This window comes from Phyllostomus discolor, chromosome 4, assembly GCF_004126475.2.
Source record: "Phyllostomus discolor isolate MPI-MPIP mPhyDis1 chromosome 4, mPhyDis1.pri.v3, whole genome shotgun sequence".
NCBI classification, from domain to species: domain Eukaryota; kingdom Metazoa; phylum Chordata; class Mammalia; order Chiroptera; family Phyllostomidae; genus Phyllostomus; species Phyllostomus discolor.
This window is the reverse complement of record NC_040906.2, coordinates 209,327,617-209,396,805: the sequence shown is the minus strand read 5'-3', so window position 1 is coordinate 209,396,805 and position 69,189 is coordinate 209,327,617. Positions and strand designations below refer to the sequence as shown.

Here is a 69,189-nt window from a genome sequence, read left to right as displayed (position 1 = left end):
GTCCCCAGCGGTTGGAGGGCGGGTCACCGGCCGGCCAGAGCACGGAGAAGTCCCTCTGTCTCCCGGAAGAGCTTGGGCCGAGGAGTTGCTGCAATAGTTTCCATGAATCACGGTCCCACCGAATCCCTGCCTTCCTTGCTGGAAACGTCACCCGTGCACACAGAGAGGAGACTATTCGGGGCCACGCTGGTACGGTCTCCCCGTGAAATGGGGGCCCGCCTGCCACGTCTGGGGGTTTCCGCGGCTCGGTCTTCCCCGTCACACACTTCGAAGGTGGTGTCTGTGTGTCTGCGGACCAGGCCGACTCCCCCCTGCGCTCTGGGTGAGCGGCCGTCCCAGGACTTGCCCCAGGGCGGGGGCAGGGGCAGAGGGGTGGGAACAGTCACCCCGAGCGGCTGTCGTCACCCCTCGACCAGCTCACCATGTGAGGTGTGGACAGGGGAGCGACAAGCAGCTTGAAGTGGCCATTTTTCCCGTGAAGGGTTCTGGGGGTCGGACCCAGTGACCAGTGGCTCTGGCGTTGAAAAGAAGCATGCTTATGAGGCTGGCCCCATTTTTGTGTGGCTTTCAGCTGAGCCCCTCCGGTCTCCGAAAAGTCCGCCGTATGTCTTCTGTCCCCCTTCCCTGCCTGACTCAGAGACGCCCTGGGTTCGTCTGCCCGCACCACGTGGCGAGGCCGCGCAGAATGGAATTTGCCGCTCGGAGCGGCAGGAAACACCAAGAATGCAGGCAGGCCATTAACCAAAGCCGGCCAACCCCAACGCACTTCCACAAGCGTTCGATTTCGGGCTGGACCGAGAGGCGGAAAGCTTCCTCCTGAGCCCCCCGGGTCAGCCCGAAACGGACTGAAGTGCAATGTGCTCCTCCAGGGAGAGTCGCCGTCCCCTGGGCCACTTTTCTGCCGTCCCGGGCGGTAGCCACGGCCAAGCGTGGCCGCAGACGCCAAAACTAATCCAAAGTAAACCAAGTCAGGTGACGCCAGTTTGCACAGGCTGGTCCCTGGGGCCCAGGGGGCGCGGGCGGCTGAGGGCTGTGTCCGTCCCTGCGGAGCGTCCCACCGACCCAAGGGGCCTGGTCTCGGGGTCTGTGGGAGTGCGAGCCTCAGGCCGGCAGGCAGCCTGTAGCAACACGTTCCTCAGTGGACGGCGCGTTTTCCACGTGGGAGTGGACGGTTCCGTCTTCCGAGGCAGCACTTACGTTTGTACGAGGGGCTGTGCCCCCCCCCCCCCCCCAGCCACTGTCCTTGGCTGCAGAGGTGTCGGCCTCCAGCCGCGGGGTCGGCGGGTTTCCGGTGACGGAAATGTCGTCCCTGGTGCAGCTGAGGGTTTGGTCCACAGACCCTGGGGGTTTCCTGTGTAAATATCTCTGAGCTTAACTGAGCATTTAAAAAATTTTGGTTCTACTTCATCCAGTTTTTTGAAGTATTTTGCAGGACAATTTTTTTTTTTTTTAAAGAAGAACAAGTTCCCTGCTACCTCCAGCTGAGCACAGGTTCAGCTTGAAATGCTTCACTGTCAGAGCAATCCCTGACCTCGGGGGAGGGGAGCACACCCCCCCCCCGCCCCGGCACCCGTGCACGCTGCTGTCCCCCCCGACTCCGCTCCTGTGCCCCCTCTGGTCCCTGAGTGTCCCCCCAGCAGCAGCTGTGCCCTCCTCACCACCTGGCACCTGGCACCTGGCTCTTCCCAGTCCAGCCCAGAGTGGCTCCGATTCACAGCCTTCTGGCATCTCTGGGCTGCGCAGGGAGAAGAGGAGTTGTCTTGGGCCTCACATTAAACACACAAACACTGACGAAAACTGATGAGCAAGAAAACGTTTTAAATAAAGTTACAATTCTGCGTTGGGCTGCGTTCATAGCCGCCCTGGGCAGCTGCGGGCTGCAGGTGGGCAGGACTCCCCTGTTAAAGCACCGTCCGCACGCCGTCTCCCGCTGGGAGCGCGGTCGCTTGAATGAGAGGTGTCGGCACGAGGCCGAGAACATGCTGTGGGCATAGGGCCCCCCCACCCCGTCCCCGCTGTGTGCTTCCTGGGGTGGTGGTCCCCTTGCCCCGATGTCTCCGGCGGGGAATTTGCCCCGAGGGTTCCAAGAGCAGAGGTCACTGGGGGGTCAGACGTTCGCGTGAAGAGTTTGGTTTGGAGACAGCGTGGCGTTGCCCTGGGCCCGTCTGGGGCTCCGGTCTCAGCCAAGGCTCATGCTGACCCCGAGGGCCGCTCCTGGGGGACCACCACTCCCCAGGACAGGGATCCCACCCACGGGAGCCACAGAGAGCATGCTCAGCTGGCCTCTGAGTATCTTCGTTATTAATAGAGAATCTGTGGATCGTCGGGAGATGTTTACGGCAACCCTGGCAAACACACGCGGGGCCCCGGGGGCTGCGCTGCGATGACCCCGTTGCTGGGTGGGCTTGTCACCGTTGCTATTCCAGGACTTTGGGGTGTGGCCTTGTGGGATAGTTGAGCTTAGGGATGATATTTTATTCTGTCATTTTCAATATTATTTAGAGCCGAGTTTCTTGGCATGGGGTGAAGAGAGCACAGATGTAAGATATAAGAGGTTTAGTCCAAACCCAGAATTATAAGTGTAACTGGCTGCATCAGGATGAACTCATGATGTATTTTATATTAAAAAAAAGAGCCCTCTCACTTTTTCCACTAAGATGGCCTAAAAATAGCGGTCAGTGGCCGTGAGTGCCCAGACCGAGGTCCTGGCTTGTTACTCGTCGCTGGAGCCATCAGGCCCCTGGAAGGAGCGGCCCATCTGGACTCAGGTTCAGAACGCTGGGCCTGGGCCCCGCGGCCCGCACAGCCAAGGCGCCCACGCGGCCGGCGAGGCCGGGGCCCAAAGGCCGCAGGGTCCCCAGGGACCCGGGGCGGGAAACGGGTCCCCCGAGGGCAGTGAACTCCACGAACCTTGCCACGGGGAGCGCTGAGTTACATTTGTCCATGATAAGTGTTTCAAAAACCCAGCTAATTGTTCCCAGTGGTCAGAAGAAAACCAAGGCCGTAAATAACGTGGCAGTTGCCACTCCCCCTCGTCCTGCTTGAGGTCGAGCAACACATGTCGACGGTGCGTGTGGGTCGACATAAAATTACAGGGGGCAGCGGTGCTATTTTTAACTGAGGAGGAGCCGCCTGCAAAGTGGGTCAGCAGAGACACCGGCCGGCTCCTCGGGACAACCGACCGTGTTGACGGTCGCGGGGCTGGACTGACAATTAAACAATGTAAACGTCAGGGGTGTCGGGAATGAAAACGAGGTCATCAGTAAGGACCTCACAGGCTTTGAAAATGATATGACTGTACTTTAAGCAACTTCATTCTAAAACATTTGAAAACAGACGGTCTGGGTAAATTTCGTGAAAAATATGTGCCACAATTACAGAAAATAAACAAAAAGTCTAAATAGTTCTAGATCCTTTAAATGAAGCGAACGTACTATTTACAACCGTCCTGGCAAGAAAACTCCAGGTCGAGATTGTTTTCCTGAAAATTCTACTGAACATTTGAGAAAGAAACAGTATCGACTGTACTCAGACTTTTTAGAGGAGACAGTGAGGAAACACTGTCCCTGTCACTTCCCAGTGTCACCAGGACCCCCAAACCAAAGATGGACAGAGACAGCCCCTAAATGTGCGTGACTCCAATGTTTTCTTCCTTTAAATCCACATGTGGAAGCCAAATCCGCAACACGGAGGCACTTGGAGGCGGGGCCTCGGGGGGGGGGGCGGATGTATCGTCATGGAGACGGCACCCCTGATGGGAGGCGTGTCCTTGTAGAAGAGACGCCTCCGCCAGGTGCAGCTCCGTGAGAACACCTGCGAAGCCCACGGCGGGCCCTCAGCGGACGCTGGGTCTCCCCACGCCCGACCGGGGACGCCCCACACTCCGGACTTGTGAGAAAAAAACACGTGTGGCTTAGCCACTCCGACCACGGGGCATTTGCCGTCACAGCCTGAGCTGGGGGAGGCACGCACGGTTCGTTTGGGCGAAGGTGCCGCACAGTTTAATGAATCAGGATAAAACGTCTCTTCGACAAGTAAGGTTGGAGTGACTGGGCGTCTATTTAAAAAGGTGAAGCTGGACCTTTTCTGGTATCACGCCGCAAAGTAAACTCAAGGTGGAACATCGAACTAAATAGAAAACCTACAGCGATAAAATTTTGAGAAAAAATGTGTCCGTGACTTTACGGAAGGCGAAGATTTCACAGAAGGTCATAGAAAACACCAGCCAGAAAAGTGACTAACGGGGTTCGATCAGAACCAGAAGCTAACGGTCCCTGGCCGTCAATGACCCTCGGAGGGAGCGCGCCGCGGACCGGGGCAGGACGAGGGCTCACACTGCGTCGAGCGGGGACGGCCGCTGCGTGCCGAGACTGCACGAGGAGCGCCCGGAATCTAACGATGAAAACACGAGACGCTCGACACCAGACACACTGCCCAGGGGCGGCTCGGCAGCCCCGGCCCGCAGCCTGGCCTGCGTCCACAGCCGTCCCCACGCGCCTGGGCTCGCCCACGGCAGGACGGACGTGGCGACGGAGGCTCACGGTTGTCCGTGTCGCTCACGCAGGTGAAACGGGTGGCGTCCCTTTGAAAAGTTTCCTCCGGCTCGCACGACGTCAGGCCGATGGATGCGGCGACACGCACATTCAGCAGAAATGGCAACATGTGCTCACAGGAGGAGCAGCGTGAGAACATTCCCCGTGGCTCCCGTTGTAACTAGAAGGACCGAACGCTGGCAGCCCTCCCGAGAAAACCCACCAAATACGGCAGATCGCCGTGATGAGCTCCACTTGGTAACAAAGAGCAGAGGCCACTGAATGTCAAACCTTCGTGCGGAGAGCAGGCAGCCGGCCCAGAAGAGCGTGCGCCCTGTTGTGCCAGCGGTGCCAGCGGCTGGAAAGGGAATCGTGGCCGTGGGGACGCACCTGAGTGGTGACTTCCTCCGAGGGGTGGCCTCGGCCGCACGCCCCCGAATGGCAGGGTGGTGTTTGCAGGCTCGAGTGTCTTTCACGACTGGACACCTGGACTTGGGGTCCGTGCATTGTGTCGCTTGAGAATTTTGTCCCGAAAGCGTCTGGCAGATTTCCGTTGTGCCTGCACTGTGGTCCCCGCTGGCGCCATCGAGCAAAGCAGGGACACTCTGGGCGTGGGCTGGAGAGGACCGTTTCCTGGGTCTTCGCCACGAGAAAGGGGCGGTTTTTGCAGGTGAGACCCGCGGACACGGGGCCCCCAGCGCCTGTGCCCGGCCCTCGCTGGTCCTCATGCGCACGCTCTGGCCACACTCAGTGGCTGCGCCAGGGCTCTGGGGACAGCGCCTGCATCACAAGCCACGGCGGGGCCCTTCCCCGTGACCCGGGGCCCCGCTGGGCCAGGACACGTGGTGGAAGTTCACTTTGCTGTGGTGTCATCGATGTGGTGGTGGGAGCGACTTTGCAGTGTGCGTCAGCGGGAAGCTGGAACTGTAGTGACCACGTGTGTTATTCTGGGAGCTTCGTAGAGGTTCCCGGGTTTTCCTACGTCTCTGAGTCCTGCTCTCGTGTCACTGATGTGGCATCTGGCAACGTGGTGGTTTCCAGCGAGTGTTAAGCCACCTGCTTTTCCAAGGGTGCTGTTCACAGACTAACATGGAAAGGTGTGCCCTGGGGGACTACAGGTAACCCCTGAGCGACAGAGGATCGACTGCGGGACCACTTACATGTGGGCTGTTCTACACAAAGGCTGTAAGTGTATCTTCTCCCCCTTATGATTTTCGTCACAACGTTTTCTTTTCTCTAGCATTATGTAAGAATGCAGCGTAAAACTCACATCACACACAAAACACATGTTGACTGTGTATGTTATCGGTACAGCTTCCAGACAACAGCGGGCTGTTGGTGGTTAAGTTTTGGGGGACTCAGAAGTTATGCTCCGGTTTTCAATGGTGCGGTGGGCTGGCCGTGCTAACCCCTGCATCGTCCAGGGCTTCACTGTGCTTGAAAACCAGGCGTCTGATCCAAGATTCACGTCTGCATATATAAAGCACTGTCGAAACTCGCAGTGAGGCCTGGCTGGCGTAGCTCAGTGGATTGAGCTTGGGCTGCAAACCCCAGCCAGGGTACATGCCTGGGTTGCAGGCCATGACCCCCAGCAACTGCACATTGATGTTTCTTTCTCTCTCTAAAAATAAATAAATAAAATCTTTTAAAAAATAGTTTAAAATCCCCCCAAAAAACTCGCAGTGAGAAGACAACAGCTCATTTAAAAACGGGCAAACATCAGCCTGACCTTCCCCACTCAAGCTGCACGGCCGGCGGGTAAGCACCTGGGAAAGCGCCCGCTGCACTCGGCACCAGGAGCGTGCCCGGCACAGCCGCACTGACTCAGCACTGCGCCGGGTGGCACGGTCACACTCAAGGCTGTCCGCAGCGGGTGCTGGGGACCGTGTGCAGACCAGGACACTCGGACACTGTGCTGGGAATGGGACACGGCACAGCCCGTCCGGAAATCGGTGTGCGGTTTCCTGAAAAGTCCAACCCAGAGTCAGCTGTCCCACGCCCGAGACTCGGCCCCGGGATGGGCGAGCCCGAACCTGCATGGCCGCTCAGCTCGAGAGTCACGTGCGGGAAACAGCTCAGACTTTTACCAGCAGGTGGAGGGCAAGCCTGCCTGGGTGTGTCCCTGCAGAGTGGACCGCTCGGGGGCCAGCAGGGCGGCCCCTCTGTCGCCTCGCCCGCAGCGCCTGGTGCCTTCCAGACTGTCACGGCGGGCGAGGGCAGCACAGCATCGCACACAGTAGGACGTCACGCGTTCACAGCTGCAGGGATGCAGGCCGCCTGTGGTGACAGAGAGCATGAGCGCTGCCCCGATGACGGAGCCGGCAGGCAGGGGCCCACAGGGAGGCAGCTGCGGGGGTGGTGTGCGGGAGGCGAGGCACAGGCTGGTCACCCTGACGGTGCAGGAGAGAGGCCAACACTCATGGGATCGTGCACTTCACCTGGTCATGCACTTCACCTGGGGCCCGGGGTCTCTGCTCTCTGTTACAGCGACACATCGGCAATGGGTTTAAAATGATAAACGAACGAAGCTGTGTAACTCCCTGTGTGGAGAGTCTTTGGGGCCAAGGGTCTGATGACTTTGAATTTAGTTTTAAGTCTGGCTCTAGAGATCACATCTCTCTCCCTGTGTCTGCCCCTCGAGGCCCAGGCTCCCGGGTCATCAGCAACGCTGGGGACACAGGAGACAGCAGCCGGGACCTGCCCGATGGCCCCAGGGCCCGGCCCTCCACAGGTGGACCAGGGCGTCCCGACCTAAGTTCCGTGCCAGCTCCTGAGCCCTGAGGGGGAGTGGCCCCGGCTACACTCCCAGGAGACGGGACAGAGGGACCCAGGGGCAGACCTCGGAGCGGCCCTCAGGGCCTGGAGAAACGGTTCGTCCCTCCTCCCTGGCCTCTGACCGGACAGCTCCCAGCACCACCCGGGAGCCCCTGCCTCGGGGCCTTGGGATGGTGCCCAGTGGAACCCGTCACTGTCCCGCAGGGGGAGTCGCTGTGTTTAGAGCAGGGGGTCAAACTCATTGTCACTGGGGGCCACAGCAGCCTCTCAGTGGCCTTCAAAGGGCCGACTGTAATGTTAGCACTGTGTACGTGTAACTACTCCTTGACCAGGAGCAAGGAGCATGGTGCTGCTGCCGGGCAGAAACCAGGTGCCGGGCCGGATAAAACCAGGTGGAGGCTGGATTCAGCCGTGGGCCTTGTGTTTGCACCTGGGGTTCCTCGTCTCTGTATTGGCCAATTCGATATTGAATTCCTTTTTCTTCCTATGCTTCCAAGTCCTGTTTGTACCCCTCTCTGGTCCCCGTGCCCGCTGGGCTTCCGGTAACATCTGGAGAAGAAGCGTCGCCCGTAGTGACAGCGGCAGTCGGAGATGGCCTGCGGCCAAGGCCACCGGCGTGAGTGTGCTGCGAAGGCCCTGCCCTCAGCTGCTGTGACAGTTCCGGCCTGCCCGGTTGTCCAGGCTCGTCCAACCGGACCCTGAGTGCTAGCATTCTGGGGTCCGCAGGAGACACCCAACACCTTGTATCACCAACAGCTAGTCTCCTTCCTGTCGTGGGTGCCCCAGGGTTGAGGGTGGGAGAGCCGTGGACTTAAACAGCCTCGCGGAGCACCGTCTCGGGAATCTTAAAGAAAGGAGTAAATCATGAGTGGGCCGCGTCCCTGCTGCTTCCACGCCCGGGGGCGTGCTGGTCCGCTGGGGCGTTTCCGGGTGAGATCTCCATCAGATTGACATCCATAAAATTTCTGAGACTGCGGAAGTCCCTCTCTCTCTGTTCTCATGAAGGAAACCCTGCCACAGAAATGGTGTTGATAGGCGGGCAGAGATGATTTAAACTGTGAAGAAATTAATGGGAACAAAGAGTGAATTCTGTTCCGAGATTCTGATCCAACCCACCTAACTCTAATTATCATCCTGCAAAGAGAATGATTAAAACCATCTGACTTAGTCATGTTCGTAAAATGCCCTTGTTGGTAACCCCTTTGAATGTTTTAATTGTCTTTCAATAACCATTCGGTAATAAAATCCCCCTTTTAAAAAGCCTGAGTGTCACACTCAGATGTCGGGTGTGAAGGAGCTGCGTGGACGCGGCCGCCGTGTGGGACTTCCGGAAGGCCCTGCGGGACTTTCCTCCCGGGCGCCCGCCCCGAGAGGCCCAGGATGGTTTTAATTACCGAGAACACAGGCTATAAACTACCAAACTCTGACGAAACGGGAAGAACATTCTGCAGCAGCTGCAGACAAAAGCCTGCCTGTCGAGATGAAAGGCGGCGGTGAGTCACCGAGCGGAGGACCATCTGACCGCACTTCCTGCGTGCGAGTGTCAAGGCCAGGGCCACAGCGGGTCGGGTCCCGAGGAGCCCTGGGGTGAGCACGGGGTCAAGGCCGCGGCAGAGTGGCTCCCCGGGCCTCCTGCCGGGAATGGGCTCAGTCCCTGGAAGAGTCTGTAAATCCCACAGCCCGGGGCACCACAGAGGTACACCTCCCCATCCTGGCCGACGTGGCCCTTCTGGGGCCACGGGAACCTGAAGGCGGCCCTTCCTGAGAGTAGGCTGCCTGTGGTCAGGCTTTGGGGGCCACTGTTTTAAATGAGGAGGTGACAGTTTATGGAAGCGTCGAGGGGACTTTCGGTCAGGAGGAGTCCATGGGTTCCTGCTTTGAACACCTGCCCCCACCTCTCGCACCTCCAGGACGCGGAAGCCCTAACGGACCCAACGACACTGTCGTGGGTGGAGGACAAAAGGAGGCCCAACAGCCGGGCCTGGAACCCTCAGAAGGACTCCTGTCCCTGGGAGAGGCCCCGCTGCTGGGGGAGGGTGACGACGAGGGAGCCTGGGGCCGCCTCTCCACGTGCCCGGCCTTCAGCGGAGGTCCCCTGCAGAGCCAGTGGGCTGGTCACGAGGTCGGGAGACGGGCGTTAATCCTATTTCCATAAGACTGGAAGTCTTTACTGTGTTTACGTTCCTCTGGTGGACTCTAAGGAAGAAGACACTGACTAAGAAGGGATCCTGGCGGCCCCCTGGGCTCCAGCGTGAGAAAGCAGAGCCTCGCGGCCGTTTCCGCGCACGGAACCCGCACACAACCCGCATCAGGGCGCAGCCGGCTCTGAGCCGCCCGCCCGCACTGTTCCTGCCGGGGAGCCCTCGGAGAGGAGCCCTGGGATCCTGTGTCAGCCAATAGGGCTGGGGCTTTCCCCATCCAATCGGAGCTGCGCAGCTATATCCCCCTCCATTAGCATCGTCACTGACCAATCAGAGGAGCTCCATTCTGACCAATCAGGATAGTGCCTTTTGGAGCAATCGGATTGGGAGAATTGGAGCCCTCATTTGCATGAGGATGGACCAATCAGGCACCAGGGGCGGGGACTTCTGGCCACAAAGGCCTGCTCCCTCCTTCCTGCTCGAAGAGTCACACCTGAGGCGAGGAGCAGGTGTGTTTGTCCGATCCGAGACGGTGACGCTGAGTGGAGCTGTCTGATTGGGAAGGGCGAACTGGAGGCTGTGGCCGGAGAGTGATTGAGCTGCAATTTCTGTGCCCAGGGCTACCTCGTGCCTACTGTTGTCACAGCTGGGCTGCATCAAGAGTGCGCTGTTTGCACTGAATGAAGTTTCTTCCCCACCACACCCCACGCTGGGGGGTCCATTTGGTGGTGAGCGATGCCACCGGCCATCAGTTGACACTCCGCTGTCTCCTTGGAGCATTTGTTTTCCAGAGTGACTAAACCGCTCGGCACTGTTGCCTGCACTCAACCTTGAATTGTCGCCCAACAGTGAAGGGTTGGCCAGTCCTGGGACATTCTCGTGCCAGTGGCAGAAATAACCAGCTGTGACTGTTGTAATTGGTGGTGGCTACATTCTAGAAAGAAGGCCACGTTGCAGGTGAGCAATGGCCTGAGGCATGCCGGGAAAAGCCTGTGAGTTCTCGGAGTGGGGGAGGGGAGGTGCGGGAGAGCGTTTTATGGGCTCTGCGTGAGGATTTTGGGTGAATGGGGTGAGATGCTAGTGTGGCAGAAATGAGGGACATCACCACCTGCTGGCCCAGCCCTCGGTGCAGGTGAGCCGTTGGGACTGGTGGGGTCTTGGGAGCTGAGCTGGCGTGCCTTTCTCCTTGGGAGGAGAGAGTGGTTTCCCAGGGGAATGTGCTTTGAGCTGAGGCTTGAATGATGAGAAAGTGGGAGCCAGGAATACAGACGTGGGTGGAGCGGAGCAGAGGGCCCCGGGAGAGTGTGGCCCGCAGTGGCACTTGCGGCACGCTGAAGGGAAGGTCGGCGCTCCAGGGGCAGTGGGTTGTGAAGAGACCTGGTGTTTTCTAAGGAAGCTGACGCTCATCTAGTGGCCAGTGAGGAGCCATTCAGGGTGTGCAGCCGGGGCTAGTTTGAACTGGATGTTTTAGGACAATAAATAACCCTGGAACCAGAGTGGGCAGAGCTCACCCGGACACAGGGACGGTCACAGAGGCTTGGGCGACTATCCTGTCATTAGCTTCTGATCCTCTTGTTTTCACTGACCGCGTGCCATAGAAGGGTCAGTCACAGGAGTCTGGGCTTTGCAGCCAGACAGGCTACATTCCCACGTGGTGCTATGTCCTCCAGCTCTGGTTTGGTCAGTTGGGTTAATCTCTTGGAGTTTATTTTTAAATACTTGATTTATTTTTGGAGAAGAGGAGAAAAAGAGAAACACATCCGTTGATTTTTGTATGTGCTCCAACTGGGGACCAAACCTGTAACCCAGGCCTGTGTCCTGACTGGGAATCGAACAGGCAACCTTTCGATTTGCAGGACAGCCAACCCCCTGAGCTTCATGGTCTGCACAGAAGTTCAGTTTCCTTAGCTATTTGGTTGGAATAACAACCTTCATCGCTGCAGTTAAGGGTTAAGCCTGGGTACACGGAAAAGAAGTAGTGTTGGTGGGTTCTCGCCTCACGTGTGTGTGCCCTCGTCCTGTGTCTCTGTGAGGACTGAGGCCTCCCAGGGCAGCCTGGGGACAAGATCACAGGGTCGGGACTGGGATGCACTTCGGTGTGAGGTCCATTGAGGGAAGACGTGACATTCATGCTGCCACCACCTGTCCAGGACACCGAGGGAAGGTTTTGGAGAAGGTAGATGCCTTGGTTTTCTCCACGGTGTTGTCTGTGATCAGGAACATGGACGCAGAAGAGCTGGAGGCTGGATACGTGGATCTGGAAGTGCACAGAGCAGGGCCGAGGACGGATGCGTGGGGTCTGCACATGGGCTCGCTGGGAGGACAGGAGCCAGCACGTGAGCCACTGAGCTGCTGGAGGTGCCACTGGACCCAGAGGTCCCCTCTCCTCCAACTTCAATGTGATGTGGCCCACAGTGGTGAGTCCACCGTTCTTGTGATTGTTTTGGAATTCAGCAGTGTCCACCAGACTCCACCAGACTGCTTGCTAGAAGCATCCTCATTTGGCCCCAGAAGCCCAGACTAACTGTGCTGCTGGAGAAAACAAACTTCACGTAGAGACCCCGTCCTCGACTGAGGGCTCCAGATGCCTCTGCGGGGAAGGACATCTCTCCTCGGGGAGCAGGCGGAACTGCGTACGGATTGGTGCAGCCTCTGCCCTCTCCTTGGAACACGAGCAGCGAGGCGGGTCCCTGGGGCGCACCTCACCTCGGGCTCTGCACCTGCGGGTGGGCTGACTTGCCAGCTTTGCTTTTCTCAGGAACGGAAAGAAACCTGGGCCTTTGCAACACAGGAAGTCAGGTGTCATAGCTGAGTGTGACCTTTAGATCGGCCCTAGATACGCCGAATGGTTTTATGCCCCAAGACAGCGAAGCGCCCAGAAAATGTTTCTTGGGAGTGTCCCAACCGTTTGTTTCTTGAACTTGGCTCTGAGTTGCAGGCAAGTTCTTGAGGGGGCCCCTGCATCCAGGGTCGCCAGCCCCTGGAGCCGAAATGTCCCTTTGCATTGTGGGGTGCCAGGAGTGGGGATGCTGTTGTCACTGTCCTGGAGGGGGATGAAAGGGAAGGCCCACCCACTGGAGGCCCCTTTCCACTGGGAAGACCCCTGTCACCACACTGAAACCACAGGGAGGCCGACAGGCTCGCTTTGGATTCCAGCTGCTTCTCAGGCTTCTGAGAGAGAGCCTTCCCCCCACGGCTGTTTTGAATGGATGTGTAGAGGGTGGGTGGGAGGTGGCCCTGCCGTGGAGAAATGTGAACTGGGATGAGTTCCCTCCCCTCACTCATCCCCAGGGCCTCCACGCCTCTCCCTTTGCAGGGGTGGCATCTGCACCCCTCCTGCCCCACGCAGCTGGGCCTCTGTTCTCTGGGGAGACCCTGGTTGTCCAGGGTCATTCTCTCTTTGCTCCCCAGGAATCCAGTTCCCAGATAGTTTCAGCAGACATTGTGGGGTAAATGATAACCCCAAAGGCAGGTCCTAACATCTGGAGCTGTTACCTTGTACGGCAGGTGACGTGGAAGGACGAGTCCTGAGATGAGGTTATTCTGGAACATCCCTGCCAGCCCTGGGTGCCATCTCAGCTCCTTACCAGAGGGAGGCGGAGACACCTGACAGGGAGGAAGGGGCATGTTCCCTGAAGCAAGACCCGTGCGCTGGGTAAGGGTCCGGAGGACTGGCTGGAGCCCAGGGGCTGCGGGGCTGGAGAGGGAAGGGAACAGATTCTCCATCAGTCCCACAGGGAGGCTCCATTTTAGCCAAGGGATGCTTGTTTCAGACCGCCGGCCTCCAGGGCTACAAGAGAACACACGAGCACAGCTTTGTGCCCCCAAAGTCATTTTTACAGAAACCACAGAAAACGACTACGGTGGACGGATGTCTGCCGAGGAGAAAGGTCACGTTTCTCAGCTCCTAGGCTGCGTGTGGCTGCAGTGCAGGGATCTCATCGACGGGCTGCATGTGAAAGCATGGCTTCCTCTTCCAGAAAGGGGTTTGTCTGCTTCTCCATCCCCTTCCTTCCTGGGCGGAGCCGACGTTCTCCGGGCGCCAGCAGCCATCCTGGATCCCAGATGAATTGGGGAGTTGAGTCCACACATGGTGGGTCAACGGGAGCGTGTGAGCCTGGAGCGGAGCCTTGGGGCCCCCCCAGCCTGGCTCCCACCCAGGGCTGGGTGTGAAGGATGCAGAAGTGGGGTCCTGTCTCAGCCAGAGTGCTGCTGGCAGCCTCGCCTGCTTGCAGCCACAAGAACAAATCACGGGCCAGAGTGTTTCCCTGTCCGCCGCCTCCAGACGGTCCTGTCGATTAATTCGTGCTTCTGTTTCTTGCTCACTAGAACCCTTAGCACCCTATGGGTCATAATTGATAGGAAGGAAAGAGTCTGATGAGATGGATTTACATTAAGAACTTTCTGCCCTGGCTGGTGTGGCTCAGTGGATGGAGCACTGGCAGCAAACCAAAGGGTCACCAGTTTGATTCCCAGTCAGGGCACATGCCTGGGTTCCAGGCCAGGTCCCCAGTAGGGGGCGCTCGAGAGGCAACTACACATTGATGTTTCTCCCTTCCTTCCCCTTTCTCAAAATAAAGTCTAAAAAGAAATTTGTTTATGTTGGAAGAATAAACACATTTGTCATCTCGCGCCACTCCTAGGTGGTACGTTGCAGGCTCTAGGATGAGATTAATGGAGTGAGAGGTGAGGCTGCCCCCCTGACCCCACTGAACACGCTCCACCTTCAGTGTCTCCCAGGCTTTGGCCCCTGGGGACTCGCGCAGGACAGGTCCCTTTGCTGCTTTCGTGTTTTCGAGGTCGTGGTGGTTCCACTTCAGATTCAGTTGGGTTTGCTTCGCTCTAACGTGAAAGCCAGGGCTTTCTCTTTCTGTCTACATGCAAACGTCCTATGTCCTTCCCGCACAGTATCTTATGGGGGCGAATGCCGGGGACTGACTGTTCTCCTGTGGGCCGTGGTGAGACTCACCGAGCTCACGCACCGGCATCCCTCATTCCAACTGTTTGTGCGTCGGAGCACTCCAGGGCTTCTGTACGGTGGTTTCCCAACATGCTACCACTGCTCAGCGGGTAGAGCTGGGCCATAAAGGGTGGTGTGTCTGGCCAGGGACCTGGTGGCACTCGTCCTGACCGCCTGGGGTGGAAAGAGGGAGTTGGACCTGGAAGGTGGCTCCAGGAAAAGCTTTTGAGAGGAGTATTGACGACAAGAGGAATGTTTGATCATGCACGGCTTATCAACACATGTTGGCGAACACACTGGGAAGCTGGTGCGAACAGGCTCTGTGGCCTGGTCTGCACCTTCCTGTCCTTAATGAGCCAAAGTCAGGTCCTGTTCCTTCTCCCAGCTTCTCGCCAACATCGCTCCAGCTGCAGCCAAAATCCGGACGTGCAGAGAGGATCGAGAAGGGCCACGAGGACAGGAGGTTAATCCTGCACGTGGGCTGGCTTGAACGTGGAAGTAAATACTCTGCTCAGATGTTTTTATCAGAAGGGTTTCAGCAGGCTTGTTGGCTGCCTCGTGGAGACGACTGGATCTTGTCCCTGCCGTGTTCCCTGACGCAGTCACATGAGCCGGTTAACTGGAGGTGACCCTGCAGAAATATGGTGAAGGGGGCCAGTGTTTTCGAGCACATTTGCTATTTGCATTTTCAGTGGAGTAAAGGGTTTTTTTTTTTTAAACATATACTGTTCTTGTGAGACTTTGTTCCTTTAAAAGAAGGTTTAAATATATCTTTAAATGTCCTTCGAGGTTTATTGTTGGAAGGGAGCTTCATGAACTGGAATCCAGAAGTGCTTCATTAGCTGGATATTTTTACTAGGAGGAGTCGGAGTTTCAGAAGTCACTTCGAGTTGCGCATTTCAAAAGTCCGAGACACGTACACGTTTGTCACCCTCAGGACACTTGGTTCGTGTGTGAGCGTGCAACAGAGGAAAACTTGACGTCTCTGCAGGCCTCGGGGCGACGAGGAAGAAGGCCTGACCCATGGCGGGCGTCCCTCCCTGCGGCCACACCTGCCTCTGGCCGCTTTATTGGGGTGCCCCACGTTGTGAAAGCCCTTTGGAAGTTTCTGGGCTTGTTGATGCTGAACAGGTGACGAGCAGGCGTGTGGCGTTGGGGTGTGGGCCGTGCAGGCGGAGCCCCTGTCCACACCTGCCGTAGCCCCACCTTTGCAGAGGCAGCGGCGGCACCATTGCTCAGGGGCCCGGGGGAATGAGGACTCACGCTGAGGCTGGACAGCTCACTGCTGTCCTTGGAGTCAGGGACAGAAACGAATCCCACGCTGTTTGAATGTCCTCCTCACTTTGGCCTTGGGCTGGCGGGCACGCCGGCAGATTCCGTGGCATGGCTGGGCTGCCGTGAGGCCTGAGCCCTGTGGCTCTCTGCCGTTTCCGAGGACACACAGTTTCCAAAGGACACTGGATGTCTGGCTGGAGGCACACTGAACACGTGTGTTGTCTGCAGCCTCTCTCCGGATCCTGCCCCCCGCGCCCAGGGCTTCAGGGCTTCACCGCGGCCAGCCAGCTCCGTTCTACAGGACACTCAGGTGTGACGGGCACGCGACATCTCATGAAAGGGGAGAGGGAACAAGGCTAGAGGCCATTGAGAGTGAAGTGAGTGTCACAGAAATATCCCCCGGGGTGAAAGGCAGCCCCACGCCGGGTGGGGGCTTCTGCGCATGGAGGTAGCCCCCGCTCAGCCGGCCGGTGGGCTGTGAGCACTGGCATTGGCTGCCTGGTGGTCTGAGATTGCCGCTCAGAGTGCGGGAGGCGAGGGTCCAGGACAAGGACCCCTCCTTCCCACTGGCCGAGGCAGGGCGGGGGCATTCTGTCATTTGGCTCAGACCTGCTTTGCCCTAGACCTTTTTGAGGCTTACAAGATCAAAAGTGATGTTGATCGTCTGCCTCTCATGTGACTTGTCCATCCAAGGTCAGTGACAAAATCAAGTGCTGATTCCAGAGTCCAGTGTTCCCTCCAAACTTCAGGGGAACGGTTATTTCCTCTTACTGAAAACACCATTCTCCATGGTGGCTCAAACAGGACATCCACCTGGTACCACGCTGTCCCCCTCAGTGACACTGGTGGGACAGGAGTGCCAAGACTTCCTGGGCTGGCTGCACAAACTGAGGCCCACAGCCCCACGTTCAGGGAACTGGTGGAGGTTTCACACTAAACTAGACGTCTTACATGTTAATTCAAAGAAACAAAAAAACCAATTCCCAACTCGCAGAGATTCTGAACCCCCTGCTGCCTTTCTCTGCTTCCTTTGTGGGGGTCCCCCAAGCCGGGTGTGCACTGGACTGGCTCTGACAACCATTTCTCACGGGGTGGTATCACGCAGGCATCTCAGAAACACCCACTAGGCTGTCACCCTCCTTGTTGGAGGGAACTGGGCATAACCGTTTGCAGGAGACATTCAGGTGGGAGATGGGGTCCCGGCAGGTACACATCGGGGGAGGCTCTGTGTGCTGGGCCCGCCTCACTCCACGGGCCCGCACCCGCTTATCGGACATGGCAGAGCTCATGCTCGGATCCCAGGGTCCTCGGTCACTGTCCCACAGGTCATTAATGCCATTAGATGTGGCAATTTGAGCAGCACCGTTCCCTGAAATCTTACTATGCCTGGTGGCTTGCTTCATGTAAGTTACTTTATACAACCTCAAATGATGTCTGTTAGGTGGGGTGGTTCACATGTATTGATTTACTCAGCCACACCTGGTGGTCAGTGTGGCTCTGCCCGGACCGCACAGCTGGTCCTGGGTTGGGCCGAGTCCGTCTCCAGCCCACAGGTCTGAAGCTCTGCAGTGCCGCTCACTGCTTGTCAGTTGGGAAATAAAGAACTGGAGAGGGAAGTTGTTCAGACTTTCCCTGCTTATCTGGCATGAAAAATGTATCCTGAGCATAAACAGCATAAACCTTGCTGAGCAAAACAAGTGACGGCATTGTGGGAATTTAAACCTTTGATGTAAACTCGTGTCTAGATACTGGGTTCGTGACAATGGGTAAAGCTGATGAGTCATTCCATGATGTTTGGATTAGGCATCAAATTTGGGGTCGCGTAGGAAGTTGCAAAATTAATAAACTTAGATGAAAAAATCAAATCATAATTTTTTATAGCTTCTCGATTGAGGGGGAGCCAGGAAGGTTTTACAGGCCCAAGAACCGGGGTCAGGGTCAGGCGTGGAAGGGGGGCTGCGGCGGGCTCTGGGGCGCCCCAGGAGGCAGCGCACTGGTTCTCAGAGAGACTCCGACTCGAAGCCGCTAAGATGGAAGTCTCTGGTGCTTGTTTACAGATACAGTTTCCTGAGTAGGTTTTCCAAAAGCTTGGCGTTGATGCTGGTACACATCACCACATCCACTTGAGTGACACACTGGAGCAAAAGTCCCCTCTTCTCTCTTTGGGGACTCCAGGGACCCAAGCCCAGCCGCCCTCCCAGAATTGGTCCCAGGCCTGCCCCTGTTGGCCCCGGTCCATGGCAGGCAGTGTCATCCCCCGAAATGTAGGATCATTGTCCTCCCCACCTTTGCCACCCTCTTTCCCATGGGGTGGGGGATGCAGAGAAGAGGGCTGTTCCGGCATTTTGGCAGATGAGAGAGAGAAGAATCAAAATCAGAAATGGAAGAGGAGATACTACAACTCATGCCACAGCAAGTAAAAACAGAGGACCATAGGGACCACTATGAACAGTTACACACCAGTGAAGTGGATAATTTAGGAGTGGAATAGTTCATTGCAACATACAACCCTCTCAGCAGGAATATAGAAGGCATAGGATTCCTGAACTGATGGATAATAAGATTGAATTAATCTAAACCTTCCAACGACAAAAGCCCTGGACTGTGCAACATCACAGGTGAATTTGAGCAAACATTTGGTGAATTGACACCCCTGCTCCGTAAACTGTCCCAGAACGGAAGAGGAAATACTCTCAATGCCGATGGCAGCATCACCCCAACACCCAACCAGGCGGAGGTGCCACAAATGAGAACAACTTGAAACTGAGGTCCCTCAACAAAATATTAGACTGAATTCTTGAGCATGGTGAAAGGATCATACACCCTGACCAAGTGGCATTTAACCTGGGACCCGAGCGTGGCTCAGCACGTGCAAATCCAGGTGATAAACCCATACACAGGATGAAGGATAAAGATCACATGAGTGTCCCATAAAGCAGGAAAAGCAGGTGATAAAATTCAATGGGTTTCCATGTCAAGGTTAGGTATAGAAGAACTTGACCTGAGCACAATGGGGGTACGTGGGAGAAGCCTACAGCGAACATTTTCACACTCCTCACACCTGTTTAACAATACTTTGAAGTCATAGCCAGAGCAAGTTGTCAAGAAAAAATATCACCTGAATCAGAAAGGAAGAAGTAAAATTACGTCTGCAGATGGCATGATCTTACATGTAGAAAGCCCTAAGAACTCTGCACACATAGAAAAAAAAACCTATTAGAACTAATCAGGTAAGTGTAATTTCAGGATACAAAATCAGCATATAAGAATCAGTTGTGTTTTGATACACTAAAGACATTATTTGAAAAAGGAAATTATGAATAAAGCCCCATTTATAATACAGAGGTGGGTGAAAGTGGATTTATAGTTGGGAGTATGTGAAAGAGTTTTTTTTGTAGTATTTATTAATTGCATTTTCTGTATGAACAACTGTAAATCTACTTTTGCTTAGCCCTATTGAATACAAAGATTAAAAATAAAATAAAAAATAGCCCTCACTGGTGTGGCTCAGTAGATTGAGTTCCCGCCTGCGAACCAAACGGTTGCCAGTTTGAGTCCCAGTCAGGGCACATGCCTGGACTGTGGGCCAGGTCCCCAGTAGAGGGTGCAAGAGAGGCAACCACGCATTGATGTTTCTCTCCCTCGCTTTCTCCTTCCCTTCTCAAAATAAAATCTTTAATAAAGTAATAAAAAATAAAATTGTTAAATAAAAATTCACCAGATTTTAAGATTTCTAGAGCTAGCCATAGATACCTGCTAGATATTAGAAGAAGTAAGAAATGTAAACACTGAAATTCCAGTTAAACTATTCCATTTTCGTAGGCTTGGTTTTAGTCTTGGACGCCCCAAAATCTTTTTTTAACCAAGTTTTCCTTAATCTTTAGATCGCCATCCTTACTTTGGAATGGACAGTTTCCGTGAAGAACATGAACATTACTACTAGGTTGTTAATACTGTGCTAGGTGCTTCATTATATAAATTAGTAAACCTTTAAAAGATAAATTAAGAATGTCTCATACAGGTTTTCTCACTGCTTTTCTGATTAAAAAATATTTGCATAAAAATTTTTGATCAGAGAAATTTTGTATTTTATTTTTCAGTAGCTTCAAAATCTAAAGATAAAAGGCATATGATGAGAAGCACATTTAGGAGCAAATGTGTAAATGACCAAAGCTTCCTTTTATGCCCCCTTCATCGATCAGCTCACGGCTGCTGCCTCCCGCACTTCCAGCCGAGAGTAGTGTTTACACAGGTGACACTGACCTGTGCCCATCAGAAGCTCCGCTCACCAGAGGGATCCTTTCCTTTCTCTTTTGTTTGTAAAATTGGCTCATGGAAGTTGCGATGGTTGGTTTTATGTCTCCACTGGACTGGGCTGCGGGGAGCTCAGGAACTGGGTGAAACGTCGCCCTGGGGGTGTCCGTGCAAGCTTTTTTGGGTTGGATGAACATTCATGTCTGTAGACCACCAAGTAGAATTGATGCCCATCCTAGTGAGGGTGGGCCTTGTCTAATCAGTTGAAGGTCTGAGCAGACTGCAAACACTGACCCTCCCCTGAATATCAGACAGCCTCCTTGCCTGACTGTTTGAACTTGGACATGGGCTTTCCTGCACCTTCCAGGCTCCCTATAGAACACGGACTGTTCTGGGATGTGGAGCTCCCGGCCTTTAGCCTGGACCTCAAACGTCAGGCCCCCTGGGTCTCCGGCTTGCTGACTGGGCCCTGTCGCCTCCGTCACAGTGGGAGCCAGTTCCTCACGACAGCTCTGTTAGGTATGTGAATGGGGCAGGGGTGTCTCCCTTGGGAGAGCTCTAATGCGTAAGGCTTGCCCAGTACTTTCGAGAGCAATCCACAGTTAGGGAAGACGAAGGCCCTGCCCCCGTCTTGTGAGGTCGTACAGCCTAGGGCGTCTTGCAAAACGTGACGTCACCCGTGACCTGCAATGGCACTGGAAGGAAAAGGTATTTCCACGCTCCCCGGTTGGTGGCTGCCCTTTGAGAAAGGCTAGGCCTGCTCCACGTACGGACACTATTCCCACCTTCGTGCCGGCAGGCCCGGGCACAGTCCGCCCCACAAGGACCTCCGCCTTCTGCCCTGAGCACTGAATTCTGCAAGAACCTTCTAGAGTTGGGGCTGCCCAAGCCGAGTCCTCGCTCCCTTGGTGGCCCACCACATCTGGGCCTGAGGTCTGCCCCACTGCACCCCCCAGAACCCCACTCACCCCTCTTGTGAGTGCAGCACCCCCAGAGTTTCTCTTGAACTTTATTTTCTCGTTAAGTCCAGGCCCTTCTGTGAACTGCGTCGCCTCCCAGGACCCCTGCACCCTGTCCAGCCCCCGCCCCCCCAGTGCAGGATGGGACAGCCCGCCTCTCCCCCAGCATGCGGTCCCTGTGGTCTGGCTGATTTGTCCACCTGTGACTCCTGCCCTAACTTCCCCAGCCTTGCGTCACGCTTGCTGAGATGACCCCCATGCCGTGTGCTTGCAGGAGGGCCGTGGGGGAGGGGCTCGGGCATCTGCGGCACCCCGGGCCACTGTCCACGTCAGCCTGTGCAGGCCCAGCCGCCTCTTCCTCGTGAAGGCTGATGGGGACCCGCAGCCTGGCCCCAACTGGAACTCCCCGTCCCCTGGAGACATCAGACGGGTGGAAAGCACACCCGTGGTCTCCGCACTCTCAGTGCTGCTGCCTCCCACAGCACCCGGCAGTGTGCAGACAGAGTGGGGGGCAGGCAGGGACCAACCATGGGGGCGCAGGGAGTGGGTGTACTCAGGACGGGAGGGGGGTCCCTGGGGGTCCCCAGCAGGACCGTCCCACACTGCCATCCCTGTAGTGACCTCTGGGCACCGTGGGGAGGGACAGGTAGCTTGTGGTGACTGGGTGCCCCACAGCGTGGGCCACACGCTTCCAGAGCGCTTGCCCCACACGGGTCCTGTGGCTCCCCCGCGTGCCAGTGAGAAGACACTCGAGTCCCCTGCCTTCCTGAGCAGGAGGACTTGGCTAGCTCCTGGGGTCTGAGCGGGACAGGAGCCCTGGGCCTGGAGGCTGCTGTCCCAGGGACTGCCCCACCGCAGCCCAGAGAGGGATGGAGTTGGTGGTCACCCTATGTAGGGTGGTGGACAGATGGTAAGCCTGTGATGGGGGTTGGAGGGGCTACCCCACAGTCTTGCAGGCCGGGGACCAGGGTTCTGGGGAGACAAGTTTTGGCTCCTGGGAAGTGGGACTGTGTTGGGCTTGCTAAGGGATTGGAGGTGCAGAGGGACAGGCCCTGGGGCAGGGCTCCATGATGCTGCGTGCGCTGGCCTGGGCCAGGCTCCAGGGTGGGGTTTGTGCCAATAATTAACCCATTTCACAGGAGAGAACGGGCACCAGGCCCAGAGGGGATGGGCAGCACCACAGCTCATCCCACCACGAGCACCCATCCCTTGTCTGGGTGGGCTGGCCCCACATCGCCCTCCCCACTCGGGACCCTGCGGGCTGGCGCCTCACCCTCCCTGGTCCCAGCTGCTAGCCTCCATGTGCGAGCTGAGTTCCCACCAAGCGTGGATGTCCCGTGACCTCACCCGCTGGCCTCTGTCCCCATGGGCTCTGTTCAGGAATGTCCCCCTCCTGCTGCCACCGGCCCCGACGCGCTGGCCCGGGAGTCACACGCTGTTGTTCCTCTGTTTTCAGTTATGACCGCATGCGTTCCCGAACCCCCCTCCCAGAGGAGGGGCCAGAACGCCCTTCTGCTTACTCACAGTCTCCGGGGAGGCGAAGAGGGAGCAGATGCCCCGAACCGGGAAGCCTCACCCCCCTGCAGCTCCCAGCTCTCCGCTCCAGTCCTCAGGTCCTGAAGCCCGACCAGCGTCCCCACGGCTCCTCCTGGCCCCCCACGCAGCACAGCGACCCCACCTCCAGCCTCAGAGGCGTTCCCAGTCCCCCTACCCCGTCTGCAGCGGGGCTGATGTGAGCGCCCAGCCTGGGTGCTGACCGCAGAGCCCCTCCCTGGGGGACCTTGTGGGCCGAGTCCCGCACCCTCTGCCGTGGTGTGGGCATCCTCCGCCCCACACCCAGTGGTCCCCCACATCGCACAGTTTCGAGCCAGACCAGGAACACTCTCGCTGCCCTGTGGGCCCAGCAACTTCTGGCCCCAAGGAGCAGGCACGCCAGCCGAACGGCACCTGCGGGGCCTGCAGGGTCACATGTCGGGGGTGTCACGAGGGCTTTGCACGTCCTCCCAACGCCTCGGCCTTGATGGCACTGTCCACCTGGGGCACTTGGGAGCCACCCTCCACGTCCTGCCTGCATCTGGCCCTCCCGTCACTCCACTCCCCTGGCCCCACCAGCCACTGCAGGCTCCTCCCACTCCTCCACCCCGGGCCTGCTGCTCCCTGCGCAGGGGTGAGGCTCGGCCGGCTCCTGCTCTGTCCTGGTCGTGGCCTGTCCTCTGCCTGGGCACTCCGAGTCTCCTCCTCCTCCCGCTCCACTCCCCACCCAGTGTGGGTGTTTGACTGCCAGGTTCTACAAAGGCTGCCTGGGGCCGGGGCCAGCAAGCTGACCTCTGGCTCTGACAGTGACCTGTCTGGGTGGCTGGGTCAGGCTGTCTGACAGGCTGCCGTCCACTCCCGTGTTAGCTGCCCCAGCTCGGCCACAGCTGTGGGTCTGCTCTCGTCCCCTCTGGGTGCTGATGGAGATGCTCACGGTCAGGCTGGCGGTGTCCCCACGCCATCCTTGCCAAGACAGTCTCTGTGTCTGTCCTGGCTGTGTCCTCGACATCAGTCTGTTCGCCTGCACAAGCTCGTCTCCACGACAGGCCAGAGGACAACATCTCTCACTAGGCAGGGGTCACGGCACTGCATTGACTGCTTGACAATGCGGTGCCTGGGAGGCCAGAAGTTTCCAGACTGGCCAGTCCATCCACATGAGCTCCCTGGGCTTCTGTGGAGGAGGCCGGCACTCGGGGTGCGTTGAAACCAGAAAGGCGTCTCGTCACTCAGGTGACCAGAACTCTGGGCCGGGGCTCTGGGTCCCCCGCCTCTTCTGGCTCCCAGGCGGCTGCAGCTTTGGCTGGCTGCTAGCTCCCTCCCACCTCGCAGGTTCCGGGGGGACGTGGCTGCACCTGCAGCACCGGCCTCTCTCGGCCCCACGGGGGTTGTTCCTCCCCCTTCCTCAGACACAGCTAGCCCTCCAGGCAGGCTGCCGTGTTCCTCCAGCCTCTGGGCTTTCAGGACTCCCTGGTCTGGCCCATCGTGCCTCCCACTTTGCTTTGTCCTCCCTGTCCCTTGGAACTTGGCCAGAACTCTCCCTTGTCTCTGGCCAGCCCCTCTGCACAGTGGGGAGGGTGGGGGTACCAGCCTCATCCCACCCAAGCGTCCTTGAGGCCCTCACCTATGGGCCTGGAGCCCACCCACCTCTGCGAGCAGCCTCTGTCTTCGAGGGCCCACCCCCATTTCCCCGGTGTCATCCCTGGGATGTCCCCTCTGCCCAGGGTGCTCGCCCTCCCACGTGGCACGACCTGCTGGTGCTCTCAGGTTCTGCCTCCACAAGAGGCCCTTTCCGGCTGTCCCCTCTGGGAGAGGCCGGGGCAGATCCACCCCCTGTGGGGCCTGGCAAGGCGTCCTGAGGCCAGGTGCGCCTCCCAGCGCAGGCTCCCTTCCTTCTGGCTCATTCCTGCTCCTCAGTGGAGGCGGTGCCCCTGTCGTCCTTGCCCGGGCCCTCTGTCTGTGGCTCTGCTCGGCGCGTGCGGGAAGAGGACAAGCAGGTGGAGACACGCACTCAAGTCCCTTCGCGGGCCCCTGAGAGAGGGGCCGACCTCTGGTCACAGGGACAACCGACCCATGAGCGAGTGAAGGTGCAGCGGCGAACCGGCAGTTGTTGGCTGCAAAGCCTTCAAGGGGAACGGGTTACACGGTCTTCCCTGGAACGTGAGGGAACGCCGCTTCAGTTGGAGTTCAGGTTTTTTCATTCAGATGAGGGTGTTACCACCAACTTGCTGACCGGAGGGGAGACACACCCCCTCTGAGTCTGAGTCTAGTGTCTTCTCTCTGTCATCGGGAATTGATACAATCTATGGATCCCGAGACAAAAAGGCTTCCAACACCATGAACAGGAAACGAGGACTCTCCTCCTTGGCAGGTGCGGCTAGGCCGGGTGTGGGGAACGCCAGGTCCCTTAGCGAGGCCACAGGGCCAGGTCCCAGGCTGGCTGAGAGTGAACTACACACACATGCTCTGACACATCCTTGACACGCAACCTGACCTGTGTGGGGCCGTGTGTGTCTGACCACCCCCGTACCCTTGGCACAGGAGCAGCCCGAGCGGCCAGCCTGTGCCCGCCCTCTGCCCCCTCCACCCCAGCTCTGCCCTGCGTGAGCCTGGGCGAGGGCAGGAGTCAGCTGCTGCCACTATCCCCTTCCCCAGCATTTGCTCTGCACCACTGCACGCCAGGCTGCCTGCTGGGCCCGTGGTGGAAGCTGATTCCCTGCCGGTGGCTCCTGCCCCTGGAAAGTGGGGGCCACGTGGCTGTGTCGGGGTCAGGACCCCCAGAGGAAGGGGCCAGACTGAGCAAAAGAAGGGTGTGGATGCAAGTAGGTGCTCCCAAACCCACTTCCCAGTCCTTCAGCAGCAGTAATGGGAACGGGTCTGCTTGCTTTGGGGTTAAATGCTTTTTGCACGTGACAAGTTAACTCGTCTGTGCAAAGCATCGCTGGCTGCAGCCTGGTTGTGTGCGTCCCTTGTCCCTTCGCGTCCCCCGGGCGGGCAGCCTGGTTTGGAAAGGCCAGCCTCGTTTCGGGCAGCGGGAGGCACAGTTTCAGTGCAGAGCTCGCATTCTTTCTTCGGCCGGTTTTATTTATAGCGTTTATTTCCTGAGAGGAGAAAAGCGATTTTCCTCTGTCTGGCTCCTCCTCTGTGGTCCTCCCGCGAGGAGGAGGGATTGTGTCATTCCTTCGAGGGAATGAATTGAGCGCTGGAGACAGGAGCAGAATATAAAGCCGTGGCCGCGGCCAGAGGCCAGTGAGCCTGCCTGCTGCCCACCCGCCCGCTCGCCTGCAGAGGGCCGCCCTCGCCCCCAGCCCAGCCCACCCCACCGCCGCCCCCCACTCCGTCCCAGTCCTGAGCAGCCCTCTGCAGCTTTCTCGCTGACTGGTAAGACTTTTTTAAAACTTCACCACATCATTTCATTGTAGTTTAATTTTTGGAGAAGTGTGTTCTGATTTCTAAGAAGAGAGAGGAAATCGTGAATGCAGCTTTATCATGGAGGGCCGTCCCACGCCGGTGACAGCTGCACAGGGCACTGTCCCCGCCGGGTGCCCCATGACTGCCACAGGCGGTGGGAATGCCGAGCCCTTCCCTGGCTCCTGCGACCCACTCACGACGGGTTGCTTCACAAACGTCCCTGCCGGGGCTGGGCGAGTGCTTATGCGTTCCGCTGCAGAAGTTTGCAGGTTAGTGTTTGTGATGCGAGGGGAGGGAGCCACGATGAAGGAGTTAGGAGGAAGTTCCTGAGAACTTGAGAAACTAATTAGAGAGATTGTAGAGACTCCAAGGGTAAACGTTACTGATGGCTGAAAATGAATAATAAATGATAGTACGTGGGTAAGAAGGAGCAAGTTCTCGGGAAGTCCCCGGAATGCAGCCTCCTAGGTGGCGAAATTAGCATATGGAAAGGCTGGGCTGCAGGCGCGGGCTGGGGTGATTAGCATATGGAAGGTGGAGGCAGGTACCCCTCCCTCGCGGCTGCCTCAGCCTGAGGGGCCCAGCTCTGACCCTGTCACTCGGTGGGGGGAGCCGTTATCTGTCCGAAAGTTGTTTTTGCTGTGGTGCCTGATACAAAAAGAATTTTAAAAGATCTCCAGACGTTCTCAGGACACTCGGTGGCAGAAGATCTTCGGGAGAATCTCCTTTGGCAAAACCTGCACTGTGAACAGAGTGTGGGGCCGTGGCACCCACGACGCCGGAGCCTGTGTGCCAGTCACCGTGGCGTGTGGCATTCATTAGGTCATGCGTGTGACGAGCCCTGCAGCCAGGCGACACGGGATGCAGTGAGGCTGTGCGGCCGATCGACCCCCTGAGATCAGAGGGGACCCTCCTGTTCACTTGGCCCGTGGCAGAGATGAGCCCTGGGCACCTCTGCTCTGGGAAGCACAGGGAGGGACGGTCCGGGCAGCGTTCACTCGCTCTGCTGAGGCCACGCTCCGGGAGCCGGGCACGGGAAACCGGACATCCGTGTTTGGGCGGAGGCCGTCGTTGCCAGGGTCAGCCTTGTCTGCTGTCCGCAGGGCAGAAGCCCACGCCGGGTGGGCACGTGAGAGTGCAGGGCGGGCCCAGGGCGTGGGGGCCACGCTGTGGAGCTCGTGGACAGAAACGTCTCCTCACGGCCCCTGGTCCTCGTGAGAACCCCGCTGACATCATCTGTCACTGACGCCCACGAGGAGTCCCGCTGGGAGCCTTCTGGGTGGGAGCCCCGCCGAGGCGCGTGACCGAGCCTGTGGGCTCACTGCGCTGGACGAGCCCTCGCCAGTGCTGACAGCTTCCTCTGGTCCTTGCTGCCCCCGGAGGTGGGCGTTTTCAGGGCCGAGGTTCCTGCCCCAGCTGGGGAAGCCCAGAGTGCACTGCAGTCTGAGGTCCGGGCTCGCCTGGGGCCGCAGCCGCTGGGGGTGTCGGCTGCCACAGCTCGTTCTCAGCCCCCCTCTGCAGCGAAGCAGGCATCTGGGCTCCTGGCCCTCTGGGGAGTTTCCGTGCAGGAGCCGGCTCTGCCACGCCAGCACACCCTTCGGGAGAGGCCGCTCCCTGGGCTTCTGCAGCGCCGAGCCCCCGACACGCTTTCGTGTCCCGAATGGGGGAGGAACTGGGCCTCGGTGCCTGCACCCGAGGGGCCCGGGGAGCCCGGGCCCTGGCAGGGAGGCCCCGCAGGGGTTAACGTGCAGCCGGCCGCCCGCCAGGCCTCCTGACTTCTGGTCCAGCCTCTGCTGAGCCAACTGAAAATCCCGAGAACGGAAAAACAGGCCTGCAGGAAAAGAGCCAGGCAGACTGAAACTCCTCAGTGGAATGCTTTGCTTTTTGTAATTACGATTCTCCAAATTATGCTCATTTCTAGCTAAATATACAGTTAACGTTTATTCTATTTAAGTTACGCACAGCTATTTCTTTTCTCGGCCGTTCACACAAAACGCCCCCAGGAATCGCTCCCCCGTGCTGTTTCCCTAACTCGGACTCCCGGTTCCAGTCCCCACCATGCTTCTCTGTGCAGCCCTGCGGGGGTGCGGGCAAGGTGGGGGAGCCCCGATTTCCCTCTCCCCCATATGCTGGAGATAGTAACGAGAGCAGCGTCTCCCTCTGGGGTCCTCAGACAAAGTGGTGTAGGTCTTCGAAGGGGATTCACACAGCGCTGCTCGCTGCTCGCTAACACCAGTCAGCACTCGCAGCGACCCAAAGGATGCCGACCGAGAAGCACACGTCTCATCGTCAAGCTTTCGATCCCCGCAGATCCCTCTGTTCCGGCTTTTAAACACAAACTTCTTTTCAGTGGTGGTACACAGCGAGAGTTCCCTTCCGCCCCGGAGGCTGCGCGTGCTCGGCACCACCAGGCTCTGACCGCCCGGCTGCCTGCCTGCCCGCAACGCCGTGCTGGGAGACGGGATGCTCTGGACGCTGGTCCTGCCGGCCCTCTGGGCCTTGTGCGGTGCTCAGGGTGAGTGGGGCCCCAGCCGGGGGTGGGGAAGGTCGCGGAAGGATGAGGGGTACACAACACAAGGTTTGTGGTTGGAGTGTCTGACCTCTTGGTCTTTTTAACTTCATTGTGAATAAATTCTTGTTTACTTCTGAGTCCACACAAAAGGAATGACATATTTTCAGAACATTCAGGTATTAGAGGAAAATACCTTTACACCTAGAAATACATTTTTTCTGGGCACACTTCAGCCCTTTTTTTCTATAAGTCATATTTGCAACACTTGAAGTTTTGGTATTTTGTAACTTCTTTTCATTCTACCTTCCTACTTAAAACTGTATTATATTTTTCTATGTCTTTATTCTTTTATGGCATAATTTTCAGTGCCTGCGTAATATTGTCAGAAGCTAAACTCTAATTTCTTTACCACTTCCCGTCTACATGGTTCCTTTATTTTTACTAGTATGACCGATGCCACAAGGAATGCTTTCGTGCATAAAATCTTCACCAGCATTTCTGATTACACTGGAGGATGAGTTCCAAGATAAAATTGAGTCAGAGATTTTAATTATTTTAAGGACTTTGACTCCCCTGCCGAGCAGCCCCACTGAGGGCGTGCACCTCACCCTCTGTGCGCAGCCGGTGCAGCACGCTGTTCTCATTTACCGCGTCAGACGCAAGGTCGCGCTTCGTTTAAACTCTCCGCTCAGTCAACTATCTTGAATTATTTGAGCGGTTACAATTTTGGTAGGTCTGACAGCTTCCCTTTCCAGACGGCGACCTAACACCCGAGGCCCGTGGTGGTCTCAGACTCTCGCCTGGAGGGTGCGTGACAAACGCAACAGTGGTTCTCCACAGACCGAAGCGAGGCCAGTGCTGCTGAACTCTGTCTCCGAGAGAAAGAGACAGACAGCCCAGTCCTTCCTGCAAACTCAGGGAGACAGGCTGGGGTGCATTTCGCCTCTAGGATGCTTTCCCGGCATCACTCAGCAGGGAGACGGGTGTATGATGTCCGGATCTAGGGGACAGGAACGGGAGTGGGGGTGCTCAGGGTGCAGCTGGGGATGAGGTCCAGAGCGGGGGGTCCCACAGAGCACAGGACCTGCTCCCTTCCTCGGGGAGGCCTGCTGGAGAAAGTGTCAGCTGAGCAGAGCAAAGTGGTGGGGGTGGGGTGGGTGGTTGATACTCTGGCCGGTGGGTCCCAACCTGTCTGGGGGACCAGCCCATTTTGGGACGTTCTCTGAGCTGCAGCCAGGGGAGACGGGAGTGGCTGCACACCGAGGGCTGCAGCATGGCACCCGGTGGGAGGGAAGGGAAGGGGACTCGGGTACTGTGTGGCCTGGCTCCCTCCCTGGCGCAGGAGTCCACGTCTGCCGCTGCCAGAGGGCGAGGACGTCCCCGCGGGCCGCGGCCGCCTCCTGTAACCCCTGCTCTGTACCCCTGCGCAGCTGGCGACCAGGACGAGGACACGGCCTTTGACCTTTTCAGCATCAGCAACATCAACCGGAAGACCATCGGGGCCAAGCAGTTCCGGGGTCCCGACCCCCGCGGGCCGGCCTACCGCTTCGTGCGGTTTGACTACATCCCGCCGGTGGGCATGGCGTACCTGGGCCAGATCGCCCGCCTCATGCGGCAGAAGGAGGGCTTCTTCCTCACGGCCACGCTGAAGCAGGACCGCAAGTCCCGCGGCACGCTGCTGGCCCTGGAGGGCCCCGGCGCCGAGCACCGGCAGTTCGAGATCGTGTCCAACGGGCCGGCCGACACGCTGGACCTCACCTACTGGCTGGACGGCGCCCAGCACGTCCTGTCCCTGGAGGACGTGGGCCTGGCCGACGCGCAGTGGAAGAACATCACCGTGCAGGTGATGGGCGAGACCTTCAGCTTGTACGTGGGCTGCGACCTGATCGACAGCTTCGCGCTGGACGAGCCTTTCTACGAGCGGCTGAAGGCGGAGAAGAGCAGGATGTACGTGGCCAAGGGCTCCGCCCGCGAGAGCCACTTCCGGGTGCGTGCGGTGGGGGCGGGGCCCGGGGGTGGGCGGGGCCCGGGGTGGGCGGGGCCTAGGGGCGGGGCGGGATGGGGTGCGCGGGTCAGGCGCACGCATGCGCACATCTGCACACATGCACACAGGTCACACATTCCCGCACACACCACGCGTGTGCTCATGCCCACCCATTTGTACACGTGTGTACACCACACACAGACACCACACCACGCACACACATTCACACGATGCACAATGATGCCTACCTATGCCCACACCAGTGCCACACACACGCACACGTGTTCACACACGGACACCTCTTAGGCACACACACGTGCACACACAGCACCAGGACTAAGCAGAGCCAGTTGTTGCAGGGGCACAAATAGTCCCTGAATTTTCAGGAGGAAGACAGACTTGGTGACCAAGGAATCAGCCTCATTCACCTGCCCCTTTAACCCCAGGCTGTGAACCCACCCCCAAACCCTGCTTTTTTACTGAAATGATGCAGAAACACAGGAACAACTGTTTTTCTCAGGAAAGGTTACTAATAGCTTCGGGTGCATCTTTGTTGAAATGGCTTCTGGCGGAGAATCTTTTTAAGACCACAGGTGTTTGGAGTCCGCAGTGGAAGGTCAGCGCCTTGCTCCCGTCCAGATACCTGTGACTTCTTTGGAAACAAGTGTGTGTTTAGACTCGGTTATTGGAGTGAAAGGTGTGCAGATGCACCACCTGTTACCGAGTCCATTTCTGGAGGCCAGGGTTAGGGTCAAGGGCCAGGGAAGCCCCTGTGGCGACGGGTGACCCATCCCATCCGGGCAGTGGGAGACACTCTTATCTCTCATTGCCACACCCATGGTTGGACCAGTGGAGGTTTCCAAGACCTTTGCCAAATGCAATAACCATGTGGGTCTCCTGCAAGAGAAGAACAGCCTGTAACATGGTCAGGAGTCACAGTTACCTGTCCACCTGGGCCCCCCTCCCTTCCCTGGGGAGCACCTGCTTCTTTCGTCACTGCATGGCCTGGGTCCTGCCTCAAACAGTCTCACAGGTGACAGGTGCAGGGCAGCAGCTGCTGCAGGTGAGAGCACAGAGAAAACACTCTCCCGTTTCAAGTTTCCCTCTTGTGCTTTCACTCCGTTCTCTCCGCCCGGCCTCAGACCCTTGCGGCTTGCTCACTGCTGCGTCTCTCTCCTTGTTACATCTCCAGGGCTTGCTGCAGAACATCTACCTGGTGTTTGAAAACTCTGTGGAAGACGTTCTTAGCAGGAAAGGTTGTCAGCAAAACCAGGGAGGTAGGTGTGTTTTGAACGACAAGTTTCCCGTCTTGGATGGATTTCTGCTGTGGGGTGTGTGTGTGTGTGTGTGTGTGAATGTGGGCTAGTGAGGATTTAAACAGAAACGCAGGGTCCGGCAGAAGCGATGCTGCTGAGTGTCGACGGGAGGGTGTGGGATGTCTTTCATGAGACGGACAGCAATGGAAGCATTTCACTGAAAGTGTCATACTGCGTGCTTGAGCGTGACGTTACTATGTTACAGAATTACATGCTTATGATTTTGTATAAAGATTTCTATGTAATTAAAAAGGGGCGATATTTGTGCCGGACCCTGCATTGGAATAAATTTAGCGGGTCATGCTAGACAGGCTGCCACCATCAAATCACGCGTCGCTCGAAGGACTGATGTTGAATACATTTTAATCCAAAATTGCCTCTTTAGAAGCCAAAAAAACAGATTGCTGGCATCTAACATGATTGTGAACATACGTGAAGCTGGCAGCCTAGGAATGGGTGGGGGTCACCCTGAGGAGTGACAGGCTCGGGTCACGGGCTCTGTGGCGCGTCCTTGCGTGGCCACGGCTGCTGACACGGCACTGTGCCAGCCCGCTCTCCCAGCCCGTCTGCTGGTCGAGTTTGCAGGTCACACCCGGCCTCCGGCCGGCCTCCCCCCAGCATTTACTCTGCAGGGGTGACCCTGCCAGCCCTTTCCACACAGCTCATGGTGTTGCGCGGTCTTGCAAACACCTGTGTGAGCCAGGCACATGCTCGCCGCTTGTCCCAGAGAGGAGACACTGCGGTGCCCAGAGGCCCCCACCTGTGAGCAGCCGGGCTGGCCAGCACCTGGTCTGAGAGCCCCAGAGAGGAGGCTCTTCCCTGCCACGAGCCGTCCCCACTGAGACCGTGTCCCCCGTCAACCCGAAACCATGACAGACACACTGTGGTGTCTGCGGGTCACTGTGGAAGACGGGGTGCTCCGGCCCCTGAGCATCAGCGTGCTGAGCAGGCGACTCGGCCCCCGGGCACCCGCTGCTCCAGGTCCCCGACCGAGGCCTGGACCTCCCCGTCAGCACGTCTGTCAGCGGCTGGCTGGGTGAAGCAGGAGGTGGGGCAGGGATTAAACACAGGTTCTCAGCCAGTGAGTGGCAAGGAGGACCCCCTGGGCCTCCTGAGACGCGGGTGCTCAGCTCCCGGATCCCCATTTCCCGGGGAAACTGGAGCTCAGACTGAATTGTGTCATATGTCTGGCCCCGGTTGAGATGCCAACACCCTGTCCCCGTGAATTAGGTCGTTGTCTATTTGGGCGTGTGGCCGTTACAGAGCAAAACACTGAAGAGCTAACAGTGAAGTGACACCCAGCACCGATCCCTCTGGGGCGGGCAGGGGGCCCTGCTGGGGACCTCCCGGTGTTGAGTGAAGCTGAGTGGCCTCAGAAACGGGGTGCCCGCCAGGTGGGCATGGTGCCCTGACACAAAGGGACAGAGAGACCGCCACCCGCAAGGGCAGGAGAGGGGACATGGCCCCAACTCTGGTCCTATCCCTGCGCCAGCACCAGCCCGAGGCTGCCTGCTGTGCCCTTCTGAGGCTGCTGGGGGCACTATGGCAGGGCCCCCCGGGGCCTGCTCCTGGTGGCAGCGCGTCACTGTCCGTCTGATCCCACAGTGACCGCCGAGGGCGGGTCCTGGGGCTCCGGGCGGTTCTAGGACAGGGAGGGGCGGCACACGCCCCCCACCAGTGCGAACGGCATCGGGCCTTCACAGCCGAGGGGGGAACCGGTATGATGGCCATCCCCACGGAGCTGTGGCATTTACCTGTCACGCTCTGTGGCGGGGTGGGGCCCGGGGAGGGCACTGCAAACAGGGACAGTGGCTGCAGAGTAGACGTGGCAGTGGCCGAGGGGCCGTCCCACCTGGACCCCTGGGCGTAGCCATGCTGGCTGCGCCTGGGGTCGGCTGCTGCCTCGGCTCCACCTAGGGCTGTGTTTCTGTCTGGGACCATGGACGAGGACTCCTGGGCAGAGAGGAGAGTCCCCTGGGCTGGGGCCACAGCAGAGAAACTGTGTGAGTGTCAGGGACAAGGGAGGACGCCCCGAGGAAGTCACTTAATTTAGCACAAGGACGACAGATCCACGGAACGCAGAAAAGTAGACAAAAGATACCATGTTTCGGGTGGGCAGACGGGTGGGTGAGGAGCCGAGGGTGGTCACAGCCTGTGGAGAAGGTGCGACTGGAACCAGGAAGCAAGGCCTCCTGTGTGCACGGGAGGCGAGGACGCGAGTGGGGGTCTCTGGGGTGGGCCGCACGAGTCTGCTCAGCTGGCGGGCGGGTGGCTTCAGAGCCGGGTTACGAGAGGGCGGGCCCCTGCGAAACACACCAGCTCTAACTGTGCCTGGTGCCCCGGTGCCCGTGGGGGCGTGGCGTCCCCACGGAGACGCACGCAGGTGGCCCGTGTGCAGCCCGAGGCCGGTTCCGACCAGGCTCCGCGTGTGTCCCCTCAGCGGAAGCCAACGCCATCAGCGAGGACACGGAGACGCTGCACCTGAGCCCCGAGGTCACCACGGAGTTCGTGGGCCTCGGCGCGGAGAGGCGGCCCGGCGTGTGCGAGCGGTCCTGCGAGGAGCTGGGCAGCATGGCCAGCGAGCTGTCGGGGCTGCGGGCCGTGGTCAACCAGCTGCACGAGAGCCTGCGGAAGGTGGTGGGTGTCCGGGGCGCGCGGGGCCCCGGGCGTCGTCGGAGCCCAGTGTGGCTCAAGGACCCTGGGCGGACGGCCCGCGGGTTCAGAGCGGGAGATGGAGTCGTGGGCAACACCTCCTCCCAGCTGGGCCCCCGCCCGGGGACCGTTCCTCCCCCCAGCGGAGAAAACTAGTTTTGTTTAGGAGATGATAGTTTTCTTAGGGGCTGAAGCGCGGGGGGGGAGGGCCACAGGCGTTCGACAAGCAGGCCTGCCCCGGCACGTAGGACGTGACCACGGCCCAGCGCGTCCCCCGGTGCGTCAGGGCGGAGAAAAGCGTCTCCAGGGCTTTAGGATCTGGGGCTTCAGGTTGAGACAGGTGGCCGGGGGTAACGAGGTCTCACACTGCCGTCCACCTCGCCCCCACACTTAGGCCCCAGGACTTGAGGGCAGCTGGTGGCCCAGGGGGCGGGGGGAGGGGTGCAGGGCCCCCTTCGGTCCCGTGCAGGGACACAGCCCGTGTCCAGCTCTGCCCCACAGCACGGGCCAGGGTGCTGGCTGAGGAAGCACCCAAGACGAAGGGCACTTTCTGGAGCCTTCCATCATGAGCATGGGGGCGTGGGGTGGGGGCGGGAGTACGCACGGGCAGCCATGGGGGAGCCCGTGTCACCTGGGAGCCCGTGAGCGGGCGGAGCGGCCGTGGGAAGGGACGTCCGTGAGGCTGTGCGTGCGGCATGGCCTCAGGCGAGAGTCGGCCTGCGGAGGCTCCGCGGGGACCTCACACCCGCTCCCTTCACGGGCTGCGCGCCCCCGCCCTGCTGTCCTCCCCGCCGAGGGGGGCCCTACCTGGGCGGGCAGCGCTGAGGGCGAGGCGATGTGATGGCCGCACGCCGGTGTGCCGTCCACCCTCAAGCCCCACTCCGGTTTTCCAGTCGAACGACAACCAGGTGCTCTGGGAGCTGGTCGGCGGGCCCCCCAAGACCCGGAACGTGTCTGCCTGCTGGCAGGACGGCCGCTTCTTCGCGGAGAACGAGACCTGGGTCGTGGACAGCTGCACCCAGTGCACCTGCAAGGTGAGGCCTTGGCGCCTACACTCAGGGGGGCGCGGGGACGGGCCACCCCCCTCAGCCCCAAGGCGCTGCCAGCCCTCGGAGGCCGGGGCGCCCTTGGCTGGCCGTGGGGCAGCCAAGTGCCAGAGCCGTGGGGAGCCCGCTGCAGATAGGGCTGCCCTCAGCCTCGTGCTCTGCACACAGGGAAACCAAGACCCAGGGAGGGCCAGTGACCGGGCCGGTGTCACGGGGCAGCCACAGGCAGTGGGGCTGGAGCTGCCAGGGCCCCTCTGGTTGGTGTGCAGGTCCACTCGGCTCTGTGAGGGCCGCGGGGCTCGGCAGGGGCGTCTGGGGACAGCCCGTCACTGTCTATACATCGGCTGCTGGCTCACTCAGCTCCTCCCCCGTGGTTCAGGTCGCAGGGTCCCCAGTGGTGGTGACCTCGGACCCTGCCAGCCCCTCGGCTGGCCCGCCTGCCCGCTGCAGGGAAGGCTCAATGTGGGGAGCAGGTGGGGACGCAGAGGGCTGGCTCTGGGCTCCAAGGGTTAAATGGGAGCGATCCCCGACCCGGTGGCTGTCTGGTCCGCGGGGTGCGGGTCCCTGCAGACGCTTGCAGTCCCGCTTGGCGCTGAGGCTCGTTTTCGAGCGAGTATCACAGGAGTGACTCTCTTTACTGCAGAAATTTAAAACCGTCTGCCACCAGATCTCCTGCCCGCCGGCGACCTGCGCCAACCCGTCGCTGCTGGAAGGGGCCTGCTGCCCGTCCTGCTTCCCCCGTAAGTGCGGCCACGGTGGCCTCAGCCTTGGGGTACCCCCGGCTGCCTCCTGCCCGCTTGGCCTTTTTGTCAGGGAGGGTGAGGCCAGGCCGTGCCCGCCCAGGGACGCTTCGCCCGGCTGTCCGCACTCGCTGCTCGGGGACGGGCACGCATCTGCAAGCCCTTGAATTGTGGACCCAGGGCCGGTCCCCTCTTGACGGAGCCCCGGGACCACTGGGCACAGAGCACCCCACCTTCGCTCTGAGAGAGAGTCGCTGCCCCTGAGGCAGGTGCACCTGCCGCTCTGGGCGTGTCGCCAGGAGGATGGGCAATCTTGGCAAACACACCCCTTGGAGAAAAGACGATTTGAAGTAAAACAAGCAAGAGCCGAAGACCGTTGCCCTAGTGACAGAAACGCACTCCGTGGGAGGGACACTTGGACGGGGCAAAACCCCAGGCCCCTCTATCCCTCCACACCTGTCCGTGTGAGCCAGGCTCCCCCGCAGGGCGGCTGCGGGCCTGGTGGGGGGCCGGTGGCCGGCCGGAGGGCCTCCCTCCCGCTGGAGGCCAGCACGTGTGTCCCCTCCTGGGCGGACAGGGGATGGGCTCAGAGAGGCCCAGCTCTGTCACACGACAGTTTGGGGCAGAACGTAGCTTTTATGGGCTCAGGAGTGTTCCTGTAAAGTCCAGAGGGGTGCTCCCCGCGCAGGGACTGGGGGTGACGGGCCCCGACGCAGGCTGTGTCGCAGCGACTGCCCAGCGGGACCTCTGACCTCAGCACGTTGCGGGCCCCGCCCGGGCGGTTCAGTGCGCTGCGCCTCCGCTGTTTCCCGGAAGCCCCCTCGCCCTGAGTCACTGCCCTTCCTCCCGTCCAGGGGCTGAAACCCCCTCGCCCTGAGTCACTGCCCTTTCTCCCGTCCAGGGGCTGGAACCCCCTCGCCCTGAGTCACTGCCCTTCCTCCCGTCCAGGGGCTGAAACCCCCTCGCCCTGAGTCACTGCCCTTCCTCCCGTCCAGGGGCTGAAACCCCCTCGCCCTGAGTCACTGCCCTTTCTCCCGTCCAGGGGCTGAAACCCCCTCGCCCTGAGTCACTGCCCTTCCTCCCGTCCAGGGGCTGAAACCTCGTCTGGAAAGCCTCCTTGCAGGGAGTTGCCTTTTTGTGCAGCTTGTCCCAGTCGAAACCCTTTGGAACTAAGTTTAGCGACCTGCAATTCCAGCTAAAAACTGAGTTTTCCCCGAGTGGCAGCCAACGAGCGGAGGTTGTTAGGACGGGATGCCCGAGACAAAGCTGGGCAGGGCCCGACGCCGCCCCCCGAACCCAGCACTCAGACGGAGGGTCCGTGGAGTCTGGCCCCACCCACGGCCCTTCCCGTCCTTGTCCCGGCACGCAGCCCCTGACTCCCATCTGGGACCGGACCCGGGAGCCCCATGTTGCCCACGGGGCCTGCGCCCATTGCCGGGGTCGTCTCCTTCCTTGGAGGGTAACGCCCGTCCCAGGTCACGTGCCTGTCGCTCCTGCGCCTGTCACTGGGCAGAGGCCTGATTGGCCTGTGTTTTGTGCCCAGCAGTGGACGGTGAGGAGGGCTGGTCCCCGTGGGCCGAGTGGACCCAGTGCTCAGCCACCTGCGGGCCTGGCACCCAGCAGAGAGGACGGTCCTGCGATGTCACCAGCAACACCTGCCTGGGCCCGTCCATCCAGACACGGGCATGCAGCCTGGGCAAGTGTGACCACCGCAGTGAGTGTCTGGCCGCTGGCCATCCCTATGTGGGTGGGTCGGTGGCCCCGGGACTTTGGGTGTGGAGGACAGCCGCTCACTGCCCTTTGGGGGAGGCAGCCGGCTCTGTCCAACAGCTCTGGCCGGGCCCCTCCCCCACCCTGCCTGGGCAACACTCGGATTCGGGCTGGGCGGCCTGCCCCTGATGCCCCGTGTCTCCCTGCGCCAGTCCGGCAGGATGGTGGCTGGAGCCACTGGTCGCCGTGGTCCTCCTGCTCCGTGACCTGCGGGCCTGGCAACATCACCCGGATACGGCTCTGCAACTCACCGGTGCCCCAGATGGGGGGCAAGGGCTGCAAGGGTGGCGGCCGGGAGACCAAAGGCTGCCAGGGTGTCCCGTGCCCAGGTGAGTGCGAGAGGCAGGTGGGGGCGGGCCTGCGGGGCGGCCGGGCCCAGGGCCCAGGCTGGCCCACAACCCTGCTCAGTCCCCGAAGGCCTCACAGGCCCGGGCGGTGAAGGGTGTCCCGGCCCCTTGCTGGCCCCCTGCCCAGTGCACGCAAGCTACGCTCCATCTGCCACCTGGCCATCTGGCAAACCACCAGACCGGGAGCAGCAGGTGGCCCGGAACACAGTGGGTCGGGACATGGCGGGCCCCACGCCCGGGCGTGTGTGGGGTGAACGCTTTCCCAATGCGCCACCCACCCACCCGTCCCGAAGGGGGAGGGGGCGTTCACAACGAACTTCAATGTCCCACGCCCTCATGTGTGTGACAGAGGTCACCTGCAGCCCCGGTCACCAGTCCTCGGCGTCTAGACCCCAAGGTGGTGTGACTTTCCCTCCCAGGGGTGGAAACAAACCACTGAGCTTCCGTCCACTCCGTCACCTCCCGGCCTCGGGCCGTGAACGGGCTTCCTGCCACTTTCCCCTGCCACGCTGGCGACCCCGAGTCCCCGGGCCTTCCCTCCCGCCCTGCCCCCCCAGCAGCCCCTCCCCCACCCCCGCCTGACGCGGCCCCTGCCCTCTGCCTGCAGTCGACGGCCGGTGGAGCCCCTGGTCCCCGTGGTCCGCCTGCTCGGTCACCTGCGCCGGGGGCGTGCGGGAGCGCACGCGCGTCTGCAACAGCCCGGAGCCCCAGCACGGGGGCAAGGCCTGCGTGGGGGAGCTCAAGGACCTGCAGATGTGCAACAAGAGGAGCTGCCCCATCGGTTCGTGCTGGGCCCCCCCGGCCCCCCCCCCCCCCCCAGACCCTGAGGCTCCGGCAGTCCCCGCCCTGGATGCCTGCGGCGGCGGGGGTCCAGGAAGCAGCCCCTGGGCTCTCCTTCCTGTCCAAGATGGGACACGTAACAGCGGGAAAGAAAGGTGGACTGTGGGCGGGCAGAGCCAGCCGAGCTGGGTCCCTCCGAGTTTTTACATGCAGGCTGCTGCCACGAGGGGCACGCGGACTGTCCATGCAGGGAGCCCAGCGGAGCTGAGTCCCGGGCCGTCCCCTGGGGACAGGGACCCCGGCATCTGTATGCCGGGACCCCGTGCGATCGACCTCCCTCATTCCCTCGGGTTCTCTGCAGCCACCCGCAGTGTCTGAGGGGCCCCGAGGCCTTGGGGCACGGCCAGGGGCCGTCCTGGGTCACGGTGGCGCTGAGCTGGAGGCGGTGCTGCACCCAGGCCGGCTGCCCGGCCGGCCGCAGTCCTGACCTCTCCGCCTCCCCACACAGATGGCTGCTTGTCCAGCCCCTGCTTCCCGGGAGCTGTGTGCAACAGCTTCCCTGATGGCTCCTGGTCGTGCGGTGCCTGCCCGGTGGGCTTCCTGGGCAACGGGACCCACTGTGAGGATCTGGACGAGGTGCGTGCCCGGCCGGCAGGGGGTGTGGCGGGACCGGGGGCAGCGGGCTCACGTCTGCTCTCCCCGCAGTGCGCCCTGGTCGCCGACGTCTGCTTCTCCACGGCCAGCAAGTCCCCCCGCTGCGTCAACACCCACCCCGGGTTCCACTGCCTGCCCTGCCCCCCGCGGTACAAAGGGACCCAGCCCTTCGGGGCCGGCCTGGAGGCGGCTCAGACAGAAAAGCAGGTGAGCAGTGGCCTCTTGCATGATGTCCAGCTCCCATCTGCCGGAATCTGGGAACATGGAGGGTGGGAGATGGGAGGAAAAGCGCGACATTCTGGGGACGGGCGAAGGCTGTGTGAGCTGCTGTCTGTCGTCAGGAGCTGACCTTGTCGGGGTGACACGCTCAGGGGTCACACACAAGATCCTGAGGACCAGGTCTCGGGTCCTCATGAATCTACAGCTCCCTGTGGTCAGCGGGGGCTCGGGCACATGCTGGCCACACTCAGTGGAGCCACTGAGCTGCCTCCAGAAGGAGCTGAGTCCCGAGTCCCTGAGCACATCCCTAGGGAATGGTCCCTGCTTCGGAAAGGACCCCCCCACCCCCACCCCTGCTCCCACGCCACAGCCCTGCGTGCTCGGCCTCAGACCTGCCGACAGGTGCGACCCTTCCTCCCAGGTGTGTGAGCCCGAGAACCCCTGCAAGGACAAGACCCACAGCTGCCACCGGCACGCGGAGTGCATCTACCTGGGCCACTTCAGCGACCCCATGTACAAGTGCGAGTGCCAGACGGGGTACGCGGGTGACGGGCTCATCTGCGGGGAGGACTCGGACCTGGACGGGTGGCCCAACAAGAACCTGGTCTGCGCCACCAACACCACCCACCACTGCGTCAAGGTGAGGGCGCGGTCAGGCTGCCGGGACGGGCCTCCTCGCCGTCTCCGGCCCACGGTCGCCGTCTGGGGGGGCAGGAGCCAGTGACCACGGGTGGGGCCTGGCCTCGCACAGCTGGGGTCCGGGGGTCGCACTGTCGGCAGTGGCTCGCTCCCTCCGGAGCCGCCTCCAGCCAGGGCTTCCTCGATGGTGGCCGCCCCCTGCACCCCCCGCCCGGGACTCTGGGTGTTTGTCCCGGCCCCCGACTCGCTGCGGCAAGCACACACGTGCCTGTGCCCTGAGCCCACCTGGACGCTTGAGAAGCCCCTCCTCTGAAGACCCTGAACCCCGCACAGGTTGTGCCGTCTGGGGTGACACTCTCTTGTCTGCCGGACGAAGTACCGTTCACAGGTTCCAGAGATCAGGGTGTGGCCCGTGGCTGGGGACCCACCGCTGGTCCGCTGCACGAGGCATCCCAGGAGGTTCTGGTGCCGTTGGTGTCTTACCGGCTCCACCGACATGGACGATACAAAGGTGCCAAAGCACCCTTCACAACATCCGTCCACGTGACCTCCACGCTGGCTCGTGCTCGTGCCTCGAGCCGTCAAGTTTCCACGGCGGTCTTCTCTTTCGGCCCGTCTTGGTGAAAGGTGGCAGGTGTTGACGGCAGCCCAGGCGGCTGGCTCTGAGGGGCCAGAGCGTCCCCTCTCCCTGCCCCCACTCCCCACGAGCACGGGTGTGCAGCTGGGCAGTCCCGCTGGGGAGGGGTGCTGTGCACGTGACCGCGGCAGAGTTTCTGTGAAGGGCCGGCCACCGCCTGGGCGTCACGGCATGGACAGTGGGTGGGCTGTGACACTAAGATGCTCGCTGGACACCCTGCGTTCTTTTCACTTTTGCAGAATTTCAGACAGGAATTTAGTCACTTAAAAAACAGCACCTTACAATTCCTAGCTATAAATATATATTTTAAGGAAAGTTTTTATTTAGTTAGTTTTAGAGGGGAAAGGAAGGGAGAGAAACATCAGTGTGTGATGGCCTCTCACATGGCCCCACTGGGGACCTGGTCCGAAACTCAGGCATGTGCCCTGACTGGGAATCGAACCGGTGACCCTTTGGTTCGCAGGCTGGTGCTCAGTCCACTGAGCCACACTAGCCAGGGCCCAGCTATAAATACCTTTATGAGGGTGAACAGGTGCCAAAGGCAGACTGAACGGAAGCCTTGCGCCCGACCCCAGAGGCCCCTTGTGTGTCGTCTGCCACGGTGCCTGGGCAGCCGCCTTGCACTCAGGGCTGGTGTGGAACTTGGCTCAGACTTGGACCGGCAGGGGCGTGCTGACCCCTCCGGTGGCCAGCAGCGAGTGTCACCGCAGTAGAAATGCAGGCTGTCCCGTGCACCCTCTCCGGGCTTTCCAGTCCCTCACGGGCTGCTGTCTGGGCAGCTCAGTTTGACGTATGACACGGTTGGACTTGTTCCGTGAGTCCCCTGCTGCCCTGGATGAGCGGGACCAGGGGCAGTGACCTGGAGTCTGAGCCTCGGGCTCTGAGCCGCCGCCACCCGGTCCCTGGTCCGGTCCCCCGGGCTCAGGAGGGCTGATGCGGTGGGAGCTCTGGCTTTCTGGTGGGTGCGGCGAAGGGAAGGAGAGAGGATGCCGAAGCCTCTGTCCTTGTCCACGTTTTCTGAGACAGTGGCCCAATCAGGCGTTTGGCAGCCTTCCAGGGCCCTGGGCTCCCATCTTCGTCTCGACCCGGTGGGAGTTAGTTGTGACATGACTTCCCGGGCGCCCCGGAGAGGGCGCTCTCTGGCCTTCTTGCTCTGTGCCCAGGGAGGACAGGTGTGTGACCCGACCTCTCTGCCGTGCCTCCCGGGGCTTCAGGTGCCCCCCCTCGCGAGCGCAGGGCTCCCGGGGACATTTCCATAACTGCGTGCTTCCTCCGACCGCAGGACAACTGCCCCCTGCTGCCCAACTCCGGGCAAGAGGATTTTGACAAGGACGGCGTTGGCGATGCTTGTGATGACGACGACGACAACGACGGTGTTACCGACGAGAAGGTCAGTGGGTGCGGCCGGGCCGTCCGAGCTGCCGCCCTGGGGCCCGGGCGGGAGGGCTCAGCAGATGGGTGCTCGGACCGAACAGTCGCTGCGAGCCGTCCCGACGGGCGCTCCTGCCCAGACCCGGTCAGAGGGCGCTGGCCCTGCGCGGGCGGACAGGGGGCGGCCGGAGCGCCCGCCTCGGGGCGCTCAGAGAGAGACCTTCCAGCGGTCTGCATCACGCTGCCCAAAGGGGAGGGGCGTGCGGGCCCTCCTCCCGGTGGGCGGGGCTGTCCCCGAGGGGGCGGGGCTGTCCCCGAGGGGGCGGGGCTGTCCCCCGAGGAGGCGGGGCTGTCCCCGAGGAGGCGGGGCTGTCCCCGAGACAGCGGCAGACGGCCCCGTGGCAGGGTTCAGGCGGCACCATTTCTGAGGAAACTGTTCGGATGGTAAACGATTCGGCGTCGGTGCCGGGCCCCGCAGGGTCAGGCGCGCGCTCTGACTCACTCGCCCCGCCCCGTCCGGCGCTCGCTCGCTCGCCCGCTGGACGAGCACAGGCCCGTCTCCGCCGTGAGGCGCCGGGCGGTGGTCTCCGCTGTGGACCGCGCATGCCCCAGACCGGGCCGGCGCATGCGTCATCGCGCGGGACTGACGTCGGGGGCGCGCCGGGCGGGCTCCCGCTCAGCCGCTCGGAGGGCGTCTGTCGCCCGTCGGCCCGGCCGGCCAGCGTCCCTGTGCTGTGCCCTAAACTGTCTTCTCGCTGCTCCGCTAGGACAACTGCCAGCTGCTCTTCAACCCTCGCCAGTCCGACTACGACAAGGACGAGGTCGGGGACCGCTGCGACAACTGCCCGTACGTGCACAACCCGGCCCAGATCGACACGGACCACAACGGCGAGGGCGACGCCTGCTCCGTGGACATCGACGGGGACGGTCAGTGCGGCCCCGCCCTCAGTGGACGCGTTTCAGGCTCAGTGGGGAGGGTCGGCGGACTTCCGTCCGGTGTTTGTCGGGCGCGCTCAGCTTCACCGACACCCCAGCAGACGGCTAGGTGATCCTCCGAGGGTCCCGTAGAGCCCGTCCACCCGCCCGCCTTTCTCCAAGGGGCGGTGAAGGGGCCGCCCTCAGACCCTGACAGCCCGCTGCCCCGCCTCGTGGACGTGGGCTCTGGTGTCCGTCCCGGCGCCTGCTCTAAAGCACGCCCGTCCGGAGCTCCTGGAGCCCAGCTCTGTCCTCACCACGGGCACTGGGGCGGGTCCAGTGCCAGCGTGTTCCTCTCTCCGGGCACCGGGCAGCCGTCCGAAGAGCCGGCCAGCAGACTCAGACTCAGACCCGCCGGCCGGCGCTCCGTAGACCCCTCGGAGGCCTTGTCCGGAAAACTCCCGGGGGGGGGGCTCTAGTTTGAACAGAGGAGACGTCAGTGTTAATGGCGAAGCTCTCGTACGTACGTACGTACATTCCCCCGAGGACCCAACACGGCCCCTGCTGGGCCGCATCCCCAGGTGGTCTCTACTGAGCGCGCTCCGCGGGGAGCTGCTGCCTGCCGCAGGGAAGCCGCGTGCTCCGCTGACCGCCGCCGCCTCCTGTCCCCCGCATCCCACAGACGTCTTCAACGAGCGAGACAACTGCCCCTACGTCTACAACACGGACCAGAGGGACACGGACGGCGACGGCGTGGGCGACCACTGTGACAACTGCCCCCTGGTGCACAACCCCGACCAGGTGAGGGGCCGGGGGCGGCCGGGGGCGGGGCTTCATCCGCTGCGGACCGCGTGCCCTCGTGGGCCTCCACAGCTCTGCCCACGCGTGACGGCACGGGCTCTCCGCCCACTGTAATTGAAAACACTCACTGAACTGAGCTCCACACACGACTCACGCATCTCGGTGGCCCCGGCCGAATGCACAGAGGCTCCGCCGTGTGGTCCAGGGGTGCTGTGTGTCCGTCTCATCGTCACTGCGTGTCCCTGACTCAGCTGGGTGTTGCCTTTGGGGGACACGAGGGAGAACGTGGCGTGGCTGCAGCTCACATGGCCCAGGGTGGGCTTGCAGCCGTGAGCATGAGAGACAGAGCTTATCCCCGGGTTGTGATGTGTTAGCTGCTGTGCTGTTTCCCGTTCCCACAGCGGTAACCCCACTTGCCCCTGTGTGCTGTCCCCGACGATGTCAGAACGGGACTGGATCCTGGCTGGTTCACTCCTGTCTCCCTTCGGGGCGGGAGCTGCAGGGAGGGTGCAGAGGACGGAGCTGGGTCCTTGGCCCCCCGCCGTGTGTAGGCCGAGGGGGGCCAACCCCATCCACAGTGCGGCCGCTCGCATGGGAGGAGCCGGTCTGGCCCGAACACCGTGGGTGACCCTGTCTGGCACCGGCTCCCTGGACGGAGGCTCAGTGCTGCTCCCCCGCGCTCTGCCCTCAGACCGACGTGGACAACGACCTCGTGGGGGACCAGTGTGACAACAACGAGGACATCGATGAGGACGGCCACCAGAACAGCCAGGACAACTGCCCCTACATCGCCAACGCCAACCAGGCTGACCACGACCACGACGGCAGGGGTGACGCCTGCGACTCAGATGATGACAATGATGGAGTGCCGGACGACAGGGACAACTGCCGGCTCGTCCCCAACCCCGGCCAGGAGGATGCCGACGGTAGGTGGGGGGTCCAGACGCCAGAGCGGCGGCTTCCCCTGGGCATCATCCCGCTCAGGTGTGGGTCCATGTGTGTCCACGTGTGTCGGAAAGAGCTAAGGCCCACCCTCGGCAGGATGTTCGACACTTTTGCCGCTCTCTGTGCAGAACGGCCAGGGACAGACAGGCCGAAGCAGGGACCCGCTGACCCGGCACAGCCTGGGGACCCTCCCAGGAGCTGCAGGAGGGAAACACGTTCAGCGTCCCCAGCCACTTGCTCATGGGTGGGCTTGTGGTTCCGGCAGGGAGACCCTGGGCTTTTCCCAGGAGGGAGGCCAGGGGGAGCGGGGGCTGTGCTGACCTGCGCGGGAGACTGTGTGTGGTGTCTGAGGTTCATGTGCACAGGCGTGTGCTGCCAAGGAGGACGGACAGTGGCTGAAGTCTGTGAGGGGAGCTCGGCATATCTGCCTCCTTCTGGAGCAGCAGGCACTCACGTGGGCCATCAGGGTCAGGGACTGGGCGCTGTGCGGGGGCGGCATCCTGTGCCCTGTTCACCAGGGGGCTTTGGCCCACCTGACCCCTCCCACCACCTCACTGGAAAACTTCATAAGAAGCTTCTGGAAAAGGAGAGCCCGCATCTCCCTGGGACAGCTGCTCTGAGCACAGCTGTGAGTGCGGGGGAGACAGGTGTCCAGAGACGCAGGCAGGGACACTGCGAGCGGCGGTGAGAGATGTTCCGGAAGACAGATGCTGGTGTTGGGGCCAGTGACTTGCCGCCCGGGTGTCCTGCAGAACCAGCCGGGAGCCGACGGCGACCCGCTGTCCCCAGGGGACGGTGACGCAGGCAGGCAGGCCTGGCTGCAGCTAAAAGGCCGAGTGTTGCAGGGATGACGGCATTAAGCCGTGAAGCACAGGCGCTTCCCTGGGCTGCCGCAGAGTCGCAGCTGTTCTCTCAGACACGGGGCGGGTGGCAAGCCGTGTCCCGTTCTCGTTTCCTGCTTGTCCGTGGTGACAGGTGACGGGCGGGGAGACGCGTGTAAGGACGACTTCGACAACGACAGCATCCCCGACATCGACGACGTGTGTCCCGAGAACCACGCCATCAGTGAGACCGACTTCAGGAACTTCCAGATGGTCCACCTGGACCCCAAGGGCACCACGCAGATTGACCCCAACTGGGTCATCCGCCACCAGGGCAAGGAGCTGGTGCAGACGGCGAACTCCGACCCTGGCATCGCCGTGGGTGAGCCCCTCAAGCCCGCGCGCCCATCCTGCTGCTGGGCCAGGGGCCCCGTCCCTCCACGGCATGTACACCCCCTGCCTGAGCACACACAGCCTCTCCTAAGCCTCTGACCTGTCGTTCGCAGGAAGCCACCTGCCACGCTGTTTTAGAACTGGGGTGCAAACTCGCACACGAGGTGGGGTGCTCTGCCGTAGCTCTCTAGGTGGGACCTGGAGAGGTGGAACCCTTTCACAGCGACAGGTCCCGAATTGGGTGGAGAGTTGAGCTCGGTGGGCCCGCAGAGCTCCTTGGGGCGGTGAGGGGCTGCTCCCGGCCGCCCGTGTCTCACAGCCGCCGTTCCCCCTGGCGCCCAGGTTTCGACGAGTTTGTGTCTGTAGACTTCAGTGGCACGTTCTACGTCAACACCGACCGGGACGACGACTACGCTGGCTTTGTCTTCGGCTACCAGTCCAGCAGCCGCTTCTACGTGGTCATGTGGAAGCAGGTGACCCAGACGTACTGGGAGAACGAGCCCACCCGCGCCTACGGCTACTCGGGCGTGTCCCTCAAGGTGGTCAACTCCACCACGGGCACCGGCGAGCACCTGCGGAACGCGCTGTGGCACACCGGGAACACGGCGGGCCAGGTGAGGGTGGTGCTGCGGGGCCCCGGGCTCGGCTCTGGGGGAGCAGGCCCCGCCCGCCCGGGGTTTGGCCCGGTGTCACTCAGAGCACAGCCATCGACTGAGTCTCTCCCTGACGAACCCACCGTGCCGGTCCTTCTGTGGACACGACTGGCAGTCCTCTCGCCAGCTAAGCAGCCTCTGGCTTCCGCTAGAGATGAGGGGCTGCGCTCAGCAAGTGTGGGGGTTGTCCCGGGGTCCCGCTCAGGAGGCAGAGGGCCCAGTGACGGAGCCGTGCGTCCGGCTCAGTGACTGTGCCCCCAGCGCCGAGCGCCCCACGCCGTCGGGGTGGGGGTTCTCCACACCAGCGTCTGCACCACGGGCGTGAGTCCCCAGGGTTCGTGGGCAGAGCAAACCAACTGGTTCCCACGTGGTGTCGTGAAACTGTGCTCAGGCCTGAGGGTGCCGGCTGCGCTCATGAGGGGTGTCTCCCCCACCAGGTTCGGACGCTGTGGCACGACCCCAAAAACATCGGCTGGAAAGACTACACAGCCTACAGGTGGCACCTGACCCACCGGCCCAAGACGGGGTACATACGGTGAGTGCTCCGTGTTGCCGTGCTTTTGTCGGCAGATCTTGCGGGGGAGACCGTGTTTCCGTCGTCCGCACGTGCGCGCGATCTCGGACAAGCCCGGCGGATCCTAACCTGCGCGTCGTTCTGGATGCTTTGCCCTTAAACACCTTCTCTTTCCTGTCCCGGAGCTTCTGCTGCTGCTCACTAATTAGGACGAAAACTAAAAAGGAAAACAAAGCTGTTAAAGTCAGACTCGTCCCAATAAAATGACAAGGAGGGTGCTCGGCACCTGTCCTTCAAGGACACACGTCCCCAGCGAGGGGACAGTGGGCAGTCAGGGGCCCCGTTGCTGCAGAGTGAGCCTGCGCAGTCACGTGTGCTTGGAGAGCAGTCACGTGTGCTTCTGATACGTCAGTGGCTCCGAGGAGAACACACCTGTGCACAGAACGCTCACGAGTGTCGGTCCAACTGACTCTGGTTCCCTTGTCGTGACAGCACCGGCAGTGGATTTTGAGTGAAGCAAAACATGACAATTTAGGTGTAGGTGTCCTTGCAGAGTTAAGCGTAGCCGACAAGCACACGATGGGGTCAACGTAGAGGTCTCCCTATAACCAGCGACGGATGCAGGGTGTGGGCTGGGCGCCCGGGACGGTGTTTCCACGGCACATCCCTGCTTACTCACTCCCACCCTCCCTCCAGTCCGGGAGGCCGGGGGCACCAGCCCCGTCCTTGCGTGTGGGTGGAGCCTCTTTCCTGGGGCCCCTAGTTAGTGGGGACACAGCGGTGAGCACGTGGCTGATGCCCCTGTCTCGGTAGAGGGAGTGTCCCCAGCTGGTGGGGGGTGGGTGCCTGGAGGGCGGAGGTGACGGTGAAGCCACTTGCATTCGGACTGGGTGACGGAGTCACGGGGGAAGGAGGCTGGGACAAGGCGGAGTCCCCGTGGCTGGGCCTTCCCTGAGCGTGCTTCCCGGAGCCCATGGTCTCCTCCGCCCCGTTTCCCGGCCCACAGGGTCCTCGTGCATGAAGGGAAGCAGGTCATGGCGGACTCGGGACCCATCTATGACCACACCTACGCCGGGGGGCGGCTGGGCCTGTTTGTCTTCTCTCAAGAAATGGTCTACTTCTCAGACCTCAAGTACGAGTGCAGAGGTGGGTGCGAGCGCACGCCCGGCAGAGAGGGTCGGGAGGGGCCCCTGAGCCTGTCCTCTCACGGAGGCGCCAGGGCCAGGCAACACGCTGATGGCTCGTGGTGAGTGGAGGTGTGTCTGGGCGGCTTGAGCTGCTGCTGTTTGTCCGTTTTGGGTCGAGTGCGATGTCTGTGGTGAGACACACGCTTGGTAGTTCCTCACGGGCCGCCCGTCCCCCCGTTGCTCTGTTCCATGGCTTCCTGGATGCACTGCACCACAGGCGGCAAACACGCGGCCCCTGGTTTCCACCCACGGCAGTGCTGAGCTCTTGCTGAACCGTTAAGTAGTTACATGTGCACAGACCTAAAGTCACATTTGGCCCTTAGAAGGCAACTGCGAGGCTGATATGGCCCCCGGTGAAAATGAGTTTGACACCCTGCTCCACATGGTTGGGCCCTTAGGGGAGCTTTAGGAGGCTAGCCTGAGACAGAAAGGAAGAGAGAGAAGAGTGGGAGGGGAGATTGTTCTCTCCACTGGGGTGCCAGAACCAAAAGACAACATACCTGGGAGGGAGCTGGCTGTTCTCTGGTCTCATCCCCGCCCTCCTGCGGGTGGGACACACCCCCTGTACGGAGGACGTCAGTGAGGCTCCAGGATGCCGCTCCTACCCCGCACGGCAAAGCCAAACGCCAGGTGCAGGCAGGAAGCACAAACTCGATTTACCTTCGCGCACCTGGTGATTTTCTTCTCCCGCTGGGCAGGCTCCCTCCCTCCTCCCCTGCATCCACACGTCCATTCAGCCGTGTCTTGACGTCTTTTTTTTACATCAAAATCATGATATTGGAGGTTGCAGCTAAAAACGCCACGGAGCAGCGGCCCCGCCCCCTAACCGCTCCCTGTCTTCCGCAGATGCGTGACCGGACCGGCCGCATTTCCCGCACGCACTGCAGATGCCGGCGCCCCGACGCCTCGGCCACCCCGGTCCTGCGGCTTCTCTCGCTTCAGCTCGTCTTCTGTCTGTCCTTGACCTTCACTCCGGGGGCTCTTCCCCTGCCATCGTCAGCCCCGAGGGCACACACCAGTGGGACCCAGAGATGAACTCCGACCCGGCGCTGGAAACAGCGACGGTGCCGCAGACTCCGGGTGCGGGGACCGCCGACGGTGCTGCTGCTTCTCGGCCTCACATGCACGACGCTTACGTGTAAAACGCGGTTCCGCTCTGTGCCTGCGTGCGCGTGCGCCTGACGGGGACGCGGTGCGTGGGGCGCCGTGGTGCGTGGGGCGCCGTCGGACCCCACGCGGAAGGACGTCGCACACGGCTTGCTTCGCCTGCAGCCGCCGCTGCTGGTGGGTGGGGGCAGCCCCGTGGGACCGGTCCTGTGCGGTCCCTCCGGGACTAGGCGCACGCGAGTCGGGAGTGACACCAGCAGGGACGAGGCCGGGCCGGCGCGGGTGCGGGAGCGAGGGCCCAGCTCCGTGGGCCTTTGGAAACCATCCCGAGAGGGTGTCCTCTGCGGAGGGACGTCCTGCCGAAAGGCTCGGACGCGGGTCAGATGGGGCCCGGGGAGGTCGCCTCTGGGCGACAGTGGACGCGCGGTGCCCTCCCTCGGGCTGTCTCAGACACGGCGGAGCTCAGCCGGCTGTCACCCGGTACCGCGGGCCGCGCCCGCGGGCGCCCGCTCGGACCCGGTGTCGCGCTTCGGGATCTGAAAGGCTCCAGTCACAGGTGCCGCGCTGCCGTTTGCGGGAAGAACGAGACGGCAGTTCCGTTCCCCGGGAACTTCTCTTCCATCTGCCGAGGGGCGCACAGACGCGCGCCCAGTGCAGCGTGACACCAGACGGCAGTCACCGCAGAAGGCCTTCCCGTCAGAAACCCCGGGCGTTGTCATCCATCCGCGTTGTCGGGGAGCTCGCGGCGGGGCGGGGCGGAGTACGCGAGGAAGAGCGGCAGTTTGGAGGGGACCCTCAGTGTGTCCTTCCCGCTTCGGCCGCGCTCCTCCTCCCCGGCGCGGGGCTGGATCTGCGGCTGCGCGGTCGGCCGGCCCTCCCGATGCGCATGCGCCCTCTCCCTGCGGTCAGCTGGGCCACTGGTCGCTTTCAGTTGCGGGATACCCTCCACGGGCCGTTCGTCCGCGGGGCCGGGCTCGGCCGGCTGGGGCAGCGCTTTCCTTTCTACTGGTAGTGACCTGCTTTTGGTGTCAGTCAGAGAGAACCCATAGCTTTTGCCTGAGCGCGCACGTGTCATTCGATAAAGATGTGTTTGCTGCTTTTCTTGAGGTTGATTTCTTCGTTTTGCTGCACTTGCTGCTTTGTGCGCGGACCCGCCTTCCCGAGACAGCAGGGTCGGAGACGCCGCGCCACATGGGGCGGCGAGGGCACGCGTTCTCCACGTCGGTGGCGTGGGCCGAAGGACACAGGGTGTGGGGTGATGTGAATATTTAGAATGTACCATAGTTTTTGTAAATTATTTATGTTTTTTTAAACAGACTTCTCATACAGATTGATGAAACGCCATCTGTTTTGCCAAAGACTGTAAATATTTATTTATTTGTTCACTTGGTCAACATTTCGCCGCAGACACCCTGCATTCAGCTAGAGCCTCATGTTTATACTTCAAAGATTAAAAACAGAAAATAAACTGTAAAAAGATTTTCTATAAATGAATCTCTCTCCTTTCTTTTTTAAGAGGGGTCTCCCCCTGGGCGTGCGGGGAGGGAAAAGCCCCCGCGGGAGGCCTGCGCTTTCCCGTCCTGGGTTGCGAGCATGCCCGGCTGCTGCGCTCGGGGTGACTGGGGTTTCGGGTCCTTCCGCCGCGTCCGGCCTGTCAGGGGAGCCCGCAGCTACGCCCAGAGCGTTAGCAGGCAGCCGGGGAGAGGTCCAGAAAAACGTGGCAGCAGGAGGGGCCCTCTCATCGGCACCGGCTGCACCCCAGCCCCTTGTCCCGCCAGAGGCCACTGGATGGACACACGTCGGACAGCGACGTGGCGTGGAAACCAGCCCGGTCCCCAGGAGGAGGCGGGGACAGCACCGGCGTCCAGGGGTCTCTCTGCAGGCCCGACAGCTCCGGGGACATCTGAGAAAATGAGAGCAGCTCAGGGAGAGGGGGGATTCCAGGACAAACACGCGTGTCTGGCCGAGATTCACAAGCGAGTCAGGGAAGCAACAAGGCCAGGAAAGGCCGTCTGATGTGGCTGGATTGCTGACATTAAGAGGGAGGAAGAAGCTGGACCTCCTTCTTCTGCTGTCAATTGAGGAGCCCCCCCAAAAAATTCGGAGGTGAGAGTAGGGGGAATCACTCAGGGGGACTAGAGCAGCTGCAGGGAGGGGCTTAATGGCCATTTTACTCACGCATCAAGAATGTGTTTAACAGCGATGCTTAGCCCTCAGGCGTGAAAACGGGGTGCGCCCTTCCACACACTCGGCACTCTCCATCGTTCGTTGTAATGTGCTCGTTCCCTGACCGCTGGCCCCCGGGCCCGGGAGGGCCGTGTCGGGACCACTGCCTTCCAGGGCTCTCCGTCGGCGTGTCTGGGGCCTGAGCCAGGAACGAGGGCTTCCGGCCTGTGATGACTTCGGTCGCAGGGGCTGCTCTGGCTCCTCCCCGTCTCTGTGCAAGGTGCTCCCTCAAGCTACAGCCTTCAGTGTGGCCCACGAGCCAGCTGCCCAGACAGGCAGCGATGGCGGGGACAGCAGGGACTCAGGTGTGCCGTCCCCCGGAGGATAAGCCAGCCAGTCCTCGGGGCACTCACGCCGTCAGGCCCAGGAGCCGGTGATGAAACAATGGAACACTCTCGTTCACGGACCTGAGCGTCTGTGACCCGGGAGGGTTGGGGGTCCAGGAGGGTCTTGCTGCAGCCTGTACCCCACCCCCCACAGGTGGACGGGGGTCTCTCCCAGGGTCTCAGTGCACTTTAGCATCTCACTCAGATTTCCTCCATCAGTCTGTGTTTCGCTGGGCAGTGCTTTGGCCACAGCAGCGGCGTGGCCTGGAGGGAAATGGCTCCCTGGCTCCACTCAGGTGGCCAGCCCGTGGAGTAGGGACACAGACGCCTGCACAGTGGGGTCTTCCAAGGGTGGAAAGAGTCTGTGGAGGTTCAGGGGAGCCAGGCCCTGGTATCCGGGGCAGGAGCAGGGGACAACCGGGTCTTCTTGGGGACAGTCCTGAGCCCAGCCACTCCCAGCCCCAACTTCCGGGGCAGCCCCTTGGCAGGCAGCCTGAGGTTTGAGGACCAGAGCAGCTCACTGCCAGCGCAACACAAGGACACCAGCCCTGGGGACTCCCAGGCATTCCTGCCAGCAGTCTGGGCGCTCGGCCGCTCAGCTGCCTCTGACCCTCACTGACCCCAGGCAGCCCGCCTGCTGGGCCCCCTGAAGGCCACGTGTCAACCTGACCCCCTGGTGGCCACTTGGGCCCCAAGAGCCGAGGCAGGGCCGTGACCACAGCTGCCTCCCAGGGCGACTCACTCCATGTCTCTCAGCCATAATGATGCCCAAAAACTTACTTTGCTTTTTCCAGAGAATGACTTGTTCACCCCAAACACGCCCAAAGCATTATGAGTGGCCCCAGTGTGTGATTGTAGCTTCCAGCCCAGTCACACCCTCCTCCCATTGTGCGTGACACAGCCTCAGTGAGAGGACGTCACACGGGCCCCTGTGAAGCAAGGCCTGTGGGCAGGGTGTGGACACTCAGCCTGCCTGGCCCTCAAGCCTGTGGGTGCCCCCAACCCCCCACTTTCCTTTCGCCCACAGGGTTTTTCTGGGCCCTGACTTCAGGCTAGGGGGCAGTCATCCAAAGGGGTGATTTGGGAAAACGAAAATGAAAAGGAAACCAGTGCAGAAAGAGGAAAAAGTGTTAGTATGATGAACGTTGGTTGCACTTAATTTTATGTACCGTTTCTTTACTTCCAAGTTGCTATTTATCATACACACAAGCTCGTTTCGCTGTTCAGTGAATTTACTTTTCTATTTGTGAAAATTGTTTAGTTCGCCTTGGTTGGGACAGATCACACTTGGTTTTTCCTATTTAGAAAGTGGAGTTGTTTTTATTTTTTATACGACTTCAGGGACAAATTGCACTGTTACACAAAAATCCGTGGTTCATAGATACAATGCAGCGCCACTCGGCTGTCAGGAGAGGTGACATGCTACCCCCTGTGACGACTGGGGGGACCTTGGGACTCGCACGCTGAGCGCAGTCAGGCGGGAACCCCTGATTTTGCCGGGGTGTGGGGCGTAAAACTCAAATGGTCAAACAAACAAACAAACAAACGCAGACACAGGCAGCAGTGTGGGGGCAACCCGAGGGAAGGGGGCAGCAAAGGGCAGAAGGGGTCCAATATGTGGTGTCGGAGGGGACTTGACTTTGGGTGGGGGGCGCCCAGTGCAACATCCAGGTGATGTGTCATAGGATTGTAACTTGAAACTCAACTTTATTATCAATATCACCACCATAATGTAATGAGAAAAAAGAAATGTGGTAACTATACTTGCATGTCTACCATGGACGGTTCAGGGATTTATATTTGACACGGCATTGAATGTTATGCACACTCACACACATACTACATACATGCCGCCTGTAGACACAACTTCGTCGTTAGGAACAATTTTCTTGGAGGGTCTTGTCTTGCAGATCAGAAAGTTGCACTTGAGTTGAAGTGTCCAGCTACCCAGGATGGGGAAAAAGGGGGTCAGCCTCAGGTTCTGTCAACGGTGGAGTTTCTGCTACGCTTGCCGCAGGGAGCCTGGATCAGCCCTGGGGAGGGGCTGGCGGCCCCGCCGGGGCCAGGTCCCGAGCCCATGCACAGGGAGGCATGTCGGGGCTCTGGCCGGCAGCCCCCAAAGCACATTCTTGTGTGTGTGTGTGTGTGTGTGTGTGTGTGTTATAAATGCAGGTTTATTTTCTTTAAATCCCATTCATTTTCTCTCCCTCTCTCTTTTTTACTGTTGTTCAAGTACAGATGTCTCCACTTTCCCCCCACCACTCCCCCAAGCCAGCCACCCCCGCTTCCCACCCCGAAGCACATTCTTGTAGCCAGTGATCTTTCAGGCTGTCACGTGAGGTTTGATAAAGAGCATGACATCTGACTGTTCTCAAACCCTTCGTGACAATGCAGAATCTCCTCTCATTCAAAGAGCTTCGTAAGCAACTTATTTTAGTTCCCAAGCTCTTTTCTAATGCCATATCTTTCTGGGACTAAAGGCATGGGTGTAACCCTTAAACTTACACAGTGTTATACGTCAATTATATGTGTCAACAGAGCTGAGAAAAGGGCGGATTCAGCCGAGCGGAAGGAGACAAGGTCAGCATGAAAACAAGCAGCCGTGTTTCTGTGCACTTCCGCTAAGGAGCGAGAAGTGAAGTTAAGAAAACAGTTCCATTTATGATAGCACCCAAAGTCATAAAATACCTAGCAAAGAGGCGAAAGCCTTCTAAAATGCATAATGTAGAACAGCTGAAGAAAATTAACAAAAAGCACAGTAAGTGGAAAGCCCTCTTGTGTTTGTAGGTTGGTGGATTTAACATCATTAGGGTGGAGTGCTGCCCGGTGGGAGCCACAGATGTGGGGCAACTTTTGTCACACTCCCGACAGCCTCGGTGCAGGAATGGAAAAGATGGCCCTCAGGTTCATGTGCGGTTCCAAGAGCTCTAGAAAGCCACAACAATACTGGAAAATAAAAACAAACTTGGAGGACTCACACTTCCTGATTTCAAAACTTCCTACAAAGCTACAGCATTCGGGGCAGGGTGGTGTCGGAACTGATGAAACAAGACACAGAGTCCAAAAGAAACCCCGCACTGTGGCTGAGTCACTGCCTTGAGTGGTCCCAAGACCATTCTGTGAGGAAGGAGGGGCCTCTCTGCTGCCGGTGGAAACCGAGCTCTTCCGCGGGGTCCCGAGGGAAGCAGTCCGAGGACACATGTGTGGGAGACTGTGGCGTGGCAGGGTGGTTTGTCCATGTGGAAGGAGGCCCCTGGGTTTCCAGGGCCCCATCTCCCCCATCTCCCTCCGTCTGCCATGGAAAAGTCCAACCGTGCCCTCAGCGAGGCCAAACCAAAGGCTGGAGCTTCTGTTTCATATTAAAGCTGAGTCCTGTGGCCCCCACAGCTGCTGGCCCCATGTGGTTGAGTGTTTTCCTGCATGAGAGAACACACGTACCAATGAGGCGAGAGTAGGGGTCCCTGGAATTACGCCACCTTGGGCTTGGGGAGGACCAAGGCCTTTTATAAAATAACCTGTGAGTGTCCCACGCTTCTGTGGGCTTCGGACCAGCCCACTGCTAGTTGGACTGGCAGGCCTCTGTGGTCAGGGGCCTCTCCCTGTGGTGCCCCCAACAGGCTGGTACTGGTACCGGTACCAGTACCGGAGGGCGGACAGGCCCCCAGGCAGGCATCCTGGGCTCTCAGGGTTCTGTTCCCTCGGTGGCCGTCCCCTGCCGTGTGGGGAAGAGCCTGTAAACGCTGCAGCCTCCCAGACAAGCCAGCAGGCTCCTGCCCCCCAGTCCACGGAGCTCAGCGTCTGATTCCCTTTACTCACTTCCTTGTCAACAACAGTTGACCCCCCAGGGCAACATTTCCACTTGCACAAGAATAAAGTTGACCCCTACTTCACACTGCATACGAATTAACATAAAATAAGCCACCTCAATGCAAAACTAAAACTATAAAACTCAGCTAAAAACATGGGTAAATCTTTAAATTCCCTCCCCTCTCTCCTCTGGTCACCATCACCCTGCTCTCTATTTCAGTGTCTTTGGTTCTATTTTGCTTGTTTGTTTGTTTTGTTGATTGGGCTCCACTTACCGGTGAGACCACATGGTATCTGCCCCTCACCGCCTGGCTTGTTTCACTCAGCACAATGCTCTCCAGCTCCATCCACGCTGTTGCAAAGGGTAGGAGCTCCTTTCTCTCTGCTGCATAGTGTTCCATTGTGTAAATGTACCACAGTTTTTTGATCCACTCATTGACCGATGGGCACCTAGGCTGCTTCCAGCACTTGGCTGTTGTGAACTGTGCTGCTATGAACATTGGGATGTGTGTAGGTTCTTTTGGATTGGTGTTTCAGGGGAAAAGGGTGAAGGGTTTGCAGGGACAATTATAGAGGACACAAGGACAATAAGGGGAGGTGGAGGTGGGAGGTGCGGAGGGCTGGGGGTTGGTCTGGGGTGGGGGTAAAGGCAGAAAACTGTACTTGAACAATTAAAAAAGTGTGAAAAATAAATTAATTAAAGGAGTAAATAAAAACGTGGGTAAATCTTCACGACTTGGATTTGACAATGGGTTCTTAAGTAGGGCACAGGAGCACGAGCTTCAAAGAAACAGGAGACAGTTGGGCTCTCTCAGGATAAAAAGAACTCTGTGTATCAAAGGGCGTGGACAAGACAGCAAAGGGACACGTTACTGAACAGCAGGAAATGCCTACAGATCACGTGTGGGAGGAGCAAGCGTCTGGGGTCCAGAACATATGAACAACTCCGACAACCCAACGACAAAAAAGCAAAAACCCCATTTAAAAAATGGGCAGTGGACTTAAACAGACATTCTCCCCAGGAAGATACATTGTTCAAGCAGACGGTAAGCATGTGAGAATATGCTCAACATCACTGGTCACCAGGGAAACGCAAGTGGAAACCACAGTGAGATACCCCCCCACACCCACTGGGACGGCTACAATGAAAGCCAAGTAAACACGTGTGAGTGAGGACGTGGAAACTGGACCAGATCTCGGGGGGGACGGGAAGGAGCTCAACTGCCGGGGAAACAGTCCCACGGAACCTCCTGGAGCTACAGGTGGAACGTGGAGAAATGCTGGGCCTGATGACCCAGTAGTCCGTCCCCCAGGGGAGCACAGAGAGTCGGAAAGAGTCGCTCCCACAAGCGCTCGTTCTCAGCGGCGGCGCTCAGACGGGCGCAGGAGGAGACGTGGGGAGTGGCCATCAGCAGGGGAAGGGACAGACCAGCGGTGGCAGGTCCGCCTAGTGAAACGTCACTGAGCCGTCACAGAAGGAAATCCTGCATGGACCAGAGTGATGGGCCTGCGTGGTGTCACGGCCTCGGTTTGAAACATCCAGAATTGGCGCATCTGCAGGTCACAGCTCGGACGGGGGCAGGAGGGCCTGGGCAGGCAGATGAGGACGGTCAGTTTACCTCACAGGTGGCAAACACAAGGCCCGCAGGCGAGCCCGGCCCTCTACCTTGTTTTATCCGGCCCTACACCTTCTACCCGGTGGCAGTACCGAGCTCCTTGCTGCTAGTTAAGGAGGAGCTACATGTACACAGCCTTGACATTACAGTTGGCACTTTGACGGCAATCACAAGGCTGATGAGGCCCCCGGTGAGAATGAGTTTGACACCCCGGGTTTGATGGCGCGGGAGTTTCTTTGGGGCGGTAAGGGCATTTTGAAACTAGATCGAGGCTCGATGGTTCTACAACGCTGTGAGCGAATGGACTGCCACTGGGTTGGTCGTCCACCTTAAAACGGTGAATGTCCCCATTCACAGCTGCTGTCGCTAACGCCAGCGCCTCCCCCGCTCCAGCCGAGCCCCAGCCTGAGCCCCAGCCCGAGCCCCAGCCGAAGGATGAGGGGTAAATAAAGAGGCCTCTGTGCCATGGTTCCCACAAAGCAGACTGCCCGCAAATCTACCGGTGGTAAAGCACTGGTGTAGCAACTGGCTACCAAAGCCGCTTGCAAGAGTGCGCCCTCTACTGGAGGGGTGAAGAAACCTCATCGTTACAGGCCTGAAACTGTGACACTTTGTGAAATTAGACGTCATCAGATGTCGACTGAACTTACTTGAAAACTTCCCTTCCAGCGTCTGGTGGGAGAAATTGCTCCGGACTTCAAAACAGATCTGCGCCTCCGGAGTGCAGCTGTCGGGGCTTTGCAGGGGGCGAGCGAAGCCTACCTGGCTGGCCTCTACGAAGACGCCAACCCGTGTGCTGTCCGTGCCAAGCGTGGGACACGTGTGCCAGCAGACACGCAGCTGGCACGCCGCAGACGTGGAGAGCGCGCTCAAGAGTACTCCTCCACACGGACAAAAGTCCATGCCTGCAGAAGGCCAGCGGTTTTGTGGTGAGGAGCACAGGCCGGCCGTCTCCCCTCCGTGGGACCGTGGCTACGTCACTGGTCCTGACGGAGACTCAGCTCTCTGGCCTGCGCTGCCCAGCTGACGCCCGTGGGCCGGCGGGCGATGGAGGCGTCGCTTCCCTGGCCTTCCTCCTCCGCAGTCCTGTCTGTGCTGAAGTCACACTGACCGCTGCTGGCGGTGCAGGGACAGCGGGCTTTCAGAGACCCCCCCCACCCCGGCTTTTTCTACAGCCAGGCGTTCAAGGTTTTAGGTTTTGCTGTTTTTCCCTTATTGGGGCACCCTCAGTGGCGGCTGCCACCATTCTGAGTGTATTTTGAGTTCAGGTTTCCTTTGTGGCTGAATAAACGGCAAGTTTTGCACGATTTAACGACAATGATGCCTCTCCAGTGTCTTGTATGCTTCTTAGGTTTCAGATGGAAGCGGCCCCACTTTCTCAGTCCAGGTTGCTGGTCAGGACGAGTGCAGAGCCGGGAATAGCTGTGCCGCGGCTCGCCAAGACAAGTCAGCAAATCGTCTGTGGTTCTCTTAATGGCTACTGGGAAAATATCTAGGTTTTACTGTATTATGCAATGGCAAGTTTCAACATTTACCTTAAATCCCTCACAGTAGCTTCGTCAGACACCAAATTCCAAGGCTCCCGGAGACGTGCGGTTGGGATGACTCAAGCTCGGGAGGACCTGGGTGCCCGGGGCTGGTCATCTCGGCCCCTCACCCAGCACACCGAGTCCCTCCCGAGACTGGTGACATGGCAGAGAGCTGGCCCGTCGAGGTGCCTGGGAGACATTCGCCACTGTGGTCACGGCCAGCACAGCTCTGGCCCACGAGGCTGGGCAGGACCCGGTGCACACGGGTCTGCACGCTAGGGCCTGTGGACGTGCAGGCGGGGTGACCAAAGACTTGACCCTGACCTTGTCCCAGGAAAGCCTACGTTGGTGTGTGTGAGCACGCGGTGGGGGTGGGGAGGGCATAGTACCCCACGGAGAGGAAAACCGGCAGAAGTATGTTCACGCACGATGTTCGAGGTGTCACTGGGACACGGACCGACCCTGCAGAGCCTGTCCCCTTGTCATTCGGCACTGGCCACACCCTCCCAAGGTCCCCGTGGCAAGTTGGGGGCATGCAGAGCTTCGACCTGACAGTGTGAGGCCCTGCACCCTAATCTCATCGCCACTAGAGGTTGCGAAGCGAACAAGTGTGTCTCCAAAAGCAGAGCCCTCCTACCAGGCCTCCTGTGTGCAGGTCAGAGCTCAGGGTCGGTGTTTCCGTGGCCACAGAAAGGCCCCCAGCTCAGGATCCTGGCCTGGCCTCTGCCCCCGTGTAGAGAAGGGTCCTGAGCACTGGTCCCTGTTTAGGACTGCCGTCCCTGATTCCCAAATTGTCCTGCTACTCGGAGAACTGGGCTCCTGGGTGTGAGCTGTCTGCCCCCACCCTCCAGGCCCCGCAAAGAGCTGACACTGAGCAGGTGACTAATAAATGGTGAGGGAGGGAGCTGGAGAATGAGCGTGGTGCGCACTGTCACAAGCGTTACTGCATGAGCAGCGGCAGTCCCTGGTAAGTCTCTGGTAAGGCACCGAGAGTCACACCTACAGGGACATTGAATTGTGGCCGTCTCGGGCCCCAGGGCCCCCTCTACCTGCTTGTGAGCTGACCCACAATCTGTGAAGTGCCAAGGAAGCACAGACGGCACTCAGACTCTCCTACAAATATCCCGGAATATCCTGAAAAGCCATCGGCGGCTGCGGGGCCCCGGCCTGCCTCTGTGGGGCTGGGGGCTGTGCTTTCCGACCTCCCGGCCCCCAGGGAGAGGTTGTCCTGAACTTCCATGCTGGTGCAGCAGGGCCAGTAGGTCTGTGAGATGAATGCGCACCAGAACGTGCCAAGTGTCCCATCTCCACACGATGCATTCTTTCTAGAATAAGCAAGCATTCGCTGTTTGGGTCTGGGTTGGAAATTATCTTCTGTGAGACAGATTTTTTGGCTGAAATAGGATTCTTAAAGATTCTCAAATGTTCACGTTGTCATTTCTGTGTTAATCGAATTAAAATGGAGCCAGCATCTCTGAACACTCACACTATCTGAACTCGAGGGGCTGCTCTGGGTTATGTCATCTGTGTGTGTTCGTCTTCCTCGCTGGCAGGGAGGAGAGAGCCGACGAAGAAGCAAACCGTCCTTCAGTCCCAGGCCCAGGACGAAGGTCGCCAGGTCTAGAGCATGAGCCGTCACGCCCTGAGCTGCGATCTCTGCACATCTGGGGGGACCCCCGGTGACAGGTCTGCTCCTCCACTGATCAGTCAAGTTCCCAACACTCTCGCATGGAGATTTTCAGGCCCGTACTGTGTGTCAAACCCGTGCTGAGTTATAGGGCTTGGGGTTTTCTCTTGCGGTCTGTGCACACCATGCCCAGTAACTGTTGTATGCAGCACTCACTAAAATATGCACAATAATTAGAAGCAGAAAAGACAAAAATAAAAAGCACAAATTGTGAAATCTTCCATTGAGACCTCCACACATTTCTCATGTAGTTATTCAGACACTCATCCCTGTGCTCATTCATTGACTCACTTTTTTAATATAAAATTTTTTAAAGATTTTATTTATTTTTAGAAAGGGGAAGGGAAGAAAGAAGAAAGGGAGAGACACATCAATGTGTGGTTGCCTCTTGTGGGCCCCCTGCTGGGGACCTGGCCCACAACCCAGGCATGTGCCCTGACTGGGAATCAAACCGGCGACCCTTTGGTTCACAAGCCAGCACTCAATCCACTGGGACACACCAGCCAGGGCTCATCCATTCACTTTTTGCCCATGTATGTGACAGTTATTGCTGGTCTACATGTGATGTAGGTTTTTCATTCTCTCTATGACTTGATTTAGGAGCTTTTCCAAATTCTAGCACCCTGCACAGTGTTTCCAGACACAGGGGTCTAGGGGGTGTCAGGACCAGGGGAGGGGGTCACTGGGTTTGGGGTCCCTGCACAGTGAGGGGAGGGGAGCAGGGAGCAGGGGGGCACATGGGGCAGGGGGCTTCGCTGGGTGCCCTGTCTTCCAGGTTAGACAGTGGATGCTGTCACCTGCTGTGAGTGCCAGGTAGGAAATGGTGAGCCCGGGGGCTGTAGCCTTGCACTGGAGGGAAAGCGGGAGGCAAAAGTTGTGGACCAGTTGTTCTTTTTCACCTTTGGCAGCGTTCTCTCCTGGAGCTGAGGGTTCCCAGACGGAAGTCTGAGGCCAGCCTGAGGCCATCTTTGAAAACTCACAGATTCCTCCAGGGTTCCTTTCCCCTGGAATTTCAGTGACTTCATGAGAATACATCTTAGTGTAGATCCAACGATATTGTTCTGTTTCCTGGAGAACAGAGTCATGTTTTTCTCTGTAGCTTAATTCTTTGTTGTGGAAAAATCTTCCATCACAGAGAGTTTCTTCTCTTGTTTTTGCTGCCTTCTTTTCTTCTCTGGGACCTCAGGTGGGATCCTGCACAGGGAGAGACCCCCAGAAATTCCAGCGCAGCAGAGCAACTATGGCAGGTGCTGGAGACGGGGGAGGGAGGGGGTGGCCAAGGGTGCAGCAAGGGTTTGCCCGCAGGTGAAGACATGCCCCGGGGACATTTCTATCACTGGAGAGAGTGGGAGGGAGCAGCCCAACAGGTGACCACATAGTAGCTCTTAACTGATGGGGAAAGAAAGAGAATTGTTCGTCAGCATCACAGAATGTCACTGAAACAAGGTCCGATCGTGCTCTTGGGGAGGCGACACACTGGGAAGCCTACGGCCCCAGCCAGTGAACAAGGCCATGAACCCAAGTCTGCCCATGACCGCACATGCGTGCCACTGAGTGCTGCTGTCACGTGCTCCGGGCTTCCCAGGTCTCGTGGGGAAATGAGTGTGAAAGACCTCAGCACCGAGCAACACCGAAGTCCTAAACAGATGGAAACGCATGGTTCCGAGCAGCTATCTCCACGAGATCATGTGGTTCTAGCCCATCTGACTACAGACGGGCGTGGGGTCACCTCTCAGAGCTCTGTGGTCACACCCTGCTATGGTCAGCAGCTCCAGTTAAAAGGGGGTCCCAGAAGAGCCTGTCTTTCAGGGGGAGACTGTGGTGTTTTGGAGACTTGAGTGTGGAGAGCGGCTCGTCACTCGCTGCTGACAGTCCTGGCTCCAGTCCCCAGAGCCCGGGCCCCACATCTGTCCCCAGGGACGCAGCATGGACCAGCAATGCACCCACAGGCCACAGTTCGCTCCAGACGGCCACGTCACCGTGAGGTCCTCTTCCCACAGAAAGCTGTTTTCCAAGGAGATGAATAAAATAATCCAGTAATTTGTCTTAACTGAATAGTATTTATTTCATTTTTTCATCCAAAGGGGGAAACATTTTTTAAATGTTATGAAAGGTTACAGATACGCTATTGAAAACAGATGGCAACATGATGTATTCTCAGGAAATTGCAAAATGCGGGGTACAGGCATGCACCTAACCGTGTAATTTGTTCAGAGAAAACTGCTGAGCATCTGCCCATTCTTAACTCACTTTGCAACAGAACCGACTGACCTCGCCTTCCTCCGTCGCAAGGCCGGGCTGCCGCGCTTTCCCTGCCCGGTGCTGACGCCAGGACAGGGGAACGTGCCTGCGGTGCTCTCAAGAGGGACTCGCAAAGGAGCCTTCAGGAAACCCACAGACACCGGAGATGCACCTGTGCACGCGGAGGAAGAAGATGCCGACTAGGAAGGGGCTCCTGGAGGCCCACGGGGCTCAAACATGAGAAAATAGAGCCTCGCGTCCATTTCTGCGCAGGAGCCCCGCACACAACCCGTGCTGGGGGAGCAGCCGGCACTGAGCCGCCTGCCTGCACTGTTCCCGGCGGAGCCCTTAGAGAGGATCCTGTATCAGCCAATAGGATTCTGGGGCTTTCCTCATCCCATCAAGAGATATGCAGCTACGACCAATCAGAGCAGCTCCGTTCTGACCAATGAGAACAGTACCTTTTGGGCCAATCAAGCCGTGAGGATTCGGAGTCCTCATTTGCATGAGGTCGGATCAATCGAGGCCTAGGGGCGGAGGCTTCTGTCTGTGGGAGTCAGCTCCCCGCTGACTCCGAGCGCACTTCCCCTCTCCACCCGAGGCGGAAGCCAGCGCGTCCCCAGCTGACTCACCAGCGCAGCGCAGCGCAGAGCGGGCGAGCTGGAGCGGGGCCTGGCCCCAGGGCCTCCTCACGGCCGTGCTGGTTCGTAGGGAATAAGGTGTTCTTCGTCGCTGCACTCCGAGCCGGGGACTCCTGCCGGCGTTGAATGGACACCAACGACCCTTGGTTGGCGCTCGCCAATGTGACATTGGGTTGCGCAGCCACCACTTCCTTCCAGTCTCTTTACACGAACCCACGCCGGCCCCGCTCTTCTGTTGAAACCGGTCGTGCCGACACCCCTCCCCCAGGCCCACCTTCCGCGCCAGGGCGGCCTCCGGAGACGCCGTGGCGCCGCCGCCTAGCGGTGCGGCGGCTGGTCCAGCTGTCCCAGGTCTGCGGTGCCGGGGTTGTGCACCGCTCTGCGGGCCTCAGCACGGCGCCCTGCGTGGCCGCATGTCTGTGGAGAGTCGCCCACCCCGGGAGACCCACTGGCCACCCTGCTGTGCCGGGTGCTGCCGGGTGCGGGTCGCAGGTGCAGCCGTGAGCAAGGCCCTCGGGGTCCCCGTCCTCACGCCACTGGGAAGTGAGACAGGGGAGCGGAGTGATAGTGCCGGGGCTGTGCACGCAGCGGGAACTCCAGGGCGGTCAAGTCCACGAAGGAAAGAAAGCCCAGTGAGCAGACGGGGGTGAGCCGGGGTGGAGGAGGCGACGGCGAAGGCCCCAGCAGGCGATGGCGTCTGACGTGAGGGGGCGGAGCCGCAGGGACGGAGGACAGCGTGGACAGCGGCCCCGCGGTGAACTCGCAGGCGAAAGCGCGATGGGAGCCCCTCCGGTCTGGGCTCCGCCCTCCCCCGTCCCGGAGGACGGCCGTCCGATGCTTCTGAGGGGGTCCCGTGCAGTGCGGTCCCCGCCGGGTCTTCCGGGGACTGTGAGCGCGCGGCAGGGGCCGGCGCGCGGTCAGGCGCGCCCCACCACGCAGAACTCGGGAGCGCAGAGTACGAGGGCGCCGGGCTCTCAGCAAAGTCGGAAGAGGCAGCTTTGAATTTCCAATTAAAATTGTCCAACGTTTTGTTTTTCTCAAGAGAAAGAAGTAGCTGCAATGGGGGTGTTTGGTGCAAGACGCTCCATGATTCCCGGGGGTTGGGGTGGGGTCTGCTCCTGGCTCGGGTCCAGGGCCACCTGGGCGCAGACGAGCTTCCCGGCGCGCATCCTGGAGGCTTCCGGTGTCACTACGTGGTCACTGCGTCTGGGAAACACACCTAATGGAGTGCCCGGCGGGGATTGCCCAGAGCACCGCCGAGCACGCCCAAAAGGTCCTGCCCTCATTGGCCAGAATGGAGCTGCTCTGATTGGTCACAGCTGCATCTCTCTGATTGGATGGGGAACGGCCCAGTCCTATTGGCTGTTCGGGAAGGAACGCGCCTTGAATGGGCAATTCCTGGTGGGACGTGTCCATTCTTTTCTCTCTGCCCCCCTTTTATTTCAAATTCTTGTTCCTTCTTGTTCCCGCCACATCTGGATGGGCAGTTCGTGGGCAGCCACGCTGCTTTACTCGAGCATTTTATCAGCTCAGGAGCAGGTGCGGGACGCTGGGGCTGTGGCTGGAGAGCGGTGACAATGAGCTCGCATCCCCTAGGCCGGAAGCGGAGAGGGGCTTATTCAGGACTGTAAACGCCACCAGGCTCGCCGTGACCTAAAAATAGAGCAGCGGTCGTTCTGCAGCCGCGTGCTCCTGGGAGCCGTGTGCTGGCGGGACAGCTTGGCCGCAGCTCCCATCCGTAAGCGCCCCAGGGGGCGTTGTAATGGCAGGGACAGGGACCCCCATCACCCACGGCTATGGCACAGTCTCCTGCTGTTGACGGGCTCCACTATGGTGCCCAGTGACCCCGCTGCTGCTCTGGGTGGGGGCCGCACTCTGGCCCTCACTCACTGTGGGGTTCTGGGGAAGTCCCTTACTGCTCCGGGTGCCAGTCCGTCATCAGGGAAGTGGTGACGATGGCGCCGGGGATCCTCTGCCTGAGGTGGTTCCCCCGGGAGCCTGGCCCGGGGCGAGCCCTTGGTGCAAATCCCTCACTGGGTGGCTGTGCTCACCATAAAACACCCCCCGCTCTGTGACCTGCGGCAAGACTGGGCCACTCTGTGGTTATCGTAGGTGTCCTTGTCCTCCTGGGAGCTGGCCCTCATGCTCAGGCTCCTGAGCCATCCGGAACCAGGCCCCTTTCAGCCTCTGCCACCCCTCCAGGCTGCCTGCCCCAGGTGCCCGGGCCTGCAGAAAAACAAAGACACGGGAGGGACCCTGCCGGGTGGCCGATGGAACAGACTCTGCACACAGAGGGCTTTACTGTTGGGGGAGGGGGGACACGGGAACCGTCCATGGTCCCAGGATGGAGCAGGTTCGAGGCACCAGTGCTGGAGGATGGGGGAGACCTGTGGGGGGTGCGTCCTTCAGAGGGCCGGACTGTCTCAGGGAGCGGGGGAATGCGGTGAACAGCTGAGAGGGGCAGGGGGAGGCCCGGGCTGGCTGAGGAGGGAGGAGAAGGGGTGAAGGGTCATGCAGGCCACAGGCACAGGTGAGGGAGAGGGCGCGGCCAAGGGGGGCCTGAGCGCCTGCGGGGCTGCGTGTCTGCTGTGTGGTCTGCAAGCTCCTCACCAACTGCGGCCTTGGCCTTGGGAGAGTGGGGTTGGTTGTCATAAACCATGACAGCCCTGAACAGTCAGTGCTGCTTGGAAGTGGCCGCAGGGAAGGCTCCCAGGCCAGCCTTCAGTGAGGGTCGCTGGACAATCGCTGCAGGTTAACCTGGGGCCGGGGAGTTGCAGACCCAACTTGATCTCTCAGGTTAAACGTGTCCAGTTGGGTGCTGTCTGCATGTGGGTTCATCAGGCCTCGCACTGTTAAAGCTGGAGGCTGCTTCCCCCTTCTCTTCGGGGGCCGCAGGCCTCTGGGAGCCGGGCGGGCCCAGCCCACACGGCGCGGGTCTCCGGCGGCTGCCACGTCGCTAGGACTCTTGGCAGGAGGCGGTTGAAACCCCCGTCTGCTGGAGCTGGTCCCGGAGCTGCAGGAAATATCTAAATGTTCTTTTCTTTTTTTTTTTTAACAGACAAAGGAATCTTGAGTCCAGAATGACTTCCAGGAATTACAGTGTGAGAACTTAGTATGAGAGATTTTTATTTTCTTCTTGAAAACTGGAAAAGGAAATAGTCGAAGCAGAAGGAGCCAGACGGAGCACATCACACGCTGGCACGTTCGGCTTTGTAACGAAAAACGAATGTTCTTCCCCGCGCCTCTGGCCGATGGACAGGGCCGGCCGGGGTGACCGCTTTTCTTCTGGGGTCAGGGGGCAGCGGGGCCTGGGAAAGCCGGCCCTGCTCGCTCTCCTTCCGCTCTTCCCAGGCTCCGCCCGGCGAGGCGCTGGCGTCCCTCCACACGTGGACCCCCCTCCCCCTCGGTCTCCAGCTCGCAGGCCTCGCTCGGTGAAAGCAGGGACAGGCTCAGGAAGCCCGTCAGACGCGGCGGCTCCCTGCGATGCCCGTGCCAGGACTCCGCGGGCCGGCAGGGCAGCCTCCGTGGGGTCAGGCTCCCAGGGAGGGCGCGCCTTGGCAGCAGGGCCCCGGGGCTGTGGCCTCCCTCCTGTCTCTGCCTCCAACCGGCGCCGCGGGCTCTGCTGGTGGGTGCAGGGGCACAGCCTGTAGCTTGTCCCGCTCGCTTGTCCTCCACGAGCACGCGGTCTGCGACCCGGACTGTGGACAAGCTCTGCGGCCTCCCGGGTTTCGCAGCAGACCGCCCGCCAGAGGGCCGTTCGTGGAGCGTGAAGGGGCCGCAGGGGCCAGTTATCAGTGTTGCTTTCCTTAACTCATCCCGGCTTCCTCAGACAGGAAGCGGGCGGTCTGGACCCGGGCGACCCCAGAAACCCTTGGCCTCGCTCCTGGCCCGGAGTGGGCGTAGGCAGCTGCCCGTAGGGCGGTCCCAGCGACCGAACAAAGTGTGCGCTGGACGGGGTCCCTCAGGTGACCGAAGTCCCCCAAAGACTGGAGCTTCCGTGGAGGTGCCCCCGCAGCAAGGACACGGGAAAGAAATACACGTAAAAATTAACTGAATACTCTAGGGAAGCATTTCAAAAGCGGAGGGAAAAGAAGCAATGCGTGAGAGTTGAGACAAAGACAGCAGACGCCACGGGACTCACTGAGGAAGGCCGCCGCCTTGCCAGCGGGAGCCGCGGGGAGCGGGGCAGAGGAAGGGGGCGCAGCGAGAGGGCAGAAGGAAGTCCACGGGCCGAGGAGCTGTGCGGACATTTCACATAGAACGTGCCGCAAGCCTAGCGGATCGGCGTGAGTTTCCACAACAGAAAGAGGAAAGAGAAGCCCCCAAAACTGAGAGTGGGGGGGAAACGCTAGAACAGGTACAGAGCGGACTCCCGCCACGCTTCCCGCGGGTGGCGTCTGCGGGAAGAGGTCCCGAGGGCGGCGGCCGCGAGCCCAGAACCCCGCTGCCGGCAGACCGCCCGACGGGTGAGAACGGAACAGAACCGCCTTCCGCCGCTGGACCTTCCTGAGGCCTTTTTCAAGGATGTATTGCAGCAAAAATAATTGGTTTTAAAGAAAGCAAGGGAGACAGAAAAGCAGGTGGGTGTGCAGTCATTCCGGTGGGTGGCTGGACGGCACGGCACCTGGCGCGTGGCCCGCGCCACCCGCGGTGGTGACCCCGCGTTCCGCGAGCGAGCCGCAGTACCCGCGTCGGCCCCCTGGGGGCGGAGCGCCGGCGGAAGCTCCTCCAAGCCCCGGGCTCATAGCCGACCTAGCAGGGTGTCACAAAACCACGTTCGTAGGTAGTGTGTAAGTTCTTCGTGAATTTAAACAGTGGCAAATAAATGACACTGATTTTTTAAAATTAAGCTAGCATATCGCTTGGAAATACGTACAGGCACATTTAAATGCCATAGCAACTTGGTATCACAATATTCGCGTTAAAAAACACGAGGAAAGGCTTTTCTTTTACTGTCAAAACTTTAATTATTGCACGTTTTAAAATTTCCATTTCCATTCTATTTCCTTATTCAATTTTTATCCTGATGTAATAAGTTGAGAATGGAAATTATTTTGTAGATACTGCACCACACTCCTCTTCAAGAGAAATACATGTAAATACAAAAATATAATGTAAAAGAATATAATGCCATTATGATGACATATTTTAAAAGTGTCTAATGTTATTACAAGTACTATTATGTTTAATTGCTTAGGAAAACAAAGTAGCACCTATTTTACTGGTTATTAAGTATAGAAGTAAAATTTGATGGGAAATGCATCCTTAATGAGCCA

General features: G+C 59.8%; 1 protein-coding gene across 2 annotated transcripts; it reads left to right on the top strand.

The window, feature by feature from the left end:
• The first annotated feature begins 28,131 nt into the window (after positions 1 to 28,131).
• Positions 28,132 to 50,155, top strand: THBS2 (thrombospondin 2). 2 transcript variants are annotated; one of them, XM_036024993.1, is made up of 21 exons: positions 28,132 to 28,352; positions 29,780 to 30,336; positions 31,526 to 31,610; positions 34,090 to 34,286; positions 35,195 to 35,335; positions 35,991 to 36,087; positions 37,634 to 37,801; positions 38,010 to 38,186; positions 38,812 to 38,985; positions 39,493 to 39,620; positions 39,690 to 39,845; positions 40,279 to 40,497; positions 42,416 to 42,523; positions 43,272 to 43,431; positions 44,102 to 44,220; positions 44,912 to 45,146; positions 46,141 to 46,368; positions 46,722 to 46,993; positions 47,470 to 47,567; positions 48,553 to 48,692; positions 49,580 to 50,155. In XM_036024993.1, the coding sequence occupies exons 1-21, from the start codon at positions 28,301 to 28,303 to the stop codon at positions 49,585 to 49,587; spliced, it is 3,519 nt and encodes a 1,172-aa protein (XP_035880886.1). In that variant the 5' UTR covers positions 28,132 to 28,300; the 3' UTR covers positions 49,588 to 50,155. The 2 variants fall into 2 exon arrangements, with proteins under 2 accessions (XP_035880886.1, XP_035880885.1); XM_036024992.1 differs by having other exon boundaries at positions 37,631 to 37,801.
• Positions 50,156 to 69,189: the final 19,034 nt, after the last annotated feature.

Bases quoted from the DNA above. Each gene is read 5' to 3' on its own strand.
- THBS2 (XM_036024992.1), top strand. From the start codon at position 28,301: ATGCTCTGGACGCTGGTCCTGCCGGCCCTCTGGGCCTTGTGCGGTGCT. The intron at 40,498-42,415 runs GTGAGGGCGCGG...CTCCGACCGCAG, and splicing joins CCACCCACCACTGCGTCAAG to GACAACTGCCCCCTGCTGCC. The intron at 46,994-47,469 runs GTGAGGGTGGTG...CTCCCCCACCAG, and splicing joins CCGGGAACACGGCGGGCCAG to GTTCGGACGCTGTGGCACGA.